At 40.3% G+C, this 72089-nt stretch overlaps 2 protein-coding genes across 7 annotated transcripts in view; both read right to left on the reverse strand.

The window, feature by feature from the left end:
* LOC145439434 (kinesin-like protein KIF14) overlaps positions 1-5683 on the reverse strand; it is a 41964-nt gene extending 36281 nt beyond the window's left edge. Inside the window, exons 1-4 of one of the 3 annotated variants that reach the window (XM_080316915.1) lie at positions 4313-5683; positions 4100-4250; positions 2197-2278; positions 1054-1138 (exon numbers count right to left, since the gene is read on the reverse strand). In XM_080316915.1, coding sequence (XP_080173041.1) covers positions 1054-1138; positions 2197-2278; positions 4100-4250; positions 4313-4458 — 464 coding nt within the window. In that variant the 5' untranslated portion in view covers positions 4459-5683. The remainder of the gene's footprint in view (positions 1-1053; positions 1139-2196; positions 2279-4099; positions 4251-4312) is intronic. The other 2 variants (XM_080316916.1, XM_080316917.1) reach the window with 2 other exon arrangements.
* Positions 5684-26514: 20831 nt separating this feature from the next.
* On the reverse strand, positions 26515-59545 carry LOC145439421 (uncharacterized). Of its 4 annotated transcripts, none has more exons than XM_080316904.1 (42): positions 59246-59545; positions 56844-56896; positions 56302-56448; positions 54985-55052; positions 54848-54921; positions 54590-54726; positions 53506-53644; positions 52916-53006; positions 52396-52432; positions 52017-52080; positions 51423-51548; positions 50614-50918; positions 49242-49416; positions 48479-48743; positions 48046-48279; positions 46915-46962; positions 46094-46287; positions 45008-45150; positions 44057-44200; positions 43460-43557; positions 43004-43192; positions 42125-42283; positions 41602-41767; positions 40841-40951; positions 40486-40597; positions 40348-40420; positions 39483-39669; positions 37633-37896; positions 36961-37176; positions 36371-36653; positions 34749-34861; positions 33996-34128; positions 33360-33399; positions 33267-33300; positions 33094-33201; positions 32882-33033; positions 32751-32806; positions 31539-31898; positions 30392-30516; positions 29644-29736; positions 27681-27784; positions 26515-27012 (listed from the first exon to the last, which is right to left on the reverse strand). In XM_080316904.1, the coding sequence occupies exons 2-42, from the start codon at positions 56880-56882 to the stop codon at positions 26598-26600; spliced, it is 6021 nt and encodes a 2006-aa protein (XP_080173030.1). In that variant the 5' UTR covers positions 56883-56896; positions 59246-59545; the 3' UTR covers positions 26515-26597. The 4 variants fall into 4 exon arrangements, with proteins under 4 accessions (XP_080173030.1, XP_080173027.1, XP_080173029.1 ...); XM_080316901.1 differs by having other exon boundaries at positions 26515-27057; positions 59246-59544; XM_080316903.1 differs by having other exon boundaries at positions 26515-27057; positions 58982-59544.
* Positions 59546-72089: the final 12544 nt, after the last annotated feature.

Here is a 72089-nt window from a genome sequence, read left to right on the forward strand (position 1 = left end):
TCAGATCGCTAGCCTTGTAGCCCAGTCGTGGGCATTTTTATGCGAGGCCCGAACCCAGTTATGATTTGATACTAGGTCAAAATGATCAACTATTATAGACCTACAAAATTAAATCTTCACAATATTTCTTCATTGTATGATAAAGGACGATCCTGTTTTGTGTCGTAACCGGCCACCTCACTAGAACGTTATATAATATGAATTGCTTTGGAATACATTCACGTGAAAGTTAATAACTGTGTCAGCATTAAGCATTGCCAGTAGCAGAGGTGAATTCGGGATGAGCACTCCGGGCTCGAACCAGATTGTATGAGCCTGTACCCGATCGATGTTATAAATTATAACAACCTTGATTTGATCCCGAATATAGCACATGCAATTATTATAGCGTAAATTAGTCTAGTGGTCCTCTCCAAGGTTCAAGCTATTTCCAATAGTGAAGTCCCAACCCAAAAAGACCGACCAGACTTCGAACTCTAACGCCCTGTTTTTACTACCAACTCTTAAATATGGGGGATGCCAGATCTAGGCGATTTTCTAAAAGGGGTGCTACAGGGAAAAAAGGCGAAGAACCACTGTTGTAGGACATCATTTTTGGGTCCAAAACTTATATGTATGTGGCTCAAAATTCTTGGCAAGCATTGCTGAAGTAATTTAGACTTTATGAAATGTCATATATTTCCAAAAATTATGCATTTTTTAAGGAAATCGGAGAGAGGCAGTTTCACTCGTCTGGACGTCACCTATGAATGAGTTGTCATGTCGTAATGGCACCTTATCAGAGTCATAGACAGAAAACTAGAAAATATTCATTCTATCAAGGCCAGAAGGTGGAGTCAGGAGTGACACTTCCCAGTAAGGAAGAGTAGGTGCTTGAGTCACCATTGATTATGTCAGTAGGGTGTGAGGTGCTGTGAGGAGAAAATCTTCAATAGTTGCAATTTAGGGTGGGATAAAAGCAATTCCGAAAACAATAGAGTAATGGGAACAGGGAAGGCAATTTATTTTCAACATAAAAATGCAATAATTTCGAGCAAATAAACCAAAACCTACTTTTCGTTAAATGGACGAACTCGAACCGCAACAGTCACTGAAAAATCTTCTGGAGCAACACTCTTTGTTGCTGGCGATAGAATGCCTGGAAATGCAATATGCAATAATAAGCCGACTCAGTAACATAATAGAAAGAAAGCTCATCAGCCTTGTCAAAATAAGTGATTAGGAGATTACAAACAATAATCATGGGGGGCCTAGATGCAGTGTAAGTTAATAGCATGTTGTTTTTCAGGAAATAATGTTTTGATATTTTTGAAAATTTTTCTAATGTGAGGTAGTAATTGGCTCTGTAATATAGTGACAGGCACAACAATTAGTACAAAACCAGTCAGTAGCCTATATTCCTACTTTACAACTTGAACACAGGGTCAGTCATGCACAAGAACAATGGACGCGACTGACCAATACCACTTGAAGTGTGCAGAAAATTACTCCTACAAAATCAATCACTACCGGTACGGTCTACTGTACATACCATCACCGGATTATATGATAATGACTATTTGACAAGCACGTTCCTAATGAATTGACTTTTCATTTGTTGATATCATATGGGAAACCTCTCTTGGACTGAATTGTTGTGTCTGTTTTGATAAATTGTCCTATCAGACAAAATATCATCCATAAAATAAAGAAAAAAACTATTTCACTAATACATACAATAATCATTTTTGAGAGTAGCATGACAAAATAGGACAAGAACATTGCTGTACGGCACGCTGTACCCTAATCTAATGAACTATGTGATAAGTCATTCGATTTCTAGGTAGACTAGAGCTAGAATAGTAGATTCCATTTTATAAGTTGACATTACAGCTGCAATACCCCAGGGACCTCAAAGATTCTAACATACAACATGCTGGCCCAAGCCCCATGCTGTCAGCAGAAAATTCACAACATATCTATGACATGCCCTGTCAATAAATCAATCAAAAACACATGTATACTATTCATTGGTCATTGATTGTAATCATAGCTTGGCCACGACCCACTTTTTATGGTGACCTAATTTGAGGCTTAGACCCAACAGCTTGAGACTCACTGGAATAGAGTAGGCTTACTCAATGTGGTATAGGCCTACTCTTAGTGTGGTGGAGAGGTTACACAGTAGCCTACATTGTGAAGAAGCATGTTACTCACAGGCATCCCTCCTCTGAGAAGATGGTTGTGTTCGGTCGGTTTCTATACAGTTGTATCCAATTTCCTTCACAAGGGGTTTGGTCTGAATAATTTTAATTGGCAAAGTAAATGTGAATGGAAATATGGGGATTATAGTCATTGACAAACAAGAAAATGGGTTATTGCCTCCAAGGCAAATGCAGGGTAACAGTTGTTCTCAAACTTTCAGAATTTCTGGCCTATCAAGTTCAGTAGATTGCTATCAGTAACGTTTCACTAAAACTATAGGCCTAAACATATCTATATTCAAAAACATATATTCAGCCCAAAAGCATCAACAATGATCAGATCACATATGAAGCATTATGTCGATGATGGGGCTGCACACAATGACATCAAGCGTGTTTTGGAGTGTCAAATTGTAAGTGAAAAAGTTGCATAATGTATATAGGCCTATATCTTGTTATGTAACAAACAATTGATGTCACAAAGGTTTTCCCAAACATTTTTTCTCTCATAATAAAATGTCATCTCCATATCCATCATTATTTCTTTGAATATGTATTCAATTTCATAGTAGCAAAATAAATGTAAACAAAAATAGGCTTATTGTGATTCGTGACTACATTTTCATGTAGGCTAATAATAACCGACAACTAAAAGAGTTTGCTGTAATCATAATCGTAATAGGGTCAGTACATTTCAGGTGCTCCATGCCATATTCCCACCTTCTCGAAACGTCATGAAAATTGGCATGCTTACAGAGCTTTGTTTTCTGATTTCAGCAATCCAAATTTCATCAAAAATGGTCGACTAGAACCGAAGGTATGACCGTCCAAAAATTGCCATTTTTGTGATCGCTCAAGCGGAAAAAATGGCAGAAATATATACATGTAACTTAAATTTGCCATAATTCGATCAAATTAAGGCTGTTGAGGACGAAACTTTCACACTTGGTCATTTACAGCACACTTAATGCATTTTCACCTTCTTTGACACCGGGGCTGCCTAGTTTGACCTTTGAACCCATGCTTTTATTTATAACTTTTGAAGGCACTCATGCATGACGTCAGTTTTAATTGCAGATATCTCATGGCTAACAGGTGGTATCATCAAGTGTAAGATATCATTGGAAAGCTCTTAGAAAGCACTTTCAAAATCAACAATAAAATTAGTGGATATTTCATCGTCACATAAACAAAAATTTGTTGTAGACAAGTGTTGAAAAAATTGTGAATTTCGAAATATCCAATATCCAGTAATTTTATTGTTGAATTTGATAGTCCTTGTCAAGAGCTTTCCAATGACACCTTACACTTGATGGCACCACCTCTTAGCCAAAATATATTTGCAATTAAAAATGACGTCACGCGTGAGTGATTTTTGAAGACATGAACAGAATCATGGGGTTGAAGGTCAGACTATGCAACCCCAGGTGTCGAAGAAAATGACAAAGTATCAAGTATGATGTAAATGAACAAGTGTGAAAGTGTCACCTTCAACGACCCTAATTTGACCAAAATATAGCAAATGTAAATTGCATGTGTAAATTTCTGACGTTTTTTCCGTTTGAGCGAGCACAAAAACAGCAATTTTTGAACGTCCACATCTTCGGCTGTACTTTACTGATTTTTATAAAATTTGTTTTTCTGATATCAGAAAGAAAAGTTTTCCAGGCTTACCAATTTTCATGAAAATCTGAGATTGTGGGGGCACATTTTAAATTTTTCTGGAGCACCTGACATAATCTTACCCAATAGTGAGTTTTGAAAATAATTGCAATCGAAATTGATTACATTGCTGTGGCAGTACACCAAAAAAAAAACAGACTTAAAGATTTTTGAAAGTATGCCATTACGCTATAGCTATAATCATAACAATCAAAACCTCTAAGAGGCAAAATAAGGCATTCTCCATACCGTACCTCAATATTCTTCACCATATTTCTGACAATGTTGCTTGGCACTGACTGCAAGCACGGGCTATCAAAAGCCAAATTTCTGGGACGAGCTCTTTTAGGCGAAGTTCCACGATCTTCAATAGCATTATGATTCATAGCTCCAGACAAATTTTGTCTAGAAAAGGTACAGTTCATAACAAGTTGAGCCATCCTTATGCTTGTGACATTGCTTCATACCTTCTACGGTGACGACGTGCAAGAACATCATTATTGTTTGGCAACATGGACGAAGCGCAAATGTCTCTTCTGCCCTTCATAGTGTCAATTTGTGGACGATGTTGTGGCAGTAGGTTGTTTTCAGGGACTTTCTTACTGTTAGCCATACAATTTCAAATGATAAGAAGTCTTCTGTAACAGAATTAAGAAACAAGTAACGGACTCATCGTAGTGAAGAAGTGCGTTGGCGAAAGTATCATTGCAACTTGCAAGCTAGGCCGTTAAGGTATCACACCAGTTTCTTGCTAGAAGGACAATCAGAGAGCTAATAAACCAATGTAATCGGTGTGTTGTTCACACCAAAAATTTTGCCGACTATACACATAGCCTAGGGTTGACGCTGAGAACCGTCTTGGCACACCAAATATAGGCTATCACGCGAAATGTACCGACCAGGATTCCAACCCAGATAATAAATGGAACATTGGACACTAATATGGCGCTTCTTCGTTTTACGATCGGAGAGAGTGAGTGCTCCCCATGGTACCGATAACCAATGTTCCCATTAAACATGATACAATGTGACGTGTTTCACATGATATCAAGCTGTGCTGCCCCTGAACTCGATATTTTTTCTACGCAGGCGACCGGGGTTCGATTCTCGCCAGTACCCTCTTTCTGTCAGTCGCTGCTTGGAGATATGGTGATGGGCATGGACATTTAAGCAAATGAGAAGCAGCAAGGATTAAAGTCTGAATGACGATAACCAAAAGACTTATTTTTATATTCACTGAACACAGTGTGAAAATGGTTTTTACTCATATTTCGCATAGTCATTATGCTGTAAAGATACATTAGCGTCGTATTGGAAGTTCGGCCTTGCTCACACGATCGCTAGTCATGTCGGCTGATTAATTAAACTAATTAAATTCAGCGGTTCAATCACACAATATATGCAGTTCAAAGAGAACTACCATCAGATGCCTTCCCGGTGCTGTGCTAAGATTACCTAACGATCAATTAGCCAACCGTGAGTGAGTAGGTGTAGGCCTACAACTGCTTGAAGAAATTAAAATAACGGAGCACCAAGATAAAACAAGCGAGAGCTCACACCGGTCCGACTGCTCTGCCTAATAATCAGCGTTCCCACTCGAGGTTCGTCAAAAAAACACTAGATTAACAACAACAACATAACGAGAATACTCAGTAAATGACAAAATCATCACGTTTTGCGCAATCTTTCGACATCTGACAATATTGCCATTTCGCATAACAAATTTTACTTCAGATCAAAAGCAAAAACGCGAGAGGGATATGAAAGTCGGTGGAACATCATACACATTTTCGAATTTTTACCCTGTCAAAGACCCAAAGGAATCTAAATAAGAACACTGGGACTGGGATCACTGTTAACAATGATCAAATATTCCTGAACTGCGAGAATAACAGCGTCAGGAATTTGTGGTTGCCGCCAATCCAATCGACTGAGTTTCAATCAACCGTGACTGATTGACAGGTTTAAAGGTCAACTGCATCTTCAAAAATACTTTAGTTCATCATCATCATCATTGGTTTATTAGCAATTTTATCAGTTCAATTCACCACAAAAAATGTGATACAATGAAAAGAAAGGAAATTGTTGAAGCGACTAGGAGTTGTCTATGGAATCAGACACCCACCTTGGCCTAGGCCAGGGCTGGCCAACCTTTTCAGCCAAAGGGCCACATTCGATTGACGAACTTTTGCGCGGGCCACTGTCCGCGCAAAGCGCGAAAAAAGTTTGAAGTTCATAGGTCAATGATCAAATATTCCTGAACTGCGAGAATAACAGCGTCAGGAATTTGTGGTTGCCGCCAATCCAATCGACTGAGTTTCAATCAACCGTGACTGATTGACAGGTTTAAAGGTCAACTGCATCTTCAAAAATACTTTAGTTCATCATCATCATCATTGGTTTATTAGCAATTTTATCAGTTCAATTCACCACAAAAAATGCGATACAATGAAAAGAAAGGAAATTGTTGAAGCGACTAGGAGTTGTCTATGGAATCAGACACCCACCTTGGCCTAGGCCAGGGCTGGCCAACCTTTTCAGCCAAAGGGCCACATTCGATTGACGAACCTTTGCGCGGGCCACTGTCCGCGCAAAGCGCGAAAAAAGTTTGAAGTTCATAGGTCAATAATATTGTCACTTGATTATATTGCGGTCCTGCTGTATATCGCTGGGATAAATTTGCGAGGACTGGGCTATTCGGCGCATGGACATATCGATATCGAAAGCTGCGACCAACATGCGGCAATCATTTCGTGCCTAGGTTTCATAGTCGACGGTCCTACTGCCAGTGCAAACGCAAGGTCGCATATGTTGAACGACACTTTGTCTCGTAATCGCTAATATAGTTAGACTCAATCTGATACAGTGGGTGCTCTTCAATTTTCACAAAAGGGCAACAATATTAAGAACAAGACATCGAGTGACAACATATTGCGCTAAGCTTGCAGAAAATTTTTACCTTTGATAAATCTATCGCAAATTATTCTGCTTTATTGTAGTGTACGAAGATATACCAATATATGAATGGTTGATGGATCTGTCAATGAGTCGAAACTGATATTTTAGTCATCACATCTCAAGTGTTGCGGCCAGACTAATCAAATTTTTGGTTGGCCTTGCAAGTTCACAATCTGTGCAATCCATTTTTGATGATATTAGAAATGTCGGAAATTACCTCGCGGGCCACTCAAAACCTTCTCGCGGGCCACATGTGGCCCGCGGGCCACGGGTTGGCCGGCCCTGGCCTAGGCGATGTAAAGAGGAGGCATGCACACTGAAGTAGTATAGAAGATAGTATAGAAAAAGTTTAGCTTATTTTATACATTTTATGGTTAGCAATAAGAATAAAATATTAAAAATTGTGCTTTCTGCCTAATTTTGAAATATTTTGAAATATCAATCGAAAAGCCGGTACCGGCAAAGCAGAAGTCTTGGCAGGGTTGTAATGACTCGAGTCATGACTCGACTCGAGTCCGACTCGAGTCACGATTTTCTGATGACTCGACTTGACTCGAGTCATTTTCGCAAAATTCAGAAATGACTCGACTTGACTCGAGTCAATTTGTGTATTGACTCGACTTGGACTCGAGTCATTGCGCATGACTCGTACCAAGTCATATGACTCGAGACTCAGACTTTAAAGACCGACAATTCGAATGTAATTTCGAAGAATAGTAAAATTATCACGCTATATTGGGATCTCGACTATTGGTACTGGTACTTGAATATGCGACCAGGAACTGCTAAAAGCGAGGAAAATTAGTAGATCATAATAGCGAACCATGCGATATCATCAAACAGAGTTATAAAAGTTGGGTTTAACAAGAAATTGACACGAATCGGAGCAGTCAACACAATGACTTGGACTCGACTCGAGTCATAATACCGTGACTCGGACTCGAGCCTATTTTCACTGACTTGGACTCGGACTTGACTCGGTGGTGAATTGAAAATGACTCGACTTGACTCGAGTCAAAACTATAAAACTGAGATTGACTTGTGACTCGGTGCCTTGTTACTTGGTTACAACCCTGAGTCTTGGTACCAGTGATGAGCGGATAGTGCTTTTCGAGACTCCGAATCCCTCCGACAACTTTAGTTTCTCCGACTCCGAAGAGCTCAATCCCAGACTCCGAGAGACTCCGATGAATCTCGTCAAGTATCCGAAACAGTGGCAAGCATGGTGCATGATACACATTGTACAACATGGTACATATGATAATAGGGTTACCATACGTCCTCGGCGGTTTTTTTCGGAGTGAAAAACGGTGATTTTAGTTGTGAGCGGAAAGTTGACCTTTTTTTGTTTTTTTTTAGTCATCCACCTAGCAATGCGGAGAGAAAAACGTTATTTTGAGCTCTGAGCGGAGAAAGATGACTTTTTTTTAGTCAACCGACCACAAAGTGTGAAGAAATCACCGGTTTTTGAGAATTCTTCTCCGGTTTTGCAAGTCTCAAATTTCTGAAAAAGTGTCCTCTTTTTAGATTACCAAAATATGGTAAGCCTATGATAATATGGTTGGCCTCATGGTATTGTTTTCATCATCATCATCATCATCATCATCATCATCATCATCATCATCATTGGTTTATTAGCAATTTTATCAGTTCAATACACCACAAAAAATGCGATACAATGAAAAGAAAGGAAGATGTCGAAGCGACTAGGAGTTGTCTATGGAATCAGACACCCACCTTGGCCTAGGCGATGTAAAGAGGAGGCATGCACACTGAATGAAAGTAAAGAAGATAGTATAGAAAAAGGAAGCGACAAGAAATAGGGCGGCATGTCATGGGAAGCGAGATCGATAGGTCAGTCGTGGTCCGGTAATTTTGAGGATGGACTGTATTTATTTAGTAGTAATTGCTTGTATTTCGACTTGAATGTGGACATGCTCGTCGACTGCCGGATGGCCGACGGGATACTGTTCCACATATTAGGTCCGGCATATTTGATAGAGCGATGATCTTTTCGATCGATCATATGATATTTGGACGACGTGGACGCGCGTGTGTTGTACTTGTGCGCTTTTGATTCAGAGGTAAAAAAGTCATTGAAATATTCGGGGCAACGACCGCAGTGAAACTGATACATAAACATGGCGATTTCTAGTTTCCGCATATGTTCTATGTTTAGGACGCCGAATCTCTTCAGCAGCGACTTATTGGCTGGGCAGCCAGGCCCCTTTGGGCTATGATTCGGAGTACTTAATGCTGTAGTTTCTGCAGTTTACTCTCCAGTCCCCAATTGCAGTGCAGATGGCTGATTATTATGCACTTGGCAATCATTTTTGCATGTTACCCGTCATATTACAACTTTACAAGGTGTCAACTGTGTGTGTTTTGGTTTGTAATCATAATCAATAGTGTATTCTGGTCAGAGCTATCCAAAGATACCGGAGATAAAAGTTACAATACTCCGAAATTCTCCGAAAAAATATCTGTAGTAAACTCCGACTCCGCTCCGACTGCCAAAAAATCGACAAAACTCCGCTCCGAATCCACTCCGACTACGCTCCAATGCTCATCACTGCTTGGTACCTTGCTTGCAGAAGGTTATCCCTGTTGCTGTGGATTTGAGTATTTCAGTGTGATCACGAAAGCTGAGGAATGGGGGTAAATGTTATGCTACAATACGCAATATGCGGTACTCAAAATGTCCTTACATCGCTTTCCAAAGACTCCTATAGGTGAACGACACCGTGATTACGTGAAGACAAAAATTGCGCACAGAAAGAGAGAGAGAAAAAATTTTGTTCATCATCGCAATGATCATTGATCATCGCAATATAACAAAACAGGCAACAAAGTAGCATAAACTTCAGAAACACACGGACACATACAAAAAATGGTTACTGTGTCAATTTCAAATCAAATGAGATGTGTACGACCAGGGCTGTGGAGTCGGAGTCTGGGTAATTTTCGCTTGATGGAGTCGGAGTCGTGAAAACTATAATAGCTGGAGTCGGAGTCGGAGTCGCGGGTAAAATACTGACTGGAGTCGGAGTCGAAGTTTATGAGAATGACCCTGACTTCGACTCTGATTCCAACTTCCCCATCATGAAAACATTTGCTTTCAAAGAATTTTCAATAGACTTTTTATGTACCACCCGCAATCACTGTTATTAATAACCATAACCATACAGATCAGGTGCGGCCAGCCCGTGGCACGCAGGCCAAATTTAGCACAAGAGAATGTTAGGTGTGGCCTGCGAGGTAATTCTCGAAATTATTTATGACATCAGGTACAATCAATGATATACATACAATGATTGGAAACTCCAGTGAGCTCTGCGTTTGAGCGCGTCGCGAGTCATGCTTCACCGGAGGTATGGTTATTTCGTAAACAAAAGGTTCGTTGGCAATCTTTCTTTGAGAACTATAGCGTGTTACCGTAGTGGAAAGTATCTATCCTGACCTCTGTTGAACGGGAATGTGTACGTACTGTGATGATTGTTCACAGCGTATACTTTGCATAGGCATTTATATTGTCCTGCAGTTTGTCAACTGTGACTTCCAAGAACTGGACGGAATAGAGACAGTCCAACAATCCCCTTCACTCAACAAATTTCAAGACTTACACATCACCATCTATCAGGGTTGTAACCAAGTCACATGTTTCCGAGTCACGAGTCAATCTTACTTTTGTGGTATTGACTCGAGTCAAGTCGAGTCATTTTCAATTCGTCACCGAGTCGAGTCCGAGTCCAAGTCACCGTTTAAAGGGTCAAGTCCGAGTCATAGTGTTATGACTCGAGTCCGAGTCCAAGTCACTGCATTGAAGTTATCTTCAACTCATGTTCTCAATCCTGAATTAGCTTGTAGCTTATAGAGAATCAACGAATTCACGTCTACATACTATCTGATATAGAACCAACGAAGTCACGTCTAGATACCAGCAGATAGAGAATCAACAGATGCATGTTTATGTAGAGGTACAGTTTTTCTTGCACATTATCAGGTGGTTGACTAAAAAAAGGTCAGCTTTCCTGCTCAGCTCCTGAAATAGCCGCCGGAGCGTTACTACTATGAGAGAAAATTTTAGATTAATTACAAATAGAGATTTTCGAATTTTACCGGCTACCTCATGATATTGTTATATTGTGTAAAAATATGATTCATAGCAAAATTGGCTCAATTCCAACTAGAAAAAGCGAATTTATTAGAGTAGAATATTTTGGATATGACAAATAGTCGGCTTACTACTAGTATGTAATTATATTATATGAAAGAATTTCTCACTAAAAACACTCCATTTATTTTCAAAAATAAAATCTTCTCCTCTCATATTATTGATTCAACTTTTTAAAATTAAGCCAGATTCAGTGTTCTTTTTATGCAACATAACAATTTTATCAAGTAAAATAAAAAAGAAGTTATTTTTGAACAGCCCTATTGTACAAACATCACACAACATTAGCCATTCATTATTACTCACGTGCACAATGCACATATACCTAACAAAACGTTAAATGGACGGAGGGTATTGTGTGTTTTTACAGACCGCAGATCAAATCATTGAGTTACACTTCAAAAATACTAAAGTGGAAAGGAGATCCTCATATATGTTATAGCGACATGGCCTTGAAATAAATCCACATCTACTGAATTCACGTTCCACTGGTGCACTAGATACAGGAATTGACAAGCATTTTTGAACCACATTGAAGAGCATATTGGATACTCATTCTTTCTAGTCGCCCCAAAAATGCAAAGAATCATCGCCTTCAAATCTACACATGAGCTTATCAGTCTCATCCAAGTACTTGACCATCTGGGTCATTTCATTGGCTCGAATTGACCTTTGCTTCAATTGTTTGTATAATTGAAAAGTCTTGAGTACTTTAATTGCGGAGGATCTATTACCTCTTCATCACAAGATGATTTTGTATAATGCATTGCTACTATATGTACCATTGTCTGTTGTTTTTACGGCGGCATATCTGATATCAGACGAGTGCAACAAAAGCAGTGGCGACAAATAGCGATGTCGGCAGAATTCGTCAGATGCGTTGATCTAGCCCTTACGATTCGAAAATTTCTTCATCTTCAAGTCATTTAAAATAGGCCGAGTCAATGACTTGGGTCGAGTCATGCGTAATGAATCGAGTACAAGTCGAGTCAATCCAAATATTGACTCGCGTCGAGTCGAGTCATTTTCCCATTTCAAGAAAATGACTCGAGTCAAGTCGAGTCACAAAAAAATCGTGACTCGAGTCTGACTCGAGTCGAGTCATGACTCGAGTCATTACAACCCTGCCATCTATTCCTTCAACAGTCAAGGTGGCCATGGGAGAAGTTGATCAAATCCTAGCGTCATAACAATGTCTCGTCGCATGGGTATTATAGAAGCAGGATTTTTAACACCTTAAATACCTCACCTCTTCATGGACTCTTGAGTGCGCTGATACTAGTTGTGACTAAATTTCAATGAGGATACCAACCAGAGTTGGATCAATTGTAATTTGTAATTGAGCTGAATGTAATTAATTACATTTTTCAATGTTATTGTAATGTAATTGTAATTGAAGCATTTTTATTTTGTGTAATTGTAATTGTAATTTGGTTGGTCATTGTTGTGGTCATGCTGCTGCGGCGCTCTCACTTTTCAGAACAGTCGGCCTTAAACGGCTATTTTGGAGCAGTTACATTGCCCTGACGAGATTTTAATTTGTATTTTCGGAATTAGTGCATCAATAGCTTACGATAAAGACCAGATGCATCAAATTTGGACGCTTGGATCGCCAGCTCTAGGACTACAAAGTTTGCTGCATTTAGCCGGCTCTGCAGTATGTTTGACGGTGCATTCATCCGTGACTCGCATCCTGCGCATCTATCCGTGAGTTGGCAATCTACAATACGACTTCAGATTACGATGCCGCATCGTTACTTCGTCTGGCTAACTAACCAGACCACTGGATATTATATAACGTCTTATCTGACAAAGCACGGTTTTGTTTTTACTCCTCATCCTAATTCCTACGTCCCTCAATAAAAATAATATTATTTCTTTAATTATGTACTATATACGCAAATCCAACACGTGCATATATTATAATACTTTTTTCAACGACATATACTGCATACTAGAATAGTTCGAAAACGTTTTTTCTTTTTTATTAATTAACGGGTATTTGCGTATCATGGCTGAAACATGAATACTTGAATTGTTGTTAATTACGACGCCACGGTTGTCAAGGAGCACGGTTGAATTTATGATTATTCAATTACATGTTCAACAGCAGCAATTGTAATTGTAATTGTAATGTAATTGAAGCATGCAAGGAGTAATTGTAATTGTAATTGTAATTTGATATTTTTAGCATGGAGTAATTGTAATTGTAATGTAATTGAAACATGCATCAAAGTAATTGTAATTGTAATTGTAATTAAACTGAAATAATGTAATTGATCCAACTCTGATACCAACCAGAGTTGGATCAATTGTAATTTGTAATTGAGCTGAATGTAATAATTACATTTTTTCATATAATTGTAATTGTAATTGAAGCATTTCTATTTTGTGTAATTGTAATTGTAACTGTAATTTGATAAAAAAAAATACAATTTCAATTACATTTTTATGGAAATCTGACAATCACAACATAAAATAATTAATTATTCAATCATTTATTCGTCACCCCAGTCAAAATCCTTTTCGGAGCAGGATGACGACAAGGGGCCACAAGGCCTTTTAAGGCGTTAGTACACAGTCACCACCTGTAATAATTAGCCTATTTACATCGGTGTTCTGTGCGTGCCGCGTTATAACTAGATAATTCAGCCATGCTAAACTGTTACCATACTTCAGTAGCAACAGAAAACTTTGTGAATTTCAATTTACGCTAATCCAGTGGTTCTCAATCTGGAGAACGGGCCCCCCTTGGGCGGCGTGAAAGCATCTGAAGGGGGGCGCGAAGCCCATTTATCAGGACTATACTGGAAACCTGGATTAGCTCAAATGCTCTGTTATCAGATAAATTTTTGGTAAATTCTAACACATTCTTCTTATAATTGTGGTTCGTCAACAGAGGTGTTCAAAGTAGTCAACAAAGCTACTCAAGTAGAAGTAGAAGTAGCCACGAAAAAATCTACTCAAGTACGAGTAGAAGTACTTCTTCAATAAGCCACCTAAAACTACTTGAAGTAGAAGTAGAATCTACTGACTTTAAATCTACTCAAGTAAGTAAGTAGTTTTGAAAACAGTCTTCATTCGTTCGCAGGGACTGACAAAAGCTGCGAATTGAGCCATGCGGAAGGTGTAGGTTATAGTTAGTGTAGCTTTGTTTTCGGAAAAAAGAGGCTTTTATGCTTCAGCGTGTATGTTCTGCAGAGAAAAGAACTGAAAGTAATTAGAACTTAAAGTATGATACTCGCAATTGAAAGTGAAATACCAATACCACTTCTAAAAAGCGTAAACTATATTTCATGTCTTTTGTCCATAAAGCTTTTAAGGTGATCTGCTAAAACAGGTGTAACGTTAAAAAAAGCTGGATTTTCCAGATTAGCAAGACACGTAATGGGCTGTTAGATTACGATATGATTGGTAATTGCTAGATTGCGAATCGGTAGTTTCAAATCTTATGGTGAGCCATATTTACTGTGGTGAAATATTTGATATGGGCGACAATGCGGTGTGAGCGGAACCAAGCAATCCGGTACCTAAATTATATTCACTGATACTTTCGTGAAAACATATTTGCCACTCCATAACTACTGTGCGCGAAGCGCAACAAAATTTCTGGGCTTTAGTTGACTTTTATGAATATTAAATGTTGGTACTCTTGAAAACAGCCCCGAAATTCCTCAGGCTATCTTTCGTATTGGGGGATTAAACTACTTCTACTTGACAAACTGAAAATAGCGAAAAGTACGTAAGTAGATCACAAAATATTACGAAGTAGAAGTAGAAGTAAAGAAAATCAGATCTACTTGAGTAAGTACCAGAAGTAGAGTAAAACTACTTGAGTACTTCCAAAAAGTGGAAGTACTTCGTTACTGACCACCTCTGTTCGTCAAATGCCTGCTAGCCGCAATCTTATAACGCGACTGCTTTTACAATGTCATGCAGGGTTGTAATGACTCGAGTCATGACTCGACTCGAGTCAGACTCGAGTCACGATTTTCGGATGACTCGACTCGACTCGAGGCATTTTCTCAAAATACGGAAATGACTCGACTCGACTCGAGTTAATCTGTGTATTGACTCGACTTGGTCTCGAGTCATTGCGCATGACTCGAAGCAAGTCATTAACTCGAGATTCAGACGGCCAAGACCGACATTTCATTGTAATTTCGAAGCCAATACACTATTGGTATTTCGTTTGTTGGTACTGGTGCTTGAAAATGCGACCAGAAACTGCTAAAAGTGAGGAAAATTGATATATTATAAATGCGAACCATTCAATATCACCAAACAGAGTTAAAAAGTGGGTGTAGGAAGACTTTAACTGGAAACTGAGCAGTCAACACAATGACTTGGACTCGGACTCGAGTCATAATACCATGGCTCGAACTCGATCCTCTGTTCGCTGACTTGGACGCGGACTTGACTCGGTGGGAATTGAAAATGACTCGACTTGACACGATCCAAAAATATAAAAATGAGATTTACTTGTGACTCGAAGCCTTGTGACTTGGTTACAACCCTTTGATGCATTTGTTCTCTCGCATATGATGTCTATAACTCACTGTTTTGAGAAATTACGCCCAGCACAAAAACAATTTTAGGCTATTCAAATATTTGAAAATGTGATTTGTTTCGTACCAAGCGTGAATAGTGCAATAGTGAATTACATTTTCACGATGTTCATGCGAAGGCCAGTCTTCAAGGTCCCATCATATAAGGTCTTCTTTGAAATGATACATTTAATACCCCTATTGTTGATGCTGCGGCCCGCGGCGTCATCAGAAACTAGGAAATTGGCCAGCGAGCACATTTGAGACCTCTGCTCTACGACCAGCAGTTGCCGCGATATGCAATTTTACCCCCTCACGAAGAAATTGGTAGGTTGCCGGTTGGAAGATAGTGGCATTGGGCAATCCCCTGAGTTCATTTTTTATTAAAGTTTCAGATCATTTGTCGGGATTTAAAAATCGCCTTTTTTATATTAAAAAAAAAAGTCGTTGTCACTCTACCGTAATATATAGTTAGTTACAGTACACCATGGATCGCGATGTTATTATCGCCAATTAAATGTAGCGATAAGCAAAGTAGTACGTTCGACAGCTGTAACACCAATGGATTGCTAGGCGATTGGACAATTCTTTACTATGACACAATAATTTTATGTTTTTATATTCATCTGCTATCAGCTAGCTTCAAAATTGTAACGTGACGGCTTTCACGATGTCATGATGCATTTGTCCCCTTGCATTGTGTCTGTATCTCAATATTTAGCTAAGTACAACTATTTTATTCAAATATTTGAAAAGTGATATTTTTCTTTCCAGGAGTAAATATTATGATTATTCCATGGCTGTGGAGTCGGTAAATTTTACCACCGACTCCACACATTTTCAATATACCTACTCCGACTCCTGAGTATTTAAAAGTACCGACTACGACTCCTGGGTCTTTAAACGTACCGATTCCGACTCCGACTCCCGACTCCGACTCCAGCATTATTACCAATTTAGGTCGAAAATTATATGCCACATTGTCGGTTGAATGACTATCATACAACCATTAAACATATGCAAACATATGATCAACGGTGGCATGCTAAATTGTTTCATTGTGACACAACTCGAATTATCCACTATGCCAGGGTGGGAGAGAGAAAGAGTCTTTATTTTCATCAAACCAAAATACATAACACACCGCAGTGGTGGTGGGTACAGAAAATATGCCTGCACGTGCACAGTATTCGGTATTAGATAGGAATGATCGATAAGACCGTGAAGGTCATCTAGTCTGATCACACCAGCATCAAACGATTCTATACCAATACCGAGAAAACCATTACCGAGAACGGACATTACCGAGAACGCTATTACCGAGAATGGTCAACAGAGAATGGACACTACAGAGAATGGACATCAGAGTTGGATCAATTACACTATTTCAGTTCAATTACAATTACAATTACAATTACTTTGATGCATGTTTCAATTACATTACAATTACAATTACTCCATGCTAAAAATATCAAATTACAATTACAATTACAATTACTCCTTGCATGCTTCAATTACATTAAAATTACAATTACAATTGCTGCTGTTGAACATGTAATTGAATAATCATAAATTCGACCGTGCTCCTTGACAACCGTAGCGTCGTAATTAACAACAATTCAAGGATTCATGTTTCATTCATGATGCACAAATACCCGTTAATTAATAAAAAGAAATAACGTTTTCGAACTATTCCAGTATGCAGTATGTCGTTGAAAAAAGTATTATAATATATGCACGTGTTGGATTTGCGTATATAGTATATAATTAAAGAAATATTAGTATTTTTATCGAGGGACGTAGGAATTAGGATGAGGAGTAAAAACAAAACCGTGCTTTGTCAGATAAGACGTTATATAATATCCAGTGGTCTGGTTAGTTAGCCAGACGAAGTAACGATGCAGCATCGTGATCTGAAATCGTATTGTAGATTGCCACCCCACGGATAGATGCGCAAGATGTGAGTCACGGATGAATGCACCGACAAACGTACTGCAGAGCCGGCTAAAAGCAGCAAACTTTGTAGTCCTAGAGCTGGCGATCCAAGCATCTAAATTTGATGCATATGGTCTTTATCGTAAGCTATTGATGCACTAACTCCGAAAATACAAATTAAAATCTCGTCAGGGCAATGTAACTGCTCCAAAATAGCCGTTTAAGGCCGACTGTTCTGAAAAGTGAGAGCGCCGCAGCAGCATGACCACAACAATGACCAATTACGCCCAGCGATTGTTCAGAACAATGCCGATTCCCAGACTTTCACGACTATTTTGGGATGGTACCATTGCCTGGAAATATACTTTTATTGCGGAATCAGTGCGATTAGGACCATACATATCAAATTTCGACGCTTGGATCGCCAGCAATTGGACTATCAATTCTGCTGCTTTTAGCCGGCTCAGCAGTTCGCTTCTCGGCGTATTCAATCGCGAGTCACGTGTTGCGAATCCATCCGTTGGTTAGTAATACAATACAATACAATACATTGGGTTATAATTTTCATCTGGACAAGCTACACACAATGTACAAGGCGATACGACACAATGCAATGTAACGAACAGATAGGAGGATGTCGAACGACACGCATCAGTAGCGATCCTTTACTCAAACATCCACCTCGGCCTAGAGTGCCCGATGTCACAGTTCTTTTTCGATGTTGATCTTTTTGAAGCCGCGGCCCTTTCTACTAGTTCTTTCCATTCCTTGTGAGTGCTTTCTTTTCTTTCGGGTCTTTTTTCTGGGCTTTTTTGTCGCTGTAAGAACGGCGACAGCGGGGGAAGAGGAGCCCAAATGAACCTCCGACGGGAATCGATCCTGGTCCGCCTGCTTGATAGGCGCTTATCGTCACCACTACGCTATCTCCCCCGCCAGTAATCTAATAATTGTATACAATGGCAGCCGAGGCCAGCATAGCGGTAAAAATAAAAACTTCGCCTACAAGGGCGCAGTCAAGGGCTTCCGCGAATGGATCCATCAAATTCCTTGTCGACATTTAAAGAGAATGCATTATAAGTCAATTATTTTATGTTGTGCTTGTCAGGTCTCAATAGCAATCTAATGTAATTGAAATTGTAATTGAGCAAAATTTTTGTCAAATTACAATTACAATTACAATTACACAAAATAAAAATGCTTCAATTACAATTACATTACAATTACATTGAAAAATGTAATTAATTATATTCAATTACAATTGATCCAACTCTGATGGACATTACCGAGAATTGACACCACAGAGAATGGACATTGCCGAGAATTGACACCACAGAGAATGGACAGAACCGAGAATTGACACCACAGAGAATGGACATTACCGAGAGTTGACGCCACCGAGAATGGACATTACCGAGAATTGACACCACAGAGAATGGACATTACCGAGAATTGACACCACCGAGAATGGACATTACCGAGAATTGACACCACAGAGAATGGACAGAACCGAGAATTGACACCACAGAGAATTGACATTACCGAGAATTGACACCACCGAGAATGGACATTACCGAGAATGGACACAGCAGAGAATGGACATTACCGAGAATTGACACAACAGAGAATGGACATTACCGAGAATGGACACCACCGAGAATGGACATTACCGAGAATATGGACAATACCGAGAATGTACATTACCGAGAATGTACATTACCGAGAATGGACATTACCGAGAATTGCCAATCTCGAGAATCTATCTTACTGAGACGGACGTTGTCGGGAAAATTATACCTGCGAATTGACACCGAATGTGGCAACGCCGTGATGCACATACACGCGATCTGTACGTACATATGCATGACATGCCTGCATGAGTGCATGCATAAATTGTACACGTGAACTTATAGTCCTAAAGCATGTGATCATCAATCAAGGAAACAATGCGACGCTTATCACCTTATCGGTGGCAGAAAGTAGTACGAGACATTTTACAGCAAACGGGTTAGATTACCACATTTCTGTCCTGTCTCATATGCACAGTGCCTATAATGCACGCATGTTATGCATATACACATTGCACAAACACAAATCGTATGTGCATCACTCTCTAATTTTTCACGAGGCTGCGGCACTCCCCAACTCACTGCGCGGTCCCTTGCACAACAGTGCGTAACAACTATAAATAACAATGATCCCAACGTCGTGATATTAGGTATTTTCTGGTTTAGATTTCACGACATTCTTCATATTCGGAAATATACATTCTCGGTGGTATCTATTCTCGGTAGCGTCCATTCTCTGTGGTGTCCATTCTCGGTAATGTCCATTCTCGGTGGTGTCAATTCTCGCTAATGTCCATTCTCGGTGGTGTCCATTCTCGGTAATTGCATTATCGATAATGGTTTTCTCGGTATTGTCCGGACACCCACGGATATGTGGTGGTAATGCATTCCAGATGATAGGTCCGGAGTGGGCAAACTACGGCCCGCGAAGGCATCGAGAAACGTGATAGATATATTGGTAAAAATGTGAAATATTAAATCAAATTACTACAGCGACTTGATTGAACTTTTTTTAAATACATTTTATCATGAAATCAAAAAGTTATAATCTTAATGTTGCATTGTCTCATTTTATTGGTAGTAAAATAGCCCCGGTCCTACGCATTTTGAAACGCTTCGGTTGCTAACAATCCACTACAATCAAAACGGAAAGGATAGTGGGTTAGGGTCACAATTGTGATTTTAGAGTAGAACTTTCACTGCTGTACTTGGAAAAAACGATTCGTGCGTGTGTTTGGTAGATTCGTCTTCTATATGCGCAGTTAGTTGCAAATCATTCATAACTTCGGTCTGAACTCATCCATAACGAGCAGTCCGAAGCAATACAAAAAGCGGAAAGTTGAAGATATGAATGCTGCTGCAATCAATAAAGAATCAACTTATATGTGGGCCTATACTTCCGTTTCGGCGTCTATGGTAACGCAATACGTATTATTGGCATAATATGACATTATTATAATGAATTCCTTCGTTCGAGGCCAACCCCTACCGCACCAGGACACATGAATACGCAATGTTTTGGCCAGCATATCGATAGGTAAGGCTTGGTGCCAAAAACTGCCGGCGATAAACCCAAAATAACTGCCCCTGGTGGGCTAATACCAGTATAAGTGCGACCCGTGGTCAAATAACACACTCTGATTTGAAATACCCCGCGTGAGTCAAACAAGTTCCATAGAGCTGCATTGCGTACGACTGCTGTCTGCGCGTTATCTATATCGTATATATACCCGTCAAATGTATCATAGTTATCAGTGATGAGCATCGGAGGGGAGTCGGAGTGGATTCGGAGCGGAGTTTTTCCGATTTTATGACAGTCGGAGCGGAGTCGGAGTTTACTACCGATATTTTTTCGGGGAATTTCGGAGTATTGTAACTTTTGTCTCCGATATCTTTGGATAGCTCTGACTAGAATACACTCTTGATTATGATTACAAACCAAAGCACAGACAGTTAACACCTTGTAAAGTTCTAATATGATGGGTAACATTAGGCTTACCATACGTCCTCTTTTAAGAGGATTTGTCCTCTTTTTTGACTTTTTTGAAAGTGTCCTCGGAGGACGGCCTTTTGTCCTCTTTTTTGAGATTCTGTCCACTTTTTTGAAAATTTAGGTCAGATTTAGAGGAAATTGCGAGTGATATGCCGTAAATTGGTACAGAAGTGACGCTCCGGAGTGTATTTCGGAGCGAAAAACGCTATATTGAGCTCCGAGCGGAAAGATGACCTTTTTTTTTATTTTTTAGTCAATCGGTCACGAAGTGGGAAAAATTCACCGGTTTTTGAGAATTCTACTCCAGTTTTGCAAGTCTCAAATTTCTGAAAAATTGTCCTCTTTTTAGATTTCCAAAATATGTAAGCCTAGGTAACATGCAAAAATGATTGCCAAGTGTATAAAAATCAGCCATCTGCACTGCAATACTATGAGGCCAACCATATTATCAGATTAATTTAGTAAAACACATTACCAGGAGTACCATGCTTGCCACTGTTTCGGATACTTGACGAGATTCATCGGAGTATCTCGGATTCCGGTATTGAGGTCTTCGGAGTCGGAGGGAGTTTTTCTCAGACACTAAAGTTGTCGGAGGAATTCGGAGTCTCGAGAAGCACTATCCGCTCATCACTGATAGTTATATTTAAAATGCACACGATTTGATGTGTGAGGCTTGGGTCGCAGCCAAAATGGTTTAAGAACCACTGCTTTATATAATAGAATAAAAGCTTGCGTTGTGGCTTATAATTACGATTTTACTACAGTGCGGCCCGCGAATCAATTCAAATGCTGAATGCGGCCCGCGAGCGGAAATGTTTGCCCACCCCTGCACTATGCAATTAACATGAAAGAAAGATTTGCTAAATATCCTTCCTTTCTCAAGTTTTTATAAAACGGACTCTCTAATATCCTGAAATCTCTGCTGCTACTTGTCATCTGCATTGGGTGTCCGTTTACAGTGTCAGCTATTCCCGCCTAGACGAGCGAAGCGCGAAAAATTTAAATAATTCATGATTGAATCGGTCAATATGATCGGGATTTGCATACATATCGCTATAAATTTTTATCCGCTTTCTGCTTACGTAATCAGATTTACCGGTAGAGCTGAGTGAGGTGTGTTTGAAAAGGTAGGACCCCACAATAATAATTAAACATCGTCCGGCGTATACCTGTGGTACCATGAACGAAACAGCACTTCTTCAGCGCCCCCCCCCAAAATAAAAATAAAAAAATAAAAAAATAAACCGACCCCCCCATCACGTTGTTCGGTTTTGCCACGAAACTAGCCTTACCGTTTAGCGAGCCAGCGCGAGGCGGGAAAATTTTCGGTAATTCACGATAAAATCGGTCAATAAGATCGAGAATTGCATATATATTTCTATCAATTTCTTGTCCTCTCTGCTCACGCTTTCAGATTTACCGGAAACTGTAGGGCCCGTAAATAATGATTAAACATCTTCGGGCGGGCGGACCAGTTGGTATGACTTCGTTACATGATGTTATTTCGTGACCTCCTGCGGGATGGTATTTGTCTCGTGAGGTTCAGATTGCCAAGACAGGAACATTCGACGCCAGTTATTTAGGCGCCTATGGACAATTAGGCTATATGTATTTAACGAAGTTTTCTGTCAGCGTAAGGGCAGTCATTTTCGGCCGAGGTTCACGCACTGCCGATCGTTCTGGCACACTTCTTGGAGTCGCATGTAATAGGTCCTCAATCGTTCTGTCTAGATGCGTCGTGGCGCGGTAATGGCCAACGCCGGTATGTCAACTTCTATAAATCTTGCGTGATGATTTTTTGGGGGGAGGAGTAGGCTACCCAATAATCAAAATATCTGTCAACTTGAAATCGCGCGCAGCGTGAAAAAATTCTGAAAAAGTTGCATAAATTTTCAACAAAATACTCTATAATTAATGCTAATTCACGAAATAATTTTGGGCCCCCTTCGAGCTCGGGCCCCCTCCAATTGGGGGGTTTGGGGTACGGCCCTGTGTATGAGCCAGCAACTAATAAAGAGATTAAACTTACTAATTTTGTCATTACACACTATCCTGAATACAAGCACACACACTTTTACTACTAATAACATTGGTCATAATGGAAGTAGTCAAAGACCATAATAGCCTAGCTATGTCTAGTCTACATGTAGGGGAGACCGGGGACAAATGTAACTAGGGGCAAATGTAACAATCGACCTCACCGCTAGTAGGATGGAGAAATCAGCTTGATATTTTAAGTGCGCATGCAGTAGTTATCTCTCCTATTATACCTGGAGTTACGTTGAGCTACGATGCGAAACCCCGGAATAATTTGCAAAAAACGAAATTTTTGACCCTTGAGTAAAGTTTTTCTGGTCTGGAATAATTTGTCTGGACGAATAGTACCTCAAGTAGTTACAACGTAATATGTGTAGCTGGAACAATGTTACTATAGCCTACCGTGGTGATGGAAAGAATAGGACTCGCATCGCCGGGAAGGTACCATACTGAGACACTAATCATGGTCGAGCGTGTCAGGGGCAATCGTAACACTCTGTTACTTTTGCCCCGTTACAATATGTTATCAATTCTGAATGTCTTTGTTCATATGTTGGTATTACCATTCATCTACTGCAGAATAATTTTGCAACAGCCAGAAGTTCACCAGAACAGATACTGCCTTGCGATACCAATTCTAACATGATCGATCATCTGTCGAAACGGCCATACAATAGTGGTGATGTGAATCTGACGATTCGGTTATTTTCGTGATTCAACCACCCTTTCTCATGTTGATCGACTTTTGGTGTGTCGAACTTCAATAGTCATGTCCTAATTCTCGTCCCCTGACTTTGATCATGGCCCACTTACATTTTGATATTTGATGTGAACAATTTATGTTAATTTTCTACAGCACAGATAAATGTCATTATAGCTTTGACGCCACACAATGTTGCGTCCTCGTTTTACTATACTATCATCGGCCCATTCAACCAAGATATGTTAGCCAGGTCGGTTTCGCACCTTCGCAGGTGACCGAATGACCAACCCATTATGCCCGCTGAACAACAGAACCTTGGTAGAAGAGGCCGAATATGTGTAGGGAGATGATGGAATGAATTTGTCTCTTGTACACTTTAAGCTTGAACAAGACAAGAAGGGTGATATTGCATTCAGATGCCATAAATGCGATGGGGCGTAGCCTGGAAGCGTTCAAACGTCTCTTCCTTTAGTTTCATGCAATATTATAATTTGTGCTTCCGTTTTCGTTGTTCATTCAGTTTGTGTTTAGTTATAAATAACACTGTTACAATTGCCCCGCAAGGGTGGTACAATTGCCCCTGGGTCCGGGGCGATTGTAACATTTGAGCAGCGATTTTTGCGACCCAAAATTTCCATGATTGATTGTTGATTGAGTTCCAATTTAGTTTTCATATCAACTATCGAGTTGTTGGCTTCTTTATATAAAACTTTGGAAGTGAAATTTCCACGAGAAGAACACCTAATGTTGGAAAATACGAAAAGTGTTACAATTGTCCCCGGTCTCCCCTACTTGATCAAGTATATTCAAGGATTGGAACTTGCAGTCTTTCTTAATTATTTTTTCGACCCAAACAGCTTAGCTACACTACAAATATTTTTAATTTTGTCATGTGGGAAGCATCGTTTGGTCATATTCACATCATATGATATTTTTACAATTTTACAAAACCAGCCGATGCATTTGCTCTGTCACGGTATCATGGTATAATTCCAAAAGAGAGAGAGAGAGAGATATGATATTCTTTCTCGCCTGCACCATCGAGATGCTTTGGCGACGGAGTTGCGATACGGCCCCATGAGGTCATCTAGTCTGCGCCCCCGTTTTTTTCTCCTCCATGCTATCCGTGATTGCTGAGCGCCTAGCAGGATAGCTGCGGATCCCATTTTTCGAGTCTTTGGTATGACCCGGCCGGGGATCGAACCCACGACCTACCGCTCGAGAAGCCGGACGCATAACCATTACACTATCTCGCTCGGTATAATTCCAAAAATTGCATCAATTTTGTCTGCATCGCGAAAACGCATATTGCGATTTTCTTCCCCTGTTCAACTGAGTTGTAATTTGCAAGTAATGTCTATATCAGGGGTGGGCAACTTTTTCGGCCAAAGGGACACATGAGATTTACGAACCATTGCGCGGGCAGCTGGAATGTTGATAACCTTTTTTCTAGTCGTCCGATAGGAGCGAACCGGAATTAGGTAACATTGCAAACAAGACTTTTATAAATACGCTCTAAAATTGATAACAATATGTCATGCAACTGTGCAGTGCGGAATCAGGCCCTGATCGCGCGAAATTCTTTTGCAAGATATTTAGCAACATATTTATTGATATAATTCATTAATTGACTGAATTATATCAATAAATATGTTGCTAACATGCATTGGGGGTCGCATCTGTATACCACTGAGCTCATTTGGCAAGGACGGGATTATTCGACGTTTAGACATAGCAAAATCGACGGTATCAGTGAACATGCCTCTATCATTTTGTGCAAATGTTTTGTCGGCGATCTCGATGCGAGTGCACAAGTGAAGCCGCATGTTGGACGACATGTTATCACCCAATTGCGAATATAGTTAGACTCAATTCTGTGAATAATATGTATTTATAATTTTCAGAAGGGGGTTCAAATACTGAATGCAAGAAATCTAGTCACAATGAATCATGCGAAGTACCGAGAAAAATTTCAAGTCAAATAAATCTGCTATGAAATATCCTACTTAATGGTCATATACGAAGATCTGGGATAAATGTGGCTGACCCCTGGATACGTCAGAACTGCTGTTTTAGTCATCATCAAATTTTGGTTGGCCTTGCAATTGTACCTGATGTCATAAATAATTTAGAGAATTACCTCGCAGGCCACACATAACCTTCTCGTGTGCCAAATTTGGCCTGCGTGCCACGGGCTGGCCGTACCTGATCTGTATGGTTATTAATAATAGTGATTGGTGATACATACAAATTCTTTGAAAGCAAATGTTTTCATGATAGAGAGTTGGAGTCAGGGTCATTCTCACAAACTCTGACTCCAGTCAGTATTTTCCCCTCGACTCCAGCTATTATAGTTTTCACGACTCCATCAAGCGAAAATTACCCAGTCTCCGACTCCACAGGCCTGGATAGTACATTACATTTTCACGATGTGTATGAATTGCCAGCAGTCTACAAGGTCCCGTCAGATAAGACATACTTGAAAATACATTGAATACATATATTTTAGATGCTGCGGCCCACTGCACCACCAAAAACTAGGAAATTGGCCCACGAGCACATCTGTATTTGAGACATAAGTCGTAGAGCGAAGAAGCGCCGACTTTTGACCCATGGCCTGGTTGTATTCTAGAACAAGCAATAATTCTAATCTAGTTTGGAAAAAGACTATGTCTTCCATTCTAATTTTAATCGAACTTGGAGCCTCAAAATTTTCTAGCTGTTCAAACTCTGCAACACACACAAGCCGACGAATTGAAAAACATCCCATTTTAATCACGGACCGAGTCTCACAACCGACAATACAGAGAAAAAAAAGCAAGTCTCATCCATCACGATCACATTCTGAAACGCTGCCGGCCATAATTCATTGGGTGATGCTGCTGAGTAGTAAGATTCATCATGATTGGTGGCGGGGGAAGTGAGGCGACACTCTGAGATCCCAGTCTCGGGATCGGATGAGCGACCATCGGCATGGGCGGGGGTGGCAGGAAGGCTTGCTCGCGTCGCTGTTCAAAGTGTGAATCCTGATGGTAGCCCATTGGTTGCATAGCCGGGGACAGCTTTACAATGTCGTGCGGCGTTGTAAATTCGGGCGCTGGTATCATGTCGTGACGCGACGGTCCTCTGCTCATGGAGACGTTGGTCGGAATCGGACGCGGCCCCCCTCCGATAACCGGGATGCCTTGTGGTTTCTCGGCGGATTGAAACAGGTTCTCGTTATGAGATATTTCTCTACGATCCCATCCGATTCTGGCAGGAGAGTGAGTTTGATTACGCAACGGAGACATCATAGCCCTGAAATCGGGTCCCACATTATTCCAGTATACTGGTAATTATTATATCCTTTCAAAAATGACACGAGATTGCGATGGGAGAAAAGATAGAGAGGTGTTGAAACGACTTGGTGCAGTCTTTGAAATCAAGACATGCACCTGGAGTCACCAACGCACAGCCTGATTTCAGATTTCAGATGCAGATTTTGATGACTCGACTCGAGTCATTGCGCATGACTCTAACCAAGATATGACTCAAGACTCAGATGGTCATGACCGACATTTCATTGCAATTTCAAAGAATAGTAAAGCGACCACACCATTGGGATTTCGTCTGTTGCTACTGGTACTTAAAAATGCTAACCAGAAACTACTAAAAGTAAGGAAAATTAGTATATTATAAGTGCGAGCCATTTGATATCACCTAACAGAGTTATAAAAAGTGGGTTTAACAAGACTTCAACTGGAAACTGAGCAGTTAACACAAGGACTTGGACTCAGACGCGAGTCATAATACCATGACTCAGAATCGACTGGATGCGACTTAGGTCAAAACTATAAAAGTGAGATTGTCTCGTAACTCGGAGCCTTGTGACTTGGTGACAAATATTTTATATCATGAAGCATGTGATGCAAATTCGGTACCTTTCGTTCCCTGCCTCTTTTCGTTTTCTTGCCAACATTTTGTCAAAGTCCAAATTTGCATCAGAACCGCCGCCCGAGCTATCGCTGCCACTGAGGCAGTAGATCTGAAAATAGGAATCATTCACAGAAAAAACCAGGTTCAACTACGAAAACAGGGCTGGTTTCAGATAGCTTCATCGCAGATACAGACTCAATCAGGAGACGTGCGATATAAAAGCATGGCCGCACTGGCAGAGGCAATCTATTTAGTCCGCATTGGTACTTTAGAAGTTGAAATTGACTCGACCCATCAAAGTTATTTTCCGCTTTTCATTTGGCCGATGTGGAAAAATAATCCCCCACCCTTGGGCCCTGGGTGACTGTATAAAGTCAGCATAATGTTTTTAAATATTTCTCAAAAGGATAAAAGATGGGGAGAGTCACGGCTTGTCAAAATTTTCAAACGGGGTCACACCGTAAAAATGGTTGGGAACCCCTTTAGGGACTTCTTCACCCAGTAGTTATGATAATTTCACTCAGAATGGCGATGCAAATATAACTCAAAATTACTTTCGAAGTGTAAAACGTAAGTATTTTGCCACAAATACAGAGAAGAAATTTTAAAACATAGCCTAAACAAATGTCTAAAAAGTGCAACTTCTGCATACTCGCAATGTGATATTAGCCACATGTGCCTTAGCGTTGTCCAAAATTTGGAAAATCTTACAAATCCTCCGTTGTAATGTCTTATTCTATAGATCAGGGGTTCTCAACCTGGGGGTCGTGAAACTTCTGAAGGGGGGCGCGACGAAGCGGTCACCTGAAAGAAAATTTTTGCGCTCCGCGCGATCTACCTCCAATACATGCGTGTTTCTCTCTGTATAGATCCAATTTCATATTTTTTTATTCTCTAATCAACATTCATAACCGACCATACCACCAAACAATCTGTTAGGGTTGCTAGCATCTCAGTTGGATTTTGTGATATGACGATAAGGGGCGCGGAATTTTTCATTATCAAAAATGGGGGTGTGTCTAAAAAAAGGTTGAGAACCACTGCTATAGATTATTGATAAAAAACGACACCGGGCCTGATAGAAGCTCACAGGAAAACCGGTAAGATTTCGTGCAAAGCGTTTAAAAGTAGCTGCCGAAGAATGATCCTGCCACGGCCACAGAATGGCAAGAAGACTGATAATCACGAAACCACAACCGGTAGCAGACTCCTTGATCACCTAATCAGCAAGCGGCTGCTGTCGTGGTCATTGAAGCATAGCCGATTAGCCAATCAAGAGCCTGCTACCGGCGGCGATTCTGAAAGCGCATTGTATGTAGGCTGACAGATAATGATTTAGGATTGATTCAGGGTATGTTGAGGTACGAAACACATGATGAACAAACAACAGCTGCTTCACAAAAACGTCTAAAGCATGACCGCATTATTGTGAAGGAAACCGCCGTAGCCTTGTTTGCAACGAAGGAAAGCATAGGCGCTTATGCAAGTGGTGACGGATTCCTAGTTTCAGAAAGGGCGTATCATTATTGAATACAAATATAAAGCTTAACAATGACACTATAATTTGTGTGATGTTATTTGGCTCGGGTTGTAGTGCATAGTCGAAGTTTTGAAAGCTCTAAGGATCGGCTGAATCAGTGGGTTATGCTTGGCACTTGTCAGATGCTTGCATCAAACTGTATTCACTTGCATATGTTGTCAAAGTCCTTGATGATTACGCAGAAAAGAGGTGTAAAAGTAAGCACATACTATGCTGGATATGATATGTCAAAGTCCTTAATAATCGCAGAGAAAAGGGGTATTAAGGTAAGCACAGACAATGCTGCATAGTGCATAGACCAAGACATTACAACGGAGGATTTGTAAGATTTTCCAAACTTTGGACAACCCTAGTGTGCCTTGCGCGCTCGATTTATCGTTAATGGACATTATCCGGCATCGAGAGCTAAGACAAGAAAGAAGCCTTACCAATCCATCGTCATTGGGCTTGTCCCAATCGTGATAGTTCTTTCGCATCATCACACGTCTCTGCTTTCTCCTTCCCCTGTGGGGCGCTGCAGTCTGCACAAAAAATATAAAAAAAGCTTCTGATCGACTGAAAACACATCATACCAATTGCCAGACATTCAACGCAAGCAGCAGATCACCAAAATTCACAAGATTTCGTAGGCAAACAGTTTGCCTTCCATCAAATGTACTAGATCAAATAGGCAAACGACATTTGACCCTGTGACTTTATAAACCAGGAAGTAGGCTCACGTTAATCCAACCCTAACCCCGAAATTAACCCCAATTGGTCATCAAAAATTGATCATCCTGTCAAACCATTATGCAAACATACTCCAACTTAAATCCTTGCCTAGTCATTAAAACAAAAATACACCACACCCCACAGACAGAGTTTCTGGTGCCTTGTTATGATTATGCAGGAAATCCATTTGTGTGCCTTGGAGTCGACTTTCATCAAAATACACCAACCCAAATTCTGTCAACAAAAGGAGTTCGTGTATCACCTGAAAATAGTACATTGAACGGTCCCTTATTTGAAATTTCATGCTGGTGACGTCATATTTTGTGATACGATTGCTGATATACAATGTTCTTTCCAACTCTCTACTAGTTGCTGAAGATTACCCCTGACGATAGTCAGCCCAAAATATTCGGGTTTACTTCAATATGAATATACTATTCAATCATATATATTATTTAAACTCACTCTTCGTTTTCTATCGTCTCGTCCCATCCCCCTCAACGCGTAGGGGGAAGGCTCCCTCCGTTTTTCCTCGCGGTCCATCATGCGCATCATCATCGCCACGTCATCGTTCGGGCCGTCCATGGGATCTTTACGAAATATTTTGTTGAAGCAAGGAAAAAGATACATAACAAATGGCTCCGTAGTCAAGAAAGCAGAGGGCCGTAAAGACTTCAGAGCTAATAAAACTACACTTGCACACACGTAGAGCAACCGTTGAGAATCTATAAGCTAAGAAAACAACGTAATATTACGTTTAGGACAGTCGTATTCTTGTGCTTACCCCTAAATATTTTCGGATGATTGTGTGGACATGAAAACCCTAGAGCTGATCAAAAAGATAATCAATTTTGCACTAATCTGTCCCTTTAATGACGCAAGTCTGTCACTCCTGTCCGCCCTCATCACGGCGTGATTTGATTACCAGGAGGGGCATGTAGCTTTTCAGTTGTAGCTTAGACATTGGTATTTCACGAAATGCAGTTCAAGAACACCTGGTTTAGGAAATGATGTAAAAATATAAACATAGAATATCCTATATTTGTAGAACTCAAATCATCTAATTTCGCGAATATGTTGAATGAACAGAATCTTAACAAGAAATTCGCTATGTCATTGATTACCATTGTTTAGGAAAACATCGTTGTTTATGCCATTTTTCACATTTCAAAAATAGCAAGTTTTTGTAAAGTTTTTGTTTTTTCGGCCCCATTTTTACCATGGTTTGCACACTGATTCAAACATAACCGTGGCCAGTATATTGCCTAAAAACGAAAACTTCACAAAAACTAGATCTTCTCAAAACATGAAAAATGAACATAGGATGCTCCGATGGGCACAGCGCAACTACACAAATAACAATTCATATTTGTACGCAGTATGTACACATCAACATATATATCGAAATTGAAATGAACCCGAATATTTCCGGCCGACACTCGTCAGCAACTAGTAAAAAAAATAAAAAATATTGTTATATACCACTGTTGGTATAAAATCGATTATCCAGGCGAGCATCGGCCGAAAATATCATAGCTCATTTGAATGTGGATATATGACTCAAATTATATAAAAAATTCAGAAGTGTATAACAAAGCAGAAAACAGCAAACCTCGACCCCCGACACGTATCCTAATGCCTTCGCCGTCCGGCACAAATTGCTGACCAGCGGGTGGACGCCCATCCGCCCGGCCCGCCTCCTTATGATAACGAGCCTCCATTTTCCTCTGCCACATCTCGAATTCGAGCGGGTCGCTCGGCACGCCCACAGGCAGCGGCGACGGGCTTCTCTTCCTCTGAGCATGGATGTGATCGCCTCCCGGACCCATAGGGGGGTTCTCAAGGCGCTGGAACGAGAGCACGGGCTGCGGCTTCCCGGCTCCACCCTGGTCCCGACGGAAATGCATGTAGGCGCGTTCGTCGCGGAATTCTCGATTCGGAAAATGTCCTGGCCCTCCAAAACCCACCGGGACTGTACAAAGAGTTCGTGTTATTGTTGTTTTGTGCTATTTATGGTGTTTTCACACTACAATGGTCATTTACAAGCCAATATTTTTCATTATAATTCCATATCCACCTATACATATATCATCAGTGGGCAAACCAGGTTTGTAATGACTCGAGTCGCGATTTATTGATGACTCGACTTGAATCATATTCTTCAAAATGAAAAATGACTCGACTTCGACTCGAGTCACTTTGTGAACTGACTTGACTTATACCCGAGTCATTGCGCATGACTCGGACCAAGTCTTATGACTCGAGACTGGGTTTACCAAGGCGGACATTTCATTGCAATTTCGAAGAACAGAAAAGTTATCGCACTATTATTGTTGCGACTATCAGTATTGGTACTTGAAAAAGCGACCAGAAACTGTTATAAGTGTGAAAATAAGTATATTATGAATGCGAAACATTTTATTTTACCAAGCAGAGTTGTTAAAAGTGGGTTTCACAAGACAATAACTCGGAACTGAACAGTCAACGCAATGACTTCGACTTGGGCTCCAAGTCGAAACACTACGACTCGGACTCGACACGCTACTCCGTGACGAATTGAAAATGACTCGACTTGACTACAAAACTGAGATTGACTTGTGACTCGGAACCTTGAGACTGGATTACAACCCTGGGAGAAAGTGCGGCACTTTGATGCGCACGCTTCGCGTGTTACAAACTGTACTATGTCTCGCAGATGTCAGGGGTAATGGTCAGCATATAGTTGCTTGCGATTAGCCCTGACGAGTGTCAGCTGAGAATAAACAGGTTTATTTCGATAGCATAACAGTGTTCAGTAGTATACTGATATCAAACTATTTCTCACTTTCTGGATTCAAAGTAGGAACCATTGGCGGCGGTACCATCATAGCGGGCAGTGCGCTGGAAAATATTCAACAGTGTTAGTCAAAGTAAAAAACCGTGTACGGTATCTACACCGATATAGTCACACGATACCTTGGATCATCCTCACTGTCGGCAGTCCTCCTTCTGTGTTTTCTTTTCTCCTTTTTTGATTTCTTCTTCTTCTTTGCTGCTTTCCCACCCCCCTGGTTTCCGTCGCTGGCAATCTCGCCGTCTTCCACATCGCGAAGATTCTCCAGTTTGGCCTGCGGAATCAAAAAAATTGACCCCGCGTTCATGCGTTTTTTTACCCAGAAAATACGCACCAAGATCGCGGCCTTTTCCGCTTCTGGATCATTTTCATCCTCATCTTCATCGTCCGAACTCGAGTATTTCTTCTTTTTGTGCTTTTTCTTCTTCTTCCGCTTCTTTGACTGTTGCAAAGCATCAAATTATAATACACAAAGGGCGTTAACAAACATCTCGGCCATATTGTTACCTTGGAAGTGGACGGCATCTCGTCTACCATGTTTCTGAACACAGAAATGGCAATTAAAAAATGTGCAAGATATCACCACGCACAATTACCTACCCAGTTGCCACTTCAACTTCTCCCGGAGGCAATGGTTGCTCTGAAATAAGTGAAATACTATTTTTTAACCCAACCCGCGAACAGATATCACAAGTTTATGGAATAAGGGGGGCGATTATTTCCAAAGTCAAAATTTGTCAAGATTGTAGCGCTAGGTCAAAGAATTGTAGAAGTTTCACCGACTGTGAACTTCTCATTTTATATTTTCCACCTTTGAGCCTACTTTATACTTTAGCAAAACTTGGAGACCCCCCTCCCGGTAGGGCCATAGCACATATTATGCATATAGGATCTCAGTACGCTAGCTTCAATGTGAGAATATCTTCAAAAAGAATCATCCTATGTATATGACTCTTTGTATATATGTCTACTGTCAAGGCAATGAGCTATCATTTGCACCAGACACCTTAAAGACCCCTCTCATCTGTATTGCCATTTCGTTATATACCTTTTTTGGTGTGACCCATAAAAACCTATAGCTAGTACAGGTTGTACAAAGTTTAAAACGATGACAAAACCAAAGTCACAGTTGTAAGCACTCTAAAAAGCCAAGCCAAGTAGCAGCACAGTGAAAACCAAATGGTGCTCACAAGCCAGCTTTTAGTTTTGGATGCATGCATCCAGTATCATTCTTACCGTTCGCAGCCTGAAGCAGGGAAGATTCAGCCACCTTGTCCTCGTCCTCTAAACCGGGCGGAGGATACTGATGAAGCGGATGCTGCTCTACGCCCGCAATTCCTTGGCCTGGCATGTTTGCGTCAGGGTGGGCCTGTTCAATTCGATAAGATTTATTAAAAACAAGACGAAAATATGCTACACGGCCGATCATGGTTGTTTTATCTGTGGCTCAGAGCAACACTACATTTTTAGACGCTACACAAATTGCCAAATGCAATGTCAATTCATCATCCCGTGTCCATGATTGTAAAGATTTAACTTGCAACAAATTTCAGTGGTAGACCAAAATGCTGAAATACTACTAGGGCAGGGCTATAAAGTAGTTTGGGACTAGCCGGAAGTCAAACTACCACAAGTGGATGTACTATGAGAGTGCTCAAATAAATCAGTAATAATTTGTTGCTGAACACCTCAGGTAGTAAGAAATGGAAAGCAGCTTTTTCAAATTACACTAGAATTAGAATTATTGAATTCGCAAGGTCGCGGAAATTCAATTCCTAATTGGTAATACAACAAAGGTCAGGAACGGTTCATATCAAATCACACTTCGTTTCCGTACGCTTGAGAATGGCAAATGTATACACTGTACACCGAATTGGCTCTTCTGAGACAGTACAGTTTTCCTGTAGCATTTTCAGGAAAACCAAAATATCGATTACAATTCCGCTCGAATTTATCTAGTAGATCAAGCTAGTGGTTCAACCTTCATACCTGCTGAATAGGCTTGTTGTTGACGGCGCCGACGAGAGATTGCTGACCTGGAGCCCGCTGATCGTGGGGTAGCATACCGGTGGCACCCGGCATTATGTTGTCGCGAGGTGCATCTAAAACACAACTCATTTATAAAAACAGGCTACGGCTGTTTCGTGTTCACTTTATCGTAGGCTATGCAATTAATTTATTGGTGCATGCGTATTAGTCTTCGAGAAATAGTCGCCTCCGATTTATCTCCTGAAGCAGGCTGGTCATGAATTCTGCCATTGGAAAGCACGAAATGGATGATTCTATCGGTACAGACCAGTGGTTCTCAACCGGGGTTCCTTTGCTAAATGATTGATAACTCATTTTATATTTGATCTCAAATTCGTGAGATTACGGGGGCACTTTTGATTCATTACTGATAAAACGTCAGCACTCACATCAACGGAATGACCGACATGTTTGCAGAAATCTATTTTTCCTTCTCAGATGCATAAGCAAGAGTTCGAATGAACTTGGGCAAAGGGCGGCCCGCGAGCTATTCTGAGCGGCCCAGGTACCCGTTGCTTGGAATTCAAAACATAAATCTACTTCTGAATATTGCTGTGTGGAATTAATCGATAAGCTTTATAAACTGAACTGGAACGGAAATTGGTCCACTTTGAAGTCTGTTCAATGTTCACGTACAATAATATGCCGCGATTACGCGGCCTGCATCCCTCCCAGGCTCGCATGCGTAATCCAAATTCAAAATGAAGCCAAGAAGCAAATTATGCCATAATAATTAAAGTCACAAGAAGTCACTCTTTCCACATAGTTTAGTTCAAATCTTCTTCGTTGCGATTGTCACATTATGCATTGCACGGTCTGTGCTTGAAATTGATCTGTCATAGTCTACGTTTCCAAATACCTATTTCATAAAAAAATTCGTTCAGTGCTCGATTTTACCACGAGACATCATCCATAAAAGATGAATAGCCATGCCAAAAACAAAAGTCTGTAACTCATTTAGCCCGCATAGAAAAATAATTGCCCACCCTTGTTCCAAAACTACAGTAGTACGATGTGATTTAAAAAAAAAGTCATTTCTCACCATTTATCACTAGCACACAGTCAATATTTGCACAAGATATGTGACGGTTGCCCGATAATTGAGCCAAATTTGAACTGAAACTTGAAGGGGTCTGCGAAGACAAAAAGGTCGGTAACCACTGGCATAGACTTGGACCTAGGGAAACTCAATATAAAATCGGATAATATATCGATATTGGAATAGACCGTATTGTTTCGGCCGACACTCGTCAAGCGAAATCGTCACCAACTATTATTTGGTGATACGTTTGTTAACATGGAATGTTCTTTTCAATTCTCTACTCGTTGCTGACTATTACCGACAATACACGGACATATTTCAATAACAATGTACTATTCAATTCATAAGTGCCGACTTACGAGGTTGGCAGGTTTTGATAAGGCACATCACGTATCAAAATGTATACAGTGCCCACTGCCCAACGACATCCTCTGTACAACTTTAGGCTTGCACAGAAGGGCCAGAGCGCATTGAAATAGAGTTCACTTCAGTATGAACATATTATTCCATTGTATGTACCATCAGCAGTGCAGATACTCACATTCCTCTCGTCCAAATGTCTGTTTTTCGACACCGTGTTGTGGAAATCCATGCTTATAGTGATGATCGGAAAAGCCTTGCATGGCTTGTTGCATGTTTTGGTTGTACGGAGGCGGTCGCCTGGACTGATCCAGCGAGTAGGGCATTCTCTGCGGGAACGGGGCTTTGTGACCCAACATAGGGCCGTGATGGTCGGGCACCTGACCCCTGGGATGGGTGAATCGAGCCCCGGCTTGGAATTTCTGAAAGTTGTGCGAGCTGGTCGGCACAGTGTGCGGATGGACCTGCCAGGATTGGAGCGTGTTAAGTTACTGTATTTTGACATCTGTAAAGGACGACACTTTTCACAGGCTGTATAATTACTGAAGCGGACTAGGAAACGGGTGAAAAAGGTCATTTTTCTGACTCGACTCACAAAATACCCGTTTACAGCTTATATTGGGCGAGTTGACCACAGAAAAGGACATTATTTAAACTCGGTTCACGAAATACCCGTCTCTGATATCTTTGGCATTTTGATATTTTGCATAATTCGTGGTCTTTTTCGGTACGTAAAGCTACAAGGGAGGAGGACAAATTGCCAAATCATACCGGAATATTAGACGGGTTGGGTCTCTGGCCCGCGATTCCCATTTGCTGATAGCCCTGAGGCCCGGGATACTGCTTGCTCTGCCAGTACCACTGCATGTAGGCCTGTCTCTGGCTGGCGGTCCAGTTTTGCATGTAAGTCATTTGCGCCATCTTCAATGTGTTCTCGTCCAATTCGGCAGTGATATAGCCGCGAGCCTCCATCCAATTTTCCATATCCTGGTAACAAAAAAGGATTGCGAACAGACTCGTACAAGTTACTGAATTTCTGAAAACAAAAAACTAGATCTAAAACTAGCAATTAAATGGTATATTCATATTGAAATGAACTCGAATATTTTCGGCTGACACTTGTCTTAAGAAAGCACTCTCTTTGCACAGATTTTTTGAAATCTCATGCCGGTGATGTCCTATTTTGTGATACGATTGATAGATAATGTTTATACCAATCCTCTACCAGTTACTAACGATAACCAGCTGGAAATATTCGGGTTCATTTCAATATCAATAGCCTATTCGATTGTATATTGCAATTGAGCATGCCTACCTCTCAAGAACTAGATTCAACTCTGACGTAACTCATTAATTTTCATTTTACCTGAATTGGATTGGTTTTTCACATCAAAATCAGTACAGATTTGAAACGGGAGAGGTTTCGCTAAAACTTGACCGTACCTGCTTATTTTTCATCTGCTGCTGAAACCATCTTTGATCTTTCACCTGTCCGCCCATGGGCATCGTCGGTAAAGAATTGGAGATCGTGTTGGCCATGGTGCTGGTGGGCATCGAACCCCCCACACTGCTCACGGCCAACATTCCCGACTGGTTGCGCAACGCCTCGAGCTGCAAGAGCTTCTCACGCATGCCCGGGTCTTCCAAGACGCTTTTTCGCTGCTTTTCGATTTCGTCCTGGATTTCCTTGCGGATTTGAGAGCGTACCTGCAGAAAAGTATTTCCATCTTAATTTCACAACGAGCATCGAAACACTACCAACTACATATACAAGATCGAACAGAACTGAGATCAACCATTGATAAAACCAATTTGAGAAGGTTTTATAGTTATTGTTATACTCGGCATGTATCTTCCCGTTGCAAAACATGACTTGAAATTACATGGTGAAGAACAGCCAGACTAGGGCTATTAAGCTAATTAGAGTGAATTGCCAGTAATTTAACTCTATTCCAACTCATTTGTCAAATGTTGTGTTGCCCCACTTCTAATTCTAATCTAATTTGTGAAACGTCTCGACGCTCTAATTTAAATTGAAATCTAATTTCCGCTTTTCTTGAAAATGATGCAGGAGAACTGAATAGTAAGTGTGCTGTATGACATTTGCTCCTATTTGAAAAGAACTTAACTTATTCAGTTTCCAAGTTTTTGCGAATTCATTAATTTCAATCTAATTTGGACAAACCTGAGCGGTTATAATTTCATTTTTAATCTAATTCGGAAGAATTTATAGCTATAATACTACTTCTAGTCTATTAGTGAAAGGTCTCCAAATGGTCCAATGTTAATTCTGATCTAATTTCTGAATTCAGCGGAAAAACCAGTGTAGCTATAATTGTAATAGTGTATAACAATAATTGTAATTCTATCTAATTGGAAGAATGTATAGCCATATTTGTAATTCTATTCACTTGGAAGAATGTATAACCATAATTGTAATTCTACCCTAATTGGAAGAATGTATAGCCATCATTTCAATTCTACTCTAATTGGAAGAATTTTCAACCATAATTGTAATTTTAATCTAATTGGAAGAAAATTTTCAACCGTAACTGTAATTCTACTCTAATTGGAAGAATGTATTTTGTATAGCCATATTTGTAATTCTATCTAATTGGAAGAATGTATAGCCATAATTCTAATTATAATCTAATTGAAGAATGTATAATTGTATAGCCATATTTGTAATTCTATTCACTTGAAAGAATGTATAACCATAATTGTATATAGCCTTAATTGTAATTCTACCCTAATTGGAAGAATGTATAGCCATAATTTCAATCATAATTGTAATTTTAATCTAATTGGAAGAAAATTTTTAACCATAATTGTAATTCTACTCTAATTGGAAGAATGTATTTTGTATAGCCATATTTGTACTTCTATCTAATTGGAAGAATGTATAGCCATATTTGTAATTCTAAAAATCAGAAGAATGTATAGCCATAATTGTAATTCTATCTAATTGGAAGAATGTATTGTATAGCCATAATTGTAATTCTATCTAATTGGAAGAATGTATTGTATAGCCATAATTGTAATTATAATCTAATTGGAAGAATGTATAGCCATATTTGTAAATCCATCCAATTGGAAGAATGTATAGCCATAATTGTGATTCTAATGCCAGTATCATTCGGAAAATCTGTGTGGCTATAATTCTAATTCTTATCAATTCGAAAAATATGTAGGCCAATAGCTATGACCCAAAAGCTCAAAATTTTCTAGACCATTGTTGGTAGGCAGATTTTCGTTTCAACGATATTACGTTCGACGCAGGAAAGACGGCCCACCTCCTCCCGGATTCGCATGATTTCTTTCTGACGCTCCTCCTCCAGCATCTCCTCCTTGATCTTGTCCTTCTTTGCTCGTTCCGCACGCTCTATCTGTTCACGCATCTCGCGTTGAGCCGCTTCCTTCAGCTTCGACTGCTGTTCGGACCAGGACGCCAAACGGCTCTCCTGTTCGGCCAATTTCAGTCTGAAAGCATACGTGAAACATTCTTGAAAACCTGATTTCACAGATATTAGACTGTATTTACAATAAACTGTCTAGTCAAGTGAAATCTTGTGAACAGGTTCAGAACTGTGTTGGCAGTTCGACATTTTTTTCAATACGAACAGCTTATATATTCAAGTCTCAGGGCAAAGGAAAGCCCGCTTTTGGGGCCAATAAATGAATATTAACCCCAATTTAATCGAAAGTTAAGGCATCTAGCTTACGACTCAATTGCAAATCCCCACAGGGTGTTTATTTGAACAGCTTTACAGCCATTGATAGGCTTGGACTGGGAAGGAGCTAGGAGAGCTACATATGAACATCTCCTACAGAAACGATGCTCACCAAATCTGGTTCAATTCCAACCAGTGGAAGCGGAGTTATTGCCGTCGAAAAATTTGGGTGTGAATAAAATAGTATTTACGGTGAGCACAACTATAATAAATAAACAAAGAATTGGTCACCGTATATACTATTTTATTCAAATCCAAATTTTTCGACGGCAATAACTCCGCTTCCACTGGTTGGAATTGAACGAAATTTTGTGTGTAGGCTTGAATTAGGTAACCTAACAATTTTATCAAGTAGCCAGTACGATTTGAGAAAAAAAGTCATTTTTGAAAAGCCCTAATGGAGACACAAAGGGCTCTAGAAACTTACTTTTCCAAGTCCTGTCCACCGTCCGCATTCAAACTAGCTCTCTGTTCTTCGGTGAGCTCCAGAGAATCGTCATCTGAACACAGAACGCCACAACATCAGACACAACGGAAGAAAACAGGCAAGCGAATGGCATCATACATCTGGGCGATCCGTCCACTTTGGTCCACAACTTCCCGAACGAAGACGAGATTGCAATTTTTCGACTCTTCAGCAAGCCTCCCGTGAAAACTTTATCGGGACCGTCAGTCGCCTGTTAATATCGGACACATGGATAAAGTTTTGTGGTACTTGTGATACTCAAAACATCACAGCGAGCACCAGAGCTGGTTGAAGTAGTCTATGATATGACGCTACCAGTACACTACTACGCCGGGCACTAGGGTGGTTTAATTATAACTTTTACAACAGATGCCGTGGGGTCCCTGATTATATTGTTAGGTTGCCTACAAAACGACCGCTTCACACAACAATACCAGGTGGCAGCTGAGTTTACCTTGTCTTTTCTGCTTTGGAACGCAGGGCCGTCCTCTTCCTCCTGTTTCAGTTTCTTATCCCGCATCCTCTGCATCAGCTTGCGAGTGAGGTCATCTCTTTTCGAGGTATCCTAAAGCAGACGGTACACACGGTCACATTCACATTCGAACAACTAGCTTGGCCTTTCAAAATCGCACAATTATAATTGCTGAATTCGCAAAAACATGTAAATCGAATAAAATACAACAAAAATCAAGTCGTGACACATATCACATCAGCGTTCATTATCATGAGCACGGGAATGACAAATGTCCGTACACAGAGCTTGGTTCGTTCAACAGTTAAACATTTTCAGCGTAGAAACATTTCACAAATTAGATTAGCATTAGATTAACGGCATTTTGGTCTAATTATCTAGTTAACCAAGTCTGTTCGCAGTTATACATGATTATTTACGTCAAAACAAGATATTTATTACTACACTAGCTTTACAGCTCAGAGAATTGTATTGTTTCGGAAATAACGGGTTAAAAGATTTCGGACAAATTTAGACGGGTTATGGAATTTCTAATCATTTTCAATGTCTGGCGGTTGAACAAATTGTTCATGATTAGAACATGTCTTAAAACTACTAAATTTGCCCATCTCTGTTTCACAACTGCTGTTTTCATGTATCCATCAATTATTTTGACATAAAAACATCGACTAAACAACGCAACGGATTGAAATTAGATTTTTTCAAAATTCCTGAATTTTGAAAAATGTCTGCAAATTTCTAACCTTATCTTTCTCATATCTCGGCATGACTTTCGAATCTTTTTCGGCCGGCTTGTCGCCAATCAAGACCGGCAAGTCCGACGTCGTGAGTCCGGTCTGCGCTAGCAGAGTGGGGGTGAGTCCGGCAGCCAAGGCGGCCGCTTGAGTCAATCCGGCCAAATTCGGCATACTGTAACAGGAAAGTACGTCAGAGACAGAACGATAAGAGTTAGTCTATGCAAGAGATAGGTAGCCTACAATTTTCCGAATACGGTCATGAAAAATGACAACTCCAAATTCGGCATGTTTAATATAGCACTTTGTGATTTCTACGTTTAGCGGACTCTAAACCAGGGCCATTACAATCGTTCCCTAATCCTAACTCTAACCTAGCCCTAAATAACCAAAGACTTTAACTTTACTCGGCTGTGAATCGAAATTAACTCCGGTCAAAACCATAAAACTTGGAATCTTTGTGCCTTGGTTACAATTCTGGCCCAGACTTAGTCTGAATCAATCAGTTTAACAACAGTAAGGTCTCTCGTACCCGGTACCAAGGAGTCCCGCGACTTGCAGTTGTTGCTGCTGCAGCGTCAAAAGAGCCTGAGCTTGCTGCAAGCTCTCTTTCGAAACCAGCGTCCTGGTGTCGTGCGAACGCGAAGAAGACGAACTGTCACTCGAGCTATGCCTTCGACGCCTTCTCCCTCTGAAAATCAAATTGGGTTGACAGGAGAAAAATCTGCTCTGACTGACCTTTATATACACCACAAAAATACAATAGACGACAGCTGTTTGTTTCTATGAATAGTTATAGCCGGTCTCTGTATGTGAATGCTAAAATGAGGGGTATTAGTTATGTCTAAAGCCGTCAAAGGCCGCTTCTGAAAACCGGGAAAGAGAATTCATGCAGGCTATCGTCAAACACATGAATGAATACCCATCAGACAAGGACATTTTTGAGCTCTGCTGGTCATAGACCTTTATGTATCGTCTCTGTGAAGAGTAAATTTCGACACAATTTTACTAGCATCTAAATAACGGCTCATAGTCAAGTATAAATTGCAACAAGTCCACTATTACTCAACGTCAAATCCCCCGCAAAGTTGCGCATCAAGTGCCGGAAAGTATGAAGTATCACATAATGACATAATAGCATGCAGATGATATGTATTTTCAGTTTATTTCAATGCATGGCACTCGCCAATATGCGTCTATCAACGCTAAAATAACCGATATAGAATCTATATAAGTCTATGGGCAATGTGCATGCTTTCAAAATAGCTGAATGGGGCTATCAATTTTCGTTATAAGTAGCCTACTCTAGTGTATACTCTGACATCCAAAGAGGTTGGGAACCACTGGTCTAAAGTCTATAAAATTTGATTGCCAGGAGGAAAAACACCGAGAATGAAACTGCCGCACGTACCGATCTCGACTTCTCGAGCGCGATCTTCTTTGGTAACGCGACCTTTGACTTCTCCTGTCTTTCTTCCTGACGTCGCCGCCCGCCTCGTTGCTCTCCTGGCTCTTGGCCGCTTCGATCAGGCTTTTCGAGGAACGATCGGCCTTCATTTGTTCCGTGAGCTTTTGCGCCTTCAGGTAGCATTCAAAAAGCCTTCGGGGAAAGAAAAAGTTAGCAAATCCGAGTGGAATATCTTAGCACTGAACTTACACGGCAGGAGTTAATTTTTTCAACTAGAACGACTGTTTTAATACTGTTTTCCACAGTGGTAGCATTAAAACTTTGATTAGTCAAATCTCAGAATACAAAACGTGTATCTTAAAGCTACACACGTTAGTAAAAATCACACTTCTGCGATTCCTGACCAACCGTGAGCATCGTCACGATGTGTAACCACCTCTAATATCCAGTATAGTTTACCGGGAATCTTTGCTTTCCGTGATCTTCTTTTCCATCTCGGTGGCGATCTCATTTGCTTTGTCTTCCTCCTCCTGTTCCACGACAGTGTCGACAATTTCCTGTAAATGCCAAAAGAAACTGTCAGCCTTTCGTTGTACAGTCACATTCTTCGACCGGTGTGCCTGACAATTGTCATCAATATACGATGGAATAATATATTTATACTGAGACAAGCATGAATATCTTTGAACGATACTTGTCAGCAAATGGTAAAGATTTCATAATGTATTATATCAACGGACGTGTGAGAATAATACTTTGCGATATGGCTGAAAAAACGACGCGCAACAAATGTGGCTGTATTTCAGCCATAGAAGTTATCAGAGCACAGGGAAATAAAATATACGATGGCGACTGTGATTTGAAATCCTAAATTTTGAGCGTCAATAATTTCACTCCGACAGGTTGGAATTGAGACAAAGTTGTTGTGTATTGGTTTTTCCGGACAGACCCGAGTTCAATTGGGCCACACAAGTCTGCCTTCACAATCAAATTTGTGACCTCACTGGGAATGCTTTGCCTCTGTATCACCTTTGCATTTCTAATTACCAACCTCACCTTCAAACATATCCTGGCGGCAGTGTGAGGATCGTCGGGGCACACTCTGTCCAGAATCGACTGCATGCATTGCTCGGCGGTCTTTGTAAACGACTCCTCGGTATCGCCGCTCAACGCACTGGTCAACGCCGTGTCCGCCGATATCTAACGGAAAATAGAAACAGGTCACTCCTACGCTACAAAAGAACCGAGAGTTACACAACTACAAAATTTTTACCTTCCACAAATCAGATTGCGATTAGAATTATAGCTACAAGTTCATAGCAATCTAGATTAGAGTTACAGATTCCACAAAAACTTTGCATTTGAATTAAATTACAAGTTATAAAGAAGCAAGAAAAGTCAATTTCATTCTTACAAGCATGAGAATAGCAAATGTTTATTATCTATTTGCTTAGGTTGGCTCGTTACGCACTATAAACTGTATAGTACACGGTTATCCTGTAGCATTTTCAAGAAAACCATAACTTGGATCACTTTAAAACAGTGGCTCCCAACCTTTTTCGACGAATCGCCCTCTCGTCAAGCTCGACAAATATTTATAGCCCCGATCCCAGAAAGAGAACAGACGTAATAAACGGGAAAATTGTATGGCTGACCTTTATGGCTGGTAAACTGACTAGAAAAGGTCAATTAGTCGCAGAGCTCCCTGAAAATCCAGGTGTCCGAAGATGGTTTGTAGCGAGTCTACTTTGGCGGCAGTTCCAGGATAATCCGTTTTTCACATGCATTTTGTGCCGGGATCAGGGTAATTAGATATACTACTCACTGAACGTTCTAGCATTTTGCCCCGCTTCTCAAAATAGCCCACCGGGGGGAGGCGATATCGCCCATGTTGGGAACCGGTGGTTTAAAATGAAAGCATAGAAACATTTCACAAATCAGATCGGAATCAGATACCCGCCATTTCACTCTCGTTCAATTAGACAGCCAGACATGAAATTCTCTCACTTTGGTGATGATATGATTGATGCAGTCCCGAGCAGCTTCCATCGTTTCGTCCTGCTGTGCCCGCGCCTTGTCGACGAGCGACATGACACACTGGACCACGTCTATCTCGTCTGTGGACAGCACCGTCGGCAAGGTCTCCTTGGCTGTAAAGGAATCGAGCATACCTTATAGTGTTGTACAAAATGTTAATCACGTTAGTTAACGGTCAACAAACCACTGGTATTTTTCAGTACTTCAAGTTTCTAGTTGTGGATTTTGAAAGTTTGAGTAGTCTTAGTTCTAGTTGGTAATTATGAAAAGCGAGTATTTCTAGTTCGACTCCAAAACGCATGTATTTGTTTGGATATATTTTCTCAATTTTTACTAACTGGCAAAACTGATGTACTGGACATTTCAAGATTATAAAAATCAATCTTAGACTCCTAGTATCGTTATGGTTCTTAGTCTGCGACTTTGTTAAGATGCGTAGGCTTCATAATTTCCTGAAATAATGAGCCTATCGCAATATCAAAAAGAACTATCGGCTGCGGCATTGCCTATATGTTTTCTCAATTTTTACTACCCCCGCAAAACTGATGTACTGGACGTTTCAAGATGATGAAAATCAAACTTCGGCTCCTAGTATTGTCATGGTTCTTAGTCTGCGGCTTTGTTAACTACTCATTTTAAGTAGTTCCAGTTCTAGATTTCGAAAAGCGAGTACTTCTAGTTCTAGATGCGCATTCAGATAATATTAGTTCACGCTGGCGTGAAGGTGATACCAGTGTTTTGTTGTGTGATGTTCATGCAGCCATTGCTAATGATAACTCAAGAGTCTTTGCTACCGACAGTGGCGTGGTCAGCAGACTTATACAAACTAAACATTTAGTTAGTTGATGGCCAACTAGCTAACGGTTTTAGAGTAGTTCTAGTTCGAGTTCATGATGCTGATCTTGAAAATTAACTAGTTCTAGTTGCGGATTTTGAAAATAGGATAGTTCTAGTTCTAGTTACTAGTTTAAAAAATTCAGTAGTTCTAGTTGCACTTTTTTGAAAATCCAGTAGTTTGTAAATTATGTGAGATTATGTAAGTGAGAGATTTTTCACATTTTGTCCGGTCTTTGACAATCTCCCTTTCTTGTTCTTCTAATTTGGTCTTTTCTTCCTCCAATTTTTTCTTTTCCACTTCGTAGGTTTTATCGAATTCTGCCCACCACGGCACTTCCTCGTCGTCGCTGTCCTTGTCCCGAACCGGCGGTTTGAAACCGTCTTCGTCGTAGGCGTGGTAGGACGGACTAGCCCTGAACGCAGAGTTGCGCAATTAGAAAATTTTCAACCCCTAAAAAGTACATGAGAATTAGAGCTACACAGATTTTTTGAAATTAGAATTACTGAATTTTTAATAGCTAGGATATTGAATTATTTCTGGATTACACAGAAATAGAACAAAACCAAGTTTAGTTCATATTAAATCACAGATTATTCCTGGAAACATGAGGATAGCAAGCAAGTGTACAAGAAGCTTGGCTTGTCTTGTGCTTTACCGTATTCCTGTAGCGTCAGGATGAAATTTCCAGCATTTCGGTGTAACTAGACTAGTCTAATTCGAGAACTAGGATTAACTAATTGTCAAAGACTAGAATAGAGATAACACGAAAAATAAATAGCAACACGAACATACATTAAACACGATTGAACAGAGAATGTAAAATACTATTCAGATCTACTGGTTTTCTAATCCATCAGTGACAGGGACACGCGTGGCATGTCCTGTGCAAGAAATCGTATAAAAAATCAAAGCAATAAACTTAGAACTGTAGACATGGCAATCGTTTGATGGTTGTCGATGAAAGTGTTTGCCTGTGAATAAGTCGCATCGATAAACGAAATCAAACGCGCCAGCAATGGTATCGAAAAATATATCTTACCGACCATCTCCTGATCCCCAGTGAGCAGGTGGACCGCGACTAGCTGACCTAAACGGAAGGTAGTGACAGTGTCAGAAAGTGACTGAAAAATACATTAAAATAACATTTCGAGTGACTTATTCGGATTGCATTAGTACTGACATCAATCAATGAATGTAGGCAAGAGACTGCGGTAGGAATCGCCAACTCCAAACGCGCCGCACGCCACTTTTCAAATTTTGTAGTGTAGAGGCCCACGGTCGCAAGAATTCAATATCGAATCAAAATAGGCCACACGGTTTTAGCAACGTTTTAAAACTTTACGCCAATACAACGCTGTGCTCTTTAACACGTCGACAGTCCTAGTCGCCATAAAAGAAGTATTTTTTATTAAAATGAAACACAAATAACGACAAAAATATCACAATCATCATTTCCATTTTATTTTGAACTACGAACTGCGCACTACAACCGACAACGCTTTTCAGTAACTAAGGAATCGATGCTGGTGGTGGGAAAGACTGTGCTACCTCTAAAGCAAGATCTTGTGGGATGCCTCAAGACAGTGGTTCTCAACCTTTTCTTAGACACGCCCCCCTTTTTGATGGTGAAAAATTTCGCGCCCCCCTTATCGTCATATCACAAAATCCCACTGGGATGCTAGCAACCTCCACATATTGTTTGGTGGCATGGAAGGTTATGAATGTTTATGAGAGAATGAAAAATATGAAATTGGGTCTATATAGAGAGAAACATGCGGGCATTGGAGGTAAATCGCGCTTCAAAATATTTTTTTCAGATCACCGCTTCTTCGCGCCCCCCTTCAGATGTTTCACGCCCCCCAGGCTGAGAACCCCTGCCTTAAGAGGTTTTCTGTGCGTCTGGGCCATCGCACGTCAATATGTCCTTTCATATAACATAATTGCCATCACCGAAGCCGTTTCAGGAATAGTGGTGTTGGGCACAGGCGAACAGCTTATTTTGAAACCAGATTTTAAAATAAACTTAGCATTATAAAACGCTTTACTTGGTGTTCTTCAAACTTCTCAAACATGATCGCGGGCCGCGTGTAGGCTACCCCCGTTCTACAGTAACCCGTACCATATGATTATTTGCAATCGATCCACACAACAAACAAGAAATCCGCCATACCTTGATTTAAAACTACGCGACCTCGACCCTGAAAGCGATCTGGACCTGCGCGCGGAACCTCTGCTGTACGAAGACCTGGACCTGGACGATCGAGACCGGGATCTCGAGTCCGACCGTGACCTCGAGTACGACGAACGAGAATAAGACCCAGAGGAGTAGGAGCTGGACCTGTGCCGGCGTCTGTGCCTCCTTCTGGACCTCGAACGCGACGAGTCGCTGCTGTACGAGTACGACCTGAACACAGTTTGGTCGGTTTGACTCAAAAATACTTCAAAACATAGCAGTCATGAATGAAAGACAGACAATGCGCAACACACGACCACATGATTAGGCAACTTGATCAAATTGAAATCGAAAGGTTTGGAAATGGCAAAAACAATCGGAATCAAGTTGACGACGGTTGCAGGTGACACAAAAACCAATGAACACTAACGATGAAGAGTAACTGCGTCTTCTCTGCTTTTTCTTCTTCTTTTTTCGTCCCGAAGAAGAGCTTCCGGAAGTGTCGCTTTCGTAATACACGGCCTCGCCTTTGTCGTCTTCCGTGTAATTCCGATGGAAACCTGGCGGTATCCCGCGACCGCGCAGGCCCCTCCCGCGCCACGGCCCCTGGTTCGCGGGCAGGCCCCGACCTCGGCCTTTGTCTGGGTCGTTGTCGGGACCGCCGGGAAAACCGGGCTGCATGAAATTCGGGTCAGCTGCGCAAAAAATGAGACTTTTCAATGACTGATGTTTTTTCCGACTAGTATAGATAAAATTGTTAGGCTCTACACTTGAAACACTGCACTCAGAATTTGGCCCAATTTCAATCTACAAAATGAAGTAGAGCCCATGAAATTGTCAAAAAAGATGCATACAAATCCGACTCGATACAAACCCGTGGACGCAACCTTATTGGAGGATCATAGGTAAATGTCGAAATTTTTAAACGTAAAAATCATTTTCAAACTAAAATTTCCTGCTGCGATAATTGGAATTGAAGCAAGTTTGTTATGTATCATTATTTTAGACAGCTTGATATTTCATGGGATGGCAACTAGAAGAAGAATTATTTTTTGAATAAATTCACGATTTTTACTCCGATAATTTTACTTGAGCCAAATATGACGTGCAGCATTTTTCAAGGGTGAATACCAATCTCCTTACATGGCCTGTACAAATTTTAAAAGTTACATCTTAACAACAAGTTTACTCACGTTGAAAGAATTGAAACATGGGGCCGGGGCCTCGCCACGGCGGAAACATAAATCCGTGATTGCCGGGAAATCCCCGGAATGCGCCTCTGCCACGGAAGAAATTATTGAAGCCACCCCGTCCGCGAAACGAGCCGCTAAAGACCTGTTCTTTCACTTGTTGGTACTCCATCAATGCCTGAAAACAATGGTGTTAAGGGACACCACTTTCTATAAACTTGAAGGTGCACTGCGCTTTAACATGATATGGTCTCAAATTGAAGTTGATAACGTGAAAAAATTTTGGCAACAGCCATTTTCCTTGGAAACCCACGATATTCGAACTGCAGCTAAAAGATTTTCATGGACACTACCATTCCAGGAGCTGTGCGAGTATAGGAGGGTGTATAATGTAACACTGTGTATTGAGCTTATTAAGCCATCTGTGTGCCTCTATCTTCCACATTTTTTATGCCTGTGAAGTCATATTTGGTGATACGATAACATACGAAGTTATTTTGAAATCTATAGTATCCGCTAATTATTACCCTTGACCAGTGACAGCCAAAACTATTCATTCGAGCAACCTGTACAGAATTGTTGATACACAAAGTTCTTTCGAAATATTAACGGTTGTTGACGATTACCCCGGAATGAATCTCTAAAGCAGTGGTTCTCAAACTGACGGGCGCGAAATCATCCGAGGGTCTGAGAGAACTGATGTATCTTGAATTCGGAATAAGTTTTATTTGTGCTGGAAGTGTCAAGTTTACACAATGGCAATAATCTTAATTATATATCGATTTTGAAAGTTACAATTGCGCCATACCACGCATACACTGATCCTAGATTTTGACTGATACCAAAATTTACACTTTATTAAGGGATTAGATTAGTGCAACTGGTGAATGAGTGTAGCTATGCCATTGGTATTTGATTTAGCTCATCATCACGTACGTTTGAGTCAAGTTCAAATGGGGTAATAGAAGGGATTAGGCACCAAAATGTCAATGTGTTGCGTGCTACCATTGCACAAGAAATGTTCAAGGACCCTTCAGAGCTCCAGCTCGTAATTATTGCTTGTGTATAGTCCGAATTCCATACTTGAGAAGTATCTTAACAGCCATGACAACACCTTCCATGTGACCAAACAATGCGTTGGGATGGCGGACATTCCGATTGCTCGTTCAATTATTTTTTTGATATGACGATAAGGCGGCTGCGAAAATTTTCACTAGAACCAAGGGGGATGTATGAGAACCGCTGCTCTAAGGGAAAATTATGCAGGCCGCAATTAAATACTGTAGCTAGCGCAAATATTGTTTTCACGCCTTTGACTTAAATTTGAGACCACACCATATTTAGAGCGCGGTGCCCCTTCAATCAAAACCAGTACCATGTCAAAACCGCCGTCTTCAGAAGGGTCGAAATTCATTCCGGCAAAATCAAAGCTGTCGCTGAACGCCGACGAGATGGAACTCAAAGACACGGATGACAAGCTTCTGGTTCGCGACGGGCTACGTGACTTCCGAATTTCCTCCATTTTTTCCTCCGGTTTATCGTCGATTTTTTCTTCGTTTTGATGCCTTTTTTGCTTTTTCACCTTTTTCTTTTTTTTCTTGTGTTTGTGTTTTTTCTTCTTTTTCTTCCTGTCTTCGTCACTACCGGAATCGCTGTCTCCTTCGTCATTGACAGGCAAATCTAAAAACGTTCATTTTCAACTCTTTTTTGCCAGAGATGTCTCTTTCGGGTTAGGACATGTTTCATATAACATACACTTCTAGTTGTAGTTGAGGATTTTGATAATTGAGTAGTTCAATTAATACTTACCAGTAGTTCTAGTTCTAGTAGTGGATTTCTATAATTTAGTAGTTCTAATTCTAGTTGCGTCTTTTAAAAACTGAGTAGTTCTAGTTGCGGATTTTGATAATTGAGTAGTTCTAGTTCTACTTGGGAGTTTTAAAAAGGTAATACTTCTAGTTCTTGTGGAGAGTTTTAAAAATTGAGTAGTTCTATTTCTAGTTGCGAGTTCTAAAAATTGAGTAGTTATAGTTCTAGTTGTGGATTTTGATAATGGAGTAGTTGGAGTTGTGGTTGCGAGTTTTAAAAAGTAAGTAGTTCTAGTTGTGGATTTTGATAATTGAGTAATTGAGTAACTTATTTCGTTATTTTCAAGAAAAAACACGTGACTAATTTACCACCAACCTTCATTGGATTTGTCTTGAATGGTCGACTTTTCCATTTCATCGGCCAAATTCGCGTCATCTCTCTCGTCGGCGGCAATTTCAGCAGATTCCTCTGCAGCTGTTTCTGGCGGCCTTTTCCGAGACTCTGAAAACGATGCAAACTGGTTTTACACGTTGCCTGCATGAGACTCTAACCAGAGCCTCAAATAGTGAGATCAAACACACACCATGTAAGGAAACTGGGCAGCAAACCAATAATATTTTCATTAATCCAATCCATAAATAGCTCATCGAGCTGGAGATCAACCATAAGTGGAATTTACTATTGAGGCCCAAGACCAACGTTCCCTCTAAGCTGCGCAGTGCGCACGTATGCAAATGCGCAGTGCTGACACGGTCTCAGTGCACAAAGAATCCGAAGTGATGACTTTTTTTCAGTCGTTACACACTGTTGTTCAAGGGTCTGCGTAGTGAGTTGGTGAGTGTGCGCAAACTCATCAAAAATTATAGCGAGCATTGCCCAAGACCCAGGTTCTAATGAAATCCAAACAAAAAGGATGGGCAATTATTCCACGATTAAAACTTAATCGGGAGGGCGTGGTAGAGTACTCACCAATTTCTGGTAGATTCAACGGGCCCGTCTCACCCTGATATTCCTCGATATCATCATTTGTCGCCTGAATAAAGGAAGACAAATAATGAAAATACACTGCTTTGGGAGTTTTTGAGGTTCAGGTTCATCATAAAAACGAGTCAAACTGGTTGACAAAGGTACCAGGACAGATGAAGCAATTCTGTTAGGATAACGGAAATAGTCAATTTTGTACTGATTTTATGGCAGCAGACAAAAAGTGCCTGTAGACTGCAATAAACATAACTCTTTCTACCCAAATTGCGGCATTCACTTCTGTAAATTGGACTGGGCAATCATATTTCTGGGGCAAGCCAGATCAAAATATGCAGCACAAGTTTCTAAACAAAACAATCAGCACCTGGGTTTTGTCTTTGTTCTTCTTTTCTTTACGGCGTCTGCATAGGAAAATGAAGAAAAAAATTCATCAAGTATATGCGTGCTATACCCAAAATGATCGCTCGCAACGGAATTTGAAGCAGCCCGCAGATAGTTTCTGGTTTTACATGATAATGTGGCCCTCGGGTCTCCATACATTTGTGAGCCAACAGTTTGGACCATGAACATGCCGCGTTTCAATCTTAACTGACATTCATGTGCATTTTTGACCAAGGGTTCAGTCAGAGTTCTAAGAACTTGTGACAACTTTAATCGACCACGGATGTATCATTTTCTTCAACAGCTATTGAAGTGGATAGGTGGATAAATAAGCAATTCATGTATCGATTCAGGATCCGGCCCGAAAATTACTGATTTTTCCCATATCCGGCCAGCCGATTGGAGAAGTTGCCCGCCCCTGCACTGCGGCGACAGGGTAAAAAATCAGGAAATGAGAATCACCGATAAGTGAAAAAAAGGTGCGAAAATATTGCCCATCAAACCTATGACGCTGTTTGCGGCGCTTCTCAGACTCCTCATCTTCATCTTCTCTCTTGGATCCACGATAATCAGTGTCCTCAGTAGAATCATCAACTAAAAATAACCAGGACACAAAAATTAATTTTTTGTATAGTGGGACATTTGGGTCTTGTACAGTGTTTTTGTTCTACTTTCAATAGACAGGTCAAGTCTGACAGAAACTAGTGAGACTCATAATATGAAGCTGCTTAGATGCATAGATTACAAAAGACTTGTTCATTTAGTTCAGGAAGCATGTACTTGATCTGTAAGACACAGTTGCTAGAATGCTAGCAGTACCATTGTAACACATATGACGCAAAGAGTTCATCGTCGATTGGAAACATGCTAAATTAGAGTCATGTGGTGTCACGCGATAGGCAATCAGTGTATAATTCAAATCAAAGCCATTAAGTAGCCTACAGTGAATCACTGATCCTCTGCCTTTGGTTTACATTGCAAAGCATATGTCTTGCATCCAAAGCAGTATGGACAAGCAAACAGCTGGTAAGAAACCTCCCTAAATCAGATTAGAGCCTGACCAAAACAATCGGTTTCAGAGGATATGGATCACCTTGCGCCTGTTCATCGTCGATATATTTTCGAGGGATGGTGCTTGCCACCAGACCCCCTTTCCAATGAGCTTTTGGGCCTTTTTGACGCTTTTTTCTCATCATTGTAATGAGTGCTGCTTCCAGACTCTCTTCGCCAGCCTACGGAAATGACGTCAAAATACGGTTAAACTACCCAGTGCTGGAGGCCACCAAGAATACAGCGGAGGGTACAGTCACAAACTTTGTTTAGATCTTGTGAAATCTACATTGGTCCGACAAAAAGTTCTTCTAGATATTGACTATCACTAGAGAAATATATTTACCCTTATTTTACCTGCTTGTCAGTTCATTTCCTTTTCGTGGTCGTTAATTTCAGTGTGTTAAGTACTCTATTTGAAAATTATCATACCATCCTTTTAACGTGGCTATTTTAATGAAGTGGACTAATTTCCAGCAGCTAATCCGTGTCATAGACCATCTTTTTTTCGTTAACTGGCGATGTCTTCATCCAAACTCCACCATAAGCCCTTTGGAAAAGACATCCCCGTCTCTTTAGGCATACCGGGAACACTATTTTTAGTCATGACAGAGTGACGAAACTTGCCACCGTAAATACTAGTATTTCAAAAATGGCCGAAATTTCAATTTGGCTGAACTCGGCATCTACTGGTAAAATTGAGTCAAATCTGGTGTGCATCGTATTTTTTTGGCAACCTGATGAGTTATTCACCTAGCAAGCAAGATTTGGAGAAAAAAAAACAGATTTTTTCAACAGCCTTAATGCATATAGTTTGTCTGTCTGTGTTAAAACGGAGCGGTCGAGTAACTTTTTTACAAACTCATCTCTTCAGAGATTGAAACAAATCAAGTGCCAGTCTTAGACTTTCAAGAAGTTTTTGTTCCGGGTAGGGCTTGACAAAATCAGAACTGGGTACTATTTCCAGTTGAGAATCAAAGTGCGACATATTTATTAGATAGCAAATAAATACAAAAACTGATAAAATGCTGCTACCAGGAGATAATGAGTTGGAAAATTACAGAGAGTTGTAGAATATTAAACATCAGGTCCAGTTAATACCGTCTGCTAATCAACGGCATACATACTTTGGATTTTGTGTTCTCCAAGTCGCCAGAAGCAGATTCCGACATCTTCCTCATTTCTTCCTCTTTTTTCAACAGATCCTCGAGGCCCGATATATTCACCGGCACGCTCGGACCAATATCAACCGTAGAGGGTGGTTCTGAAAAGAATCATTGTTGTTGAATTAGAACAAGGAAGCGTTTTCATATCAATGCATCACGTCATGATAGAGATAACAGCAATACAAAGGCATCCGTAACACCATTACTTTCCACTCTCACCTGTTTTGACTTGTACTCTGGGAGACGGTATTTGCAATTGTTCCACCTCCTTTGATAGCTGATCATTTTCTTTACTACAAATATACATTTCACATTGACGAACGGCTATGCAAACAAAACACCATCGACATATATACCTTGAATTCTTGGCAGGCAGAGCTGTGGGTTTACAGTCGATAGAAGCTTTGCGGTTGAGTTTCTTGACCTTGAAATTGGTAATAAATGCATTCAATCGCTAACACTGACACATCAAAACAAAATGCATGAGAAACACAAACAGCAATCCAAACCCACAAAAAAACGATTGATTCGAAAATAATCGTAATAATGACATTGACAAGCAGGGGCGTAGCCAGCCGTGATAAAAAGGGGGTAGAACTGAATAAAGGGGGCAGAATGAGCCTCTATGCGTCATACCTTTAGGGATAGCGACTTCTGTATCCCGTACGCTTTAGAGAGCGTAACTAATTGGTGGATCTAATTACTGAAAGCGAGTGAGCAATCAACAACTTGCACGGGATCATATTACGATGCGCACGCGCTCAGCCTGTTACAGTTCAGGAGATCTTATTTGCATTCAAATAAGTAATGGACCTTGAAACAATACAAGAACAACATTTCACACGAACAATCTATACAGCGCAGAATCTGTTATATCTTCATGAATTTTGACATGATTCAATTCGCGTGTAAGAGTAACGTCTGCTCGGCGTTTCAATTACATTCATTTCGAACATGGCGCATATACTAATTGTATCGGCGCGTGAATAATGACTTATTCGCAAAGTGAGGTAATCGCAAACAAGTTTCGGCGCGGCTATTGAAGGCTGAATCCGTCCCGGTGGGATACCGATCACGAAAGGCATAATCTAGTATGACGTATACATGGTCATTGAGGTCAAGACAAGGCACAACAATGGCGTCTAAAATAAAATGCGAATCGAATGTATTGGGAACAGGCTTGAGTTCGGCAAAGCACGAATCAGATGCTATTGCTTCAAAAGATGATTTAATTCAGTTATAAGTTGTCATTTTCATGTTATCAATGTTCGTTATCGTTTACAATGAACTGTTGATGAGAAAACCAGTGCATGAACGACGCGACAAATGTTATTATTGCTCGACGACTGCATTCAGAATGAAAGGGATTAAGCTTGACTCGCCGAGAGAAAAATGTAACAATGCCCCTTTCACGCTTGCATAGACGCGCTTCCGTAGACGAGAGATCGACGAGAAAAAGGCATGTAATAAGCGTCGGCAATCGGCGCCGCACGTAGCAAATTGAAATTAGGCGATATCGTGAAGAAATGTTGTTATAGCAGTAGCGTTTATTTGGGATTTTCGGGATATAATCGAGCCTGGAAGGGGGTAGAACGTTCTTCAATTCTACCCCCCTGGCTACGCCCCTGTTGACAAGGATAAATCCATTACAACATCAATATATGATTAATTACCCCAGAACTTTGCAGACTGCTTAGACTTGGCACCTGGGTTCCGGCAGGATAAGATGTCACGGTCATTTCTCCGGAACTATCGATACGGACGATCTCGGTTTTGATAATCTCGCCTGTCTTTGCGTTTTTAACAAGCCGGCGTATCACCTGAGAGATCATTTCAGGATGAAACGATTTAAAATTAGTGTGTCAACATACAAGGTACAAAACTTCAAAATTGCAACAAAAAATACTGGAATTTTGTTCAAGACTGAACAGTTAATATAGATTTAGATATATATAGGGATGTGACAAATATTTTACCCCAGCCCCCACCCCCCTTTAATCTCCACTGGATACGCCAGTGCTTGGCTCCTATGAAATAGGCTATATAATGATAAATTGAGTAAGAGTGATTAATTAATAACGTATGCCGTCACAACATGATACGTAACCAAGAGTAAGCAAAGCCTGCAGTGATAACTTATATTGCAAAGGCTAATTGACATGCATGCAGTCTCCCTAGTACAATGTTCATGGAATTATTAGTAATCAAATCTTACCTTCTTTTTCCCGGTAGTGGGTTTTTTTGCATCTTCCATGATTCACTCGGGGGCTGATAACACACAAAATATATATTAAAATCAAAAATGTTGCCGTGTGTTATGCAATATGTCAGATGATATTCCTAGAAATGATCATCCCATGGCAGTACATTGATGTTGGATAAGTTCATTTACACAGTCCATTATATGGATGTAGAGATCAACAGTTGATGATGAGAAATAGTATCTTGTTCCATCCATTCCATACTGTGGTTTTGGAAAGGGGGTTTCACAAGCTGTATGACCATCACATATAGCCTAGGAAGTAGTGTGGTGTGCCACAACAGTCCAAGACCTGGAAACAACTGCTGGACAGCTTTTTTCACGAAATTAAAAGTTAGCCAGACGTCAGTAAAAACCCATACGGTAATACACCGATTCAACGTTTCCTGTTAGCTTTTCGAATAGATCTATGAAATTCTCTTTCAAATGCAGCAGAGTAGTAAAAAGGGATTGAGAACTATGTCACAATGTTAGTCTGACAGTGTCAGTTTTGGATATCATATCAAGTCACTCCAAACTTTTAAGTTGTGTCAGTAAGCCAAACCAACTGTTAATGTTGAGTGTAATGATAAAATTAATTATGACGGCAGATCAGGGCATTATAAAGCCATACCATCAAATAGGCAATACTGCCCATAAGCAGCTTTCATGACATACGTGTTGTATCAGTTTTCTGGCCTAATCAAGTTTCACCTCTCATTCACAGATTGTGGGCTTGCATGAGGATACAACATTACCCTACACGCCTTGTTCCAACAACAAGTAACTGCAATGACCAATAGCGCCACAATAAAACCAGGGATCGCATATTTTCAACTCAATTCATTATTAATATCATAGCCTAGAGATTATTATGTACAAGGCATAGTACTAAACGTGTAATTTACCATCAACATCCGAAGCCTTACAGAAATCTCGGTTAAATTTTCTTTTGCGGTCTCCTGCGGAATTGCAACATCGTGACGTGAATCTAAGGTCTCATAAAATAACAAGTTTGTGCCTCATCCAAACAAGTGGGGGAATGAACTGGACTTTGGTGACAGGTGACCTTTATAGGCTGGAGTGGAATTGGTGGCAACGTCACGCAGGATTTTCTGTTTAATTCCTTAATTATTCTATATAGAAAAGCTCTCATCACGCAGGATTTATTTCAAAAAATGGACAGAGATTCCATATAGGTTTATAGGACTATACGGTGTTGTGACTAGCCTAACAGGCTACCATGCTTGTAATCTGTCCATGTGACTCTGCACTTCAGAGGGGTTTCACAGCCCACGGGCCAAATACGGCGTTAGTTGCTTGGAATTTGGAAACTAGAACCTGAACTTTGGAATGTTAATGCGTTGACAAGAGTAATTCTGAAATAAACGAGAACTGAGTTTACTTTGAAGCCTATTTATTACCGTAGTGTGTCATGTGCATAGTTAGTCTGCTTATAATATTAATTCAAAATAAAACCAACATCGGAAAGTATGCCGTAAGTCACATATCGTGTATTCCAAAATAATGTAACAATGACAAGTTGACAACAAACAAGGTTCTATTTATTCTATATGGGACAGCAATGTTATACAAAAAACATACTAAACTACTACGAGATTTTCAAGGTATGGAGAAATTACAATATACTGTAGTCTGCATCTACTTAGGGATTGGGGAGCTTGTAAAAATGCTGATTGCAAACTTCAGCCCGACACGTTTTCCTATACGCCGGTACATTAGTTCAATTCTAACCTTGTTTGTTGCATTTAAACATTATGAATTACATGGGCTGTGATTTTGATCGATTTCAATTCTTGTTAGAAATAAATCCTTACACTTTCATTTCCTACAATTCAAACAGAACCTTTCACATCCTATATGTGATCATGTGAACAACGCCATTCGTTACTTTCGGTTTACAAACAAGCAAACAACATTATAAATAAATTTCAGGTTTAGTTTCAAACTTTTGGTTCGGCTTGCCATATGATTTTGTCGTTGTTGATACATATCAATCTATATATGTATATATGAACACACCTTCAACAGTCACACCAGTCGCCTACAAGTGGATGATCTCTAAGATTCAACAATCTAGTATTATGACTTACCCACATCTTTGTACCGCAGCGGACACGCATGCGATAAAGTTGTGAATGTGATCATGAGACACATCACTGTTGTCAGATGGAATGCCGCATTCCATGATGGTTAAGTAAATACGGGATTTAGACTAATGATTATATCGTAATAGTGAAAAGTATATATAGTCAACTACAAACTATAAAGATGAATAAAGTAACCTGAAAGAAAACTCTCAACAATCGGAGTAGTAAATTTTTGACACAATAAATAACCCATTTTAGTCTACTTACAAATACGCAGCAAATTAAAAGTAGTTCCAGGCTATAATCCAACAAGGCAGGTCGTTGCAGGTTCTTTCGAGCTCGAGCTATCGTACCCTGGCCCTGGATAGCTTCCAGCGGTTTACAAGATAAACGCAGGCAATACCGAAGTATGCTCTTCGTAACGAATATCCTCTTGAGCAAATATGTACCGCGGCGTACGAACATGAAACGATACAAATCCTCAATTGCCAGACTAACCAACGCTCACCATATAATCCCAATCACTCTTTGATATAAGCAAAGCACGATGCACGATGGACGCACGATGAGATAGAAGTGGCCTCTATTCTACGGAACCGGATTTCAATGTCATTGTCGCTACTTATCACTTATTTGCGGCGGTCTTCGTCGCGTTAGACATGTACTACTGGCGATCTCTGTGAAAACAATTAATACAAAAGTCAACTAGCAATTTTCGAATACGAGGTAACATTCGTCGATCGCTTTTCCTTCAGCAATGTTACAAATTTCATCCGGCTCCCAGCCTTAGCTCAGAGAGAAATCTACATCATTATCACGCGGTATGCAATCTCTGCGGCGCAAGTATTTTTCGAATCACACAAAACTTCTAAATTTTACGATATCCGTGAATGTTTTCGTGAATCCATTTTGGATGTTCCTATAACATTAAGCATGTAACAAAAATACGAGTCCAACGCAAAACTGAAAAAGAATCTTCCTTGAGCAATGAGCATCCTAGATTGCATAATAGCATTTCCCAAATGCACGTCAGAAAACAGGGCAAAATGCTGCGCGCATGCGCAATGAAATCTGAACTTTATTGAATGTAGGACAAAAAAGAGGGTTGTTGCGGGGAGTCATAACCATTTTGTTCCTAAGCTTAAGCCACAGTAATCAGTATGCGCAATTAAATCAATCAATGCATCAATCAAGGACAGATTGTATTTTCGTCTGCCCAAGACACACACACAATGTACAATGCGATATTGAAGACACCAGAGGAGGTCAGTAACGAAGTACTTCTACTTTTTCGAAGTACTCAAGCTGTTTTTCTCTACTTCTGGTACTTACTCAAGTAGATATTTTTTCGCTACTTATACTTCTTAATATTTTGTGACCTAGTTACTCACTTTTTGCTATTTTCAGTTTTTCAAGTGGGAGTAGTTTAATCCCCCCATTAAAAGGATTAAGGAATTTCGGGGCTGTTTTCACGTGGTACCAACATTTAGTTTTCATAAAAGTCAGGTAATACCAATGATATATATACAATGATTGGAAACTACCGTGAGCTCTGCGTTTCAGCGTGTTCCTGGTCACGCTTCATCGCATACACAGTTGTGCTGTAAACAAAGGCTTCCTCAGCAATACTTCTTTGAGGAACTGGCGATGATATATAATTCATTGAGTATATTTATCAGTGGCAATTAACGTTAACGTGTTGAATAGCTTTAAAAGCGCATTTCTTTCTCGCGTCTGGCATTTTTCTTCCGATTATGCTAGCGGACCGCTGCCATATAAACGTTGATTCACGTACACGTAGGCCTACTTCGTACAGTCGTACACCTAGTTCACAAGATAAATTTCGCGCGTCATGCGCGTATCGTAAATCCAATTCACACATTGACGACTCGCAATTATACGCAATTCCCGTGATGTAGCCTTGTGACGACCAACGAGGCTTATGTTCACACAGTCGTGGTCGTTCAACCTTTGTTGCAAGTGACACAACCTTCATTCCAACTTGCTAAATTAATAACATTATACATAATTAAATATCAAGCAGACGTAGTTTTTAAAGGAGTAATTCTAGTTATTTTGAGTTTTCGAGTAGGTTTGCCTACTTCCGCGGGTGATTGTTTTCATACTACTCACCAAACAAAAACATCACAACTTGTATTTTTCCGGGGATATCTAGATCTCCTGAGTTTTGAAGATTTTTGAAAATAGCACGCACATATTTAATGGCCATTTTGCGGCAGTCACTAAGCTTAACCCTGCGATTTCAAAAGTGACTATTTCCAACTGACTCAGAGCGAACAACCAAATCTACTTTTAGAACTATTTAAAAGTACTATACCGATTTATATTTTCGCTACTTCTATTTGAACCTGAGTAAATCATTGTAGCAATACTTCCACTACTTCAGTAGCAACGCTGCATACCTACATCACCCACCTCTGAAAAAGGTCACCTATCCATGATCATTCCACAAAATCTCGATGCCTTACAATACAGAATTGAATTTTCAGGATTCCATCATGTTATGTAAAGAAATGAGGAAGATACATACACTTCACAGATATAGAACATTTACGAATACATAATTTAATCCTCAAATCCCTAATTCATGTGTATATGACCGAAATAATGATGCAGGCAGTTGAAAAAAAGTAACATTAATATGCAACTGCACAGAACTAGACCAATGCAAAAATAACCATGTGGACAACAAAAACAGTTTATGCCTGATTTGTTAAGCAATAACAGTGCTAGATATCAAGTATTGTCATCTTCAACTTGGGAAAAGTATTTGGATGATGTCCTTAATAATGCAGCAGTACACTCGCTTTCGTTGGCTCAAGAATGGCCAAATACGACCCGAATGATGCCGTATCTACTCTTGATGAAATCTGCCTTGTTTAGCTATTTGTCCATCTTTGCTTGCTCTTGCCCGAATCATTGGTAGGATGGGGAACATTCTTTTTCCGTAATTTTATATGATATCAAGGTGTCACCAAATTCATTAATATCTGTAAGTGCAGAATAAGGATTCGGCTATTTGAACGTACTTGTCCATGGTTAGTAAATGAATGAATGGTTATCGAGACTCAAGAATTTTTTGGTTTCCCAAGTTGCTGTTCCTTCAGCACAAGAATCTATCCATTTTCGCATTTTAGGCAAGAAATCATTTTCCAGCCAGTCCAAGCGTGAATCGTCTGGACTGCAATATGGCTTCAAGTTGGCGTTGTAGCTGAACTTGGTTGATGTATTCATAATGTCGAACCATTAGTAAATACCGGCAAACCATGCAGAAGCCTCTTTAGCCTCACCTCTCCTGCTCGCATAATACGCGCAACACTATTAGAGAGAAGCTGAGCTGCAAAAATCTCCCGCATCTTTGCCAAGCTTTGCATACGAAAATGTGCATCCGTCAATTTGCCGCATCTCCATTCCGTCAGTTCAAACAGCCGTAAAATGCCGCCATCAAATAAATTTACCATCCTTGTTGAGAAGTTTCGTACCACCAGTGCGGCTGGCGTAGAGGTTGTTGCGTACGCTCTTGGAACATCTTGCGATTTGCACTGAGTCCATCAGCAACAAACGCAGCTACCCGAAATCCACAATCCTCCAGGATGCCGACACATTTTCAGAATATAGGCCTACTCGAAAGTCGAAATGAAGCCACCGACTTTGTTGCGCAGTATGCCAAGGGTTTGGAAACGGACGTTACCAGGCCACTGGCATAAACTTGAAGAGCGTGTGTAACTGCATGGTTCATCATCATCTACAGGTCTCGACTCCCCAAGATCAACAAATCCTACCATTCCGTCTTTCGTTGTACTGAATACAACATTCTCTTTCACTGAAAATGCAATAAATCAGAAGTAGTTAGACACATAAAACATCACATTGAACAGCATTGCTGAAATATTCGCGATGAAGTTTTCGACACAGCTATAAAGTCATGAGAACACAATCTAGCCAATTTACAGGCAAATTCAAGATTGGAATTGCTCCAATTTGCAATTTGATCGATTTGTGTCCTATACGCAAGAGCAAATGCATCAGACAATAAAACGAAACTCGTTTCATCAGCTTACCAGTCAACTACTATGGGAATCAAAATATATAGCCAAGGTAGCCCATCACTCTGTAGTGCTTATGCAATGATGAAGAGTAGGCTACAGTATAGAATCATTTCCTCGCCTTTTAACAAATCAGATGACGCGAATGAAGTTCGCAAATCTTTAAATCGTCTTTTTTTGTACAATTGATCCAGCCACGATCTTGACGCATGCTCCTTATAAATTTCTCAAGGTTTTCCGCCCATTCATATTTGGCGCCAGTACAAAAACGTTTTGCTGGAACTTTAAACACATGCGCATTGGCAGAAGTTTTAGCACACCCTGGTATGCAATACTATCTCACATCTGACGCAACCAACTATTCATCAATCAACTATTGGTGAGAAAAAAGAGTTATAAATATTATAGTAGCCTTCAATAAAATTGCTTTCTGTTAAATGGGTCTCATCGAATTTTCAGGTTGGCCACCCACCAGCAATAAGATTACTCACAAAAGCATCTTAATCAGTTTCGCTTTCAAGATATCAGATGGCGTAATTGATGCTTAAAAATGTTCGAATCTCAATCTGTCCTAATTTTCCAAGCTTTTTTACGCTCATCCACAGGTGCAAAAACCTAAGCAGCTAGTCAGTACCTGAATATTGCGCATTGGCGGAAGTTTGATTAGACCTTAGTATGCAGTACTGTCTCACTATGCTCGCAAAACCTGTTAACAATCAACCAACAAACGAAAAAACAGTGGAATAACTGCCAGCAAAGGTGATAGCAGTACTCCACCACGGTCAACATTACTCAATGAAGTGTATGCAGTCAACCTTATCCGCGCACACGCTGATTTCGGCGGGAGTAAACCTTACAGCGTTAGGGGGCGTGGCAGTTTCCAATCATTGTATATATATCATTAGGTAATACCTAGAATTTTCGTTGCGCTTCGCGCACAGTAGTGGCAAATATTTCTGACATAAAGTATATAGCTAAATATAATTTGGACACCGGGTTTCGTGGTTCCGTTCACACCGCATTGTCACCCATATCAAATATTTCATCATAGTAAGTATGCTCCCCCATAACGTTTGAAATAGGCAATCTAGCTATTACCTATTATACCCAGAGGTGGTCAGTAACGAAGTACTTCTACTTTTTTGAAGTACTCAAGTAGTTTTCCTCTACTTCTGGTACTTACTCAAGTAGATCTGATTTTCTCTACTTCTACTTTTACTTCATAATATTTTTGTGATCTACTTACTTACTTTTCGCTATTTTCAGTTTGTCAAGTAGAAGTAGTTTAATCCCCAATACTAACCTGAGGAATTTCGGGGCTGTTTTCACGCAGTACCAACATTTAATATTCATGAAAGTCAAGTAAAGTCCAGAAATTTTGTTGCGCTTGGCGCACAGTAGTTATATGGAGTGACAAATATGTTTTAACAAGAGTATCAGAAATATAATTTAGGTACTTGATTGCTTGGTTCCGCTCACACCGCATTGTCGCCCATATCAAATATTTCATCACAGTATATATGGCCCACCATAACGTTTGAAACTACCGTTTCGCAATCTAGCAATTACCTATCATATCGTAATCTAGCAGCCCATGACGTGTCCTGCTAATCTCGAAAATGTGGCTTTTTTTAACGTTACACCTGTTTTAGCTGATCACCTTTGAAGCTTTATGGACAAAAGACATGAAATATATTTCCGCTTTTTAGAAGTGGGGGTATTTGTATTTCACTATTAATTCTGAGTATCATAATTTGAGTTCTAGTTACTTTCAGTTCTTTTGTCTGCAGAGCACAGGCCTATATGTTGAAACATAAAAGCAAGTGTAGTGATGCCTCTATCTTCCGAAAATAAAGCTACACTAAATATAGATTTTACGATCCACAATACTTGTTATTAACGTACACTAGTCGCGCAAAGTGTTCAAATCGTATTCGATACAACTTGTCCGTATTGCTCTTCGCCTAAACTTGGTGCCTTACGGGGTGGCGCCATGCCATGATATTCTCTAAAACGGGGTCTTCTAGAAAACAAAGGGTTTATATCGCATTTTCATATCAATGCTATAATTTACATCTCATCTCCTCGGATGCATCAATACGAATCAAGCTCTCTGCACCTTCTGCATAGCTCAATTTGCAGCTTACAGTCCGTGCGAACGAATTAAGACTGTTTCTAAAACTACTTACTTACTTGAGTAGATTTAGATTTACTCTGATACTCTTTAAATCCTTAATCCAATCGAAGTTACACTATGGCATCCTCTGTTGGGGCGCTGCCAGAAAAACTGCACTCAAGCCACTGCAAAAACTACAACATAAAGTACTCCGAATCATAGCTAGGGCCCCAAAGGGGCCTGGCTGCCCATCCAACAAGTCGCTGCTGAAGAGATTCGGCGTCCTAAACATAGAAGATATGCGGAAACTAGAAATCGCCAAGTCTATGTATCAGTTCCACTGCGGTCGTTGCCCCGAATATTTCAATGACTTCTTTACCTCGGAATCAAAAGCACACAAGTACAACACACGCGCGTCCACGTCGTCCAAATATCATATGATCGACCGAAAAGATCATCGCTCTATCAAATATGCCGGACCTGATGTGTGGAACAGTATCCCGCCGGCCATCCGACAGTCGACGAGCATGTCCACATTCAAGTCGAAATACAAGCAATTACTACTAAATAAATACAGTCCATCCTCAAGATTACCGGACCACGACTGACCTATCGATCTCGCTTCCCATGACATGCCGCCCTATTTATTGTCGCTTTCTTTTTTCTATACTATCTTCTTTACTTTCATTCAGTGTGCATGCCTCCTCCTTAGATCGCCTAGGCCAAGGTGGGTGTCAGATTCCATAGACTGCTCCTTGTCGCTTCGACATCTTCCTGTCTTTTCATTGTATCGCATTTTTTGTGGTGTATTGAACTGATAAAATTGCTAATAAACCAATGATGATGATGATGATGATGAAGTCGGTCAATACTACTTCTACTTCAAGTAGTTTTAGGTTGCTTATGGAAGAAGTACTTCTACTTGTACTTGAGTAGATTTTGTCGTCGCTACTTCTACTTCGACTTGAGTAGCTTTCTTGACTACTTTGACCACCTCTGATTATACCTAGCAGCCCATGACGTGACCTAATCTGGAAAGGTGCATGGACTTTGACTTTTTAACGTTAGATCTGTTTTAGCAGAGCGCCGGTAAACTTTCTGGACAAAAGACATGAAATACATTTTCCGCTCCTTAGAAGTAACATTTGGATTTTTCTTTCAATTGCGACTTTTGCGAGTATTGCACGTTGAGTTTTAATTATATAGTTTCAGTACTTTTGTCTGGAGAACATACACGTTGAAGTAAGAAAGGAAGTATATAGCAATGCCTTATATTTTCCGAAAATAAAACTTCACACTATATCGTCGCAGTGGAATCAAAGTGACTTGTGTCCAGTTTTAAAATTTTAAGGTCCGTTTTTAAAACTTGAAAAATGTCAGGTTTTTGAAATTTTTTCAATTTTTTTGGCCATATCTTGGCTATGGTTTTGTCTGTTTCATTAATTCAAAGTTAATCAGCGCCAATATATGGCTGAAAGAGAATGAAAACTTTACATAAAGTCAATTTTATCAAAATGTGTGAAATGGACATACAAGTCACTTTGATTAACTGCGACGATATGGCATTTTTACGATCTGCCATATTTTTAATTAACTTACACTAATCGGGGGTGGTGGGTGTCAGATTCCATAGACTACTCCAAGTCGCTTCAACACCTTCCTATCTTTTCATTGTATCGCATTTTTGTGGTGTATTGAACTGATAAAATTGCAAGTAAACCAATGATGATGGGAAAAGTAGCCGTATCCGACACAACTTCCCCGTATTGCTCTTTGACTGAACTATATGGACCTTATAATGGAATATGGGGGAGGGCACCATGCCATGATATTCGCTATAAAACGGGGTGTTCGAGTAAACAAATGATATTATCGCGTTTCCATATCAATACTATCATTTCCATCCCGATGTGAACGACTGCTTATTCTGTCAAAAACTGCATGACAACTCCTGGGATGCATCAATATAAATCAAGCTCTATACACCTTCCGCATTGCTCCATTTGCAGCTTTTGACAGTCCATGCGAACGAATTACGATCGTTTTCACAACATACTCACTTACTTGAGTAGATTTAAAGTCAGTCAATTCTACTTCTACTTCAAGTAGTTTTAGGTTGCTTATGAAAGAAGTACTTCTACTTGCACTTGAGCAAAGTTGTTCGTCGCTTCTTCTACTTCTACTTGAGTAGCTTACCGACAGCATGAGCATTCGACTGCATCATAAGATGCAAATGATAGTTTTGCCATGGAAATGACCAAATGAAATACTAATCTTTTGTTTAATACTCGAACATTCCGTTTTAGAAAACGTCATGGCATGTTCCCTCACGCAAATTATGGCCTTTAGTTTAGTCGAAGAGCAATACGGAGAAGTTGTATAGACTCGATGTTAACACTTTGCGCCGTATAGTGTCATTGTATTTTGTATTGTATTGATAAGATAAGACAGTGGTGCTTACAGCCTTATGAGGCTTTGTGCTCCACGACAATGGCACAATGGAAATTTCAACAGTTCAATGCATTTTCTTTCATTGGCGACTTTTCTTGCTCTCTTTCTTTCACGAGTCAGTCTCTCATCTCTTTTCCATACGCATTCATTGATCGATTCTTTCCTGTCGAATTTCAAGCTCGGCTCACTGTACTTTCTGGACTTTGTCACTGCAATCGCAGTGAGGTCAGCGATGAGGAGCCCAGATAAACTTCCGACACATAGAAACTTGGTAGAGCCGAGACTCGAACCAACAACCATTGGTGTCGTGACGGTGTCGCTTGTATTTTAGGAAAATAGACGGCGATGCTACACTTGCACGATGCTACACAACTTAAACATGTGTGTTCTCCAGACAAAAGAACTGAAACCAATTGGAACTCTGAGTAACGATACTGCGAATTGAACGAGAAATACCAATACTACATCAAAAAAGCAGAAATGTATTTTATGACTTTTGTTGAGACAGTTTTAACGGTGGTCTGCTAAACAGATCTAACGCTCAAAAAGTCAGGGCCCACTTCTCCAGATTAGAACACGGCATGGGTTACTAGATTACGATATGATGGGTAAATGCTAGATTGTAAAACGGTAGTTTCAAACGTTATGATGGGCCATATATTTACTGTGATGAAATATGTCATATGGGCGACAATGCGGTGTAATGCAACCTGCAACCTAAATAACATTCACTTTCGTGAAAACATATTTGTAACTCTATATCTACTTGATGTGAAGCGCGACGGAAATTATGGGTTTGACATAAATTTTCCTAAAATTGAAAGTTAGAACTCCGTGAAAACTGCCCGACAATCCCCAGTTTCTCTTTCTAATTGGAGGGTTACACTACTTCTACTTGACAAACTGAAAATAGCGAAAAGTAAGTAAGTAGATCATAAAATATTACGAAGTAGAAGTAGCGAAGCTTCTATCTACTTAGGTAAGTACCAGAAGTAGAGGAAAACTACTTGAGTACTTCGAAAAAGTAGAAGTACTTCGTTACTGACCACCTCTGGGTGATAATAATAACATCTGGGGGGCTTGGACCCCCATACCCCCCTCAGGCTATCAGCCTTTTGCTGCTAAAATCAGCATCATTGGGTTTACTGTTTAGTGAGTTAGCTGATAATATGTATCCTCAGGGTGGTTGAAATGCAAAGAGACGCTGCATGGCCCACTTAGGCCATACTGGAATGATAGAGCCTGTTTATCTACTTATGACGGACTCTTGCTTAAAGGGAATCGCTTGGTGATTCCCTGTACGCTGAGACAAGACGTTTTAAGATACCTTCATGATGCTCACCAAGGGGTGACAAAATCCCGACTCAATGCATCACAGTCTTGCTGGTGGCCTGGAATTTCTAAGGACATTGAAGAAACCGTCAGAAATTGCGAAAGGTGCACGGAGCATCAGCGAGAAAGGGTGGAACCGATGCTGTCAGCATCCTTCCCGGAGAGACCCTGGTCCCGTGTTGGTGCCGACTTCTTTCAATACCAGAATTCCATGTACCTGCTAGCCACTGACTACCAGAGGTGGTCAGTAACGAAGTACTTCTACTTTTTCGAAGTACTCAAGTAGTTTTCCTCTACTTCTGGTACTTACTCAAGTAGATATCATCTTCGCTACTTCTACTTCTACTTCGTAATATTTTGTTATCTACTTACTTACTTCTCGCTATTTTCAGTTTGTCAAGTAGAAGTAGTGTAACCCTCCAATTATAAAGAGGATCTGAGAAATTCTCGGGCTGTTTTCACAGAGTTCTAACTTTCAGTTTTAGGAAAATTGAAGACAAACCCACAATTTCCGTCGCGCTTCACATCAAGTAAATATAGAGTTACAAATATGTTCTCAAGAAAGTGAATAATATTTAGGTTGCGGGTTGCATTGCACCGCATTGTCACCCATATGACCTATTTTATCACAGTAAATATGTAAATCACAATGTTTGAAAATACCGTTTTGCAATCTAGAATTTACCCATCATATCGTAATCTAGCAGCCCATGTTGTGCCCTAATCTGGAAAAGTGGGCTCTGACATTTTTGAGCGTTAGATCTGTTTTAGCAGACCACCGTTAAAACTGTCTCGACAAAAGACATAAAATACATTTTCCGCTTTTTCGATGTAGTATTGGCATTTCTCGTTCAATTCGCAGTATCATTACTTATAGTTCTAATTAGTTTCAGTTTTTTTTTTTTGGTCTGGAGAACACACATGTTTAAGTTTAAAAGCAAGTGCAGCATCGCCGTTTATTTTCCTAAAAAACAATTACACTATATGGCATTTTTACGCTTCGCCATATTTTTTATAATCGTATACGAATCGCGCAAAGTGTTAACATCGAATCAATACAACTTCTCCGTATTGCTCTTCGACCAAAACCTTGAAAGAATTCCAGTAGTTACATCACGCATTATGGTAGAAATAATTAAGATTTGTTGTAGTCAGACATGGGGTGATTACTTCGTGAATATAATCGATTGCGATTACGATTACATCTGAATCTCGCGATTACGATTACGATTACGATTACAGCCAAATCAGGAAGTAGTCGATTACGATTACGATTACTTTGGAAAAGTAATCACGATTACTCACGATTATATTTATTTTGCCTCTTTGATTTTTCTCTGAACAAATATTGGAAGACAACATAACGATTATGATGAAATGGCCTCATGAGAGAACAACTTTCTTTTTAAATGAGACGACCTGACGTCATTTGCTGTTTACGTCCGAATATGCGCATTGCTCGACTTTATAGCTGATGATTTCTTGCTCCCAACAATTTGCATTCTGGCCGGGGCCGTAACCAAGCCTCCACAGAGGGTGGAGAGCAGGCTCGAAGGAGACACAAAGTTATTTCGAACATCAAAATAAATTAGAGACTATTTTCGAGAGATTTAATTAACTTGAATATTTTCTTCGTGTTTCGCGATTTAATGTCGCTAGATTTCTTAATTTCTAAACGCATAGCCTACCTCTCCTCTTCAAGAAAAAATATGAATAGTTCATAAAAATAAGCATTTCGGTGCCGGTCATTACTTTGTGTATGTATCCATTGTCCATGACCGGGCTGGATGGACGCGACGAATAATCCTGACTTCCGAATCCAAGCACCACAATAAAAAGGCCACCCAAGGCACCCACGGAGGAAAATGCCCCCGTGAAGAAATGACAATTTGTGTGTCCGTCTATACCAGTGGTTCCCAAACGGCGGGGAATTCCCCACTGGTGGGGAATTCAATGGTTTCTGGTGGGGAATAGACGCATTTGTTCAAAATTATATACAGGACAGTCTACATATTCACGGAGACACATGCGCAATTACAGTTACCAGTTAACTGCTCCGGAATACCAAAAACTTCAATATATATACAATATACATATCTGTTTAATTGTTTAATTGCCCATAGGCGGCTGAATGGCTGGCGCCGAAAGTTCCTGTACTGGTGATCTGAACTCCACAGGACAAATGCCATCCCGCATGGAAAATTATTTGCCAGTAAAGTAATACCAATTTGAAATTGTGTGTGCCTTTTAGTTTGGGCGATTTCCATATCTTTTGACATAGCAGATACAGGAGGTCCCGAAATAGCATATGTAACGAAGTCAATATACCTATGGGTCCGCCGAAGATGTTTAATTCTTATTAAGGGGTCCTACCTTTTCAACACACCTCACTCAGCTATACCGTTAAATCTGATTACGTGAGCAGGGACGGGATAAAAATTGATAGCAAAATATATGCGATTCCCGATCATATTGACCGATTCAAACATGATATATATTATTTTTTTTCGCGCTTCGCACGTTTAGTCAAAATTAGGTGACGCACTAAACAATAGACCCAATGTAGCTGATAAGTAGCGGGAAAAAGCATACTGTCTTGGTGGGGAATGAAGGCCCGGAATAAATCTGAAGTGGGGAATGAAGGCAAAAAGGTTGGGAACCACTGGTCTATAATACCGAAAGATTTGATTCTTATAGTCTGCTACGTTTGGTCGACTCCAATATATCTTGACTATATAGCAGACGCGACTTGAAAATTGGGAAGATGTGATAATTATGAATGGCTTGCCCTAAATTTTCGAAGACGCCACATCTCCTAGTTCGACCGGTATATCTGACCACGGGGCTGAGAGAGGATAAAAAATGAATAGTAATATATGGAATTTCCAATATTAGCCTAGACGAAATTCAGTCATGATCTTGAAATATCTTTCGCACTTGGCACGACTTGAAAGCGAATCCACAGCGAATCCTGATCGCATCACAACGTGCCATCCAGTTGTGGCTAAAATTTCGGTCGCTAAAGGGGAGACAAGGGGAATTCGCTCTCCAGAAATTTGACTGGTCATCTGTAGATGCCCGAGACTAACGTTTCGGGTACAAAGTGCTGTTTTGGTCCTGGTTCTTGCTGCAATCCACGCTAGCA

This window comes from Botryllus schlosseri, chromosome 5 (assembly GCF_051294905.1).
Source record: "Botryllus schlosseri isolate E-star chromosome 5, Bs_hap1, whole genome shotgun sequence".
In the NCBI taxonomy this organism is placed as follows: Eukaryota; Metazoa; Chordata; class Ascidiacea; order Stolidobranchia; family Styelidae; genus Botryllus; species Botryllus schlosseri.

What these genes read in the sequence shown, in the direction of transcription:
- LOC145439421 (XM_080316901.1), bottom strand. Translation starts at nt 56,882, where the DNA reads ATGGAAGATGCAAAAAAACCCACTACCGGGAAAAAGAAG. An exon ending in AGAACAAAGACAAAACCCAG is followed by an intron (nt 52,081 to 52,395) that starts GTGCTGATTGTT and finishes TCCTTTATTCAG; the next exon opens with GCGACAAATGATGATATCGA. An exon ending in CGAGATATGAGAAAGATAAG is followed by an intron (nt 40,952 to 41,601) that starts GTTAGAAATTTG and finishes CGTCTGCTTTAG; the next exon opens with GATACCTCGAAAAGAGATGA.